At 40.3% G+C, this 71,879-nt stretch overlaps 4 protein-coding genes across 8 annotated transcripts; 3 read left to right on the top strand and 1 right to left on the bottom strand.

Moving 5' to 3' along the window:
• Positions 1 to 13,059: 13,059 nt before the first annotated feature.
• On the top strand, positions 13,060 to 32,296 carry LOC133296594 (suppressor of mec-8 and unc-52 protein homolog 1-like). 4 transcript variants are annotated; one of them, XM_061495614.1, is made up of 6 exons: positions 13,060 to 13,145; positions 13,462 to 13,671; positions 16,903 to 17,292; positions 17,677 to 17,725; positions 30,948 to 31,033; positions 31,149 to 32,296. In XM_061495614.1, the coding sequence occupies exons 3-6, from the start codon at positions 17,275 to 17,277 to the stop codon at positions 31,326 to 31,328; spliced, it is 333 nt and encodes a 110-aa protein (XP_061351598.1). In that variant the 5' UTR covers positions 13,060 to 13,145; positions 13,462 to 13,671; positions 16,903 to 17,274; the 3' UTR covers positions 31,329 to 32,296. The 4 variants fall into 4 exon arrangements, 3 of the variants coding, with proteins under 3 accessions (XP_061351598.1, XP_061351597.1, XP_061351599.1); XM_061495613.1 differs by lacking the exon at positions 16,903 to 17,292 and having other exon boundaries at positions 31,149 to 32,295; XR_009749527.1 differs by lacking the exons at positions 16,903 to 17,292; positions 30,948 to 31,033 and having other exon boundaries at positions 31,149 to 32,292.
• Positions 32,297 to 35,768: 3,472 nt separating this feature from the next.
• On the top strand, positions 35,769 to 38,412 carry LOC133296593 (cation/H(+) antiporter 15-like). The gene is made up of 3 exons (XM_061495612.1): positions 35,769 to 35,963; positions 36,052 to 37,056; positions 37,165 to 38,412. Exons 1-3 carry the CDS (start codon positions 35,769 to 35,771, stop codon positions 38,410 to 38,412), a joined length of 2,448 nt encoding a protein of 815 aa, XP_061351596.1.
• Positions 38,413 to 54,549: 16,137 nt separating this feature from the next.
• LOC133296595 (pterin-4-alpha-carbinolamine dehydratase 2, mitochondrial-like) lies at positions 54,550 to 56,741 on the bottom strand. The gene is made up of 6 exons (XM_061495616.1): positions 56,609 to 56,741; positions 56,445 to 56,524; positions 56,238 to 56,335; positions 56,029 to 56,152; positions 55,859 to 55,927; positions 54,550 to 54,910 (listed from the first exon to the last, which is right to left on the bottom strand). Exons 1-6 carry the CDS (start codon positions 56,713 to 56,715, stop codon positions 54,822 to 54,824), a joined length of 567 nt encoding a protein of 188 aa, XP_061351600.1. The 5' UTR covers positions 56,716 to 56,741; the 3' UTR covers positions 54,550 to 54,821.
• A 10,979-nt stretch (positions 56,742 to 67,720) lies between these two features.
• Positions 67,721 to 70,108, top strand: LOC133296596 (putative F-box protein At3g24700). Of its 2 annotated transcripts, none has more exons than XM_061495617.1 (2): positions 67,721 to 69,046; positions 69,772 to 70,108. In XM_061495617.1, the coding sequence occupies exon 1, from the start codon at positions 67,811 to 67,813 to the stop codon at positions 69,005 to 69,007; it is 1,197 nt and encodes a 398-aa protein (XP_061351601.1). In that variant the 5' UTR covers positions 67,721 to 67,810; the 3' UTR covers positions 69,008 to 69,046; positions 69,772 to 70,108. The 2 variants fall into 2 exon arrangements, with proteins under 2 accessions (XP_061351601.1, XP_061351602.1); XM_061495618.1 differs by lacking the exon at positions 69,772 to 70,108 and having other exon boundaries at positions 67,721 to 68,224; positions 68,564 to 69,200.
• Positions 70,109 to 71,879: the final 1,771 nt, after the last annotated feature.

The raw sequence follows: 71,879 nt of genomic DNA, 5'->3' as shown, positions 1-71,879 counted from the left end.
GGTCTCCAACGGCTCACCCTGGTCCACCTAGGCTAGCCCCTGCTGCATCGCGGCTCACCCTGGTGCACCACGGCTCACCCTGATCCACCTGGGCTAATTTCTAGAGCACCACGGCTCACCCTTGTGCTTCACGACTCACCCTTGTGCCTCACGGCTAACCCTTGTCCACCTCGGCTAGCCCCTGATGCACCATGGCTCACCTGGTGCACCACGGCTCACCCTGTTCCAACTGGGCTAGCCCCTGGCAAACCACGGCTCTTCCTGGTTCCCCACGGCTCACCCTGGTGCACCACGGCTCATCCTGGTCCACCTGGGCTAACCCTTGGTGCACCACGGCTAGCAACTGCTCCACCACGGCTCACCCTGGGGCACCACGGCTTACCCTGGTCCACCTGGGCTTGCTTCTGGAGCACCACGATTCACCCTGGTCCACCTGGGCTTGCTTCTGGAGCACCACGGTTCACCCTGGTGCCCCACGGCTATTCCTTATCCACCTAGCCTAGCCCTCCTAGGCTCACCCTAGTGCACCACGGCTCACCCTGGAGCTCCACGGCTCATCCTGGAGCCCCACGGCTTACCCTGGTCCACCTCGGCTAGCCCCTGGTGCCCCACGGCTAGCACCTGATGCACCACGACTCACCCTGGTGCACCACGGCTAGCCCCTACTGCACTGCGGCTCACCCTGAGGTACCACGGCTCACCCTGTTCCACCAGGGTTAGCCCTTAGCGCACCACGGCTCACCCTGGTGCCCCACGCTCACCCTGGTGCCCGACGGCTCACCCAAGTGCACCACGGCTTACCCTGGTCCACCTGAGCTAGCTTTTAGAGCACCACAGCTCCCCCTGGTGCCCCACGGCTAACCCTGGTGCACCTCGGCTAGCCCCTGTCGCACCACGACTCACCCTGGAGCCCCACGGCTTACCCTGGTCCACCTCGGCTAGCCCCTGGTGCACCACGGCTCACCCTGGTGCACCACGGCTCATCCTAGTCCACCTGAGCTAACCCCTGGTGCACCACGGCTAGCCACTGCTGCACTACGTCTCACCCTCGGGCACCACGGCTCCCCCTGTTCCACCTGGGCTAGCCCTTGGCGCACCATGGCTCACCCTAGTGCCCCACGGCTCACCCAGGTGCCCCACGGCTAACCCTGGTTCACCTCAACTAGCCCCCCGGTGTGCCACGGCTCACCCTGGTCTCCAACGGCTCACCCTGGTCCACCTAGGCTAGCCCCTGCTGCATCGCGGCTCACCCTGGTGCACCACGGCTCACCCTGGTCCACCTGGGCTAATTTCTAGAGCACCACGGCTCACCCTTGTGCCCCACGGCTGACCCTTGTCCACCTCGGCTAGCCCCTGATGCACCCTGGCTCACCTGGTGCACCACGGCTCACCTTGTTCCACCTGGGCTAGCCCCTGCCACACCACGGCTCTTCCTGGTTCCCCACGGCTAGCCCCTGGTACACCACGGCTCATCCTGGTCCACCACGGCTCACCCTGATCCACCACGGCTACACCTGGTCCACGAGGGCTAGCCCCTGGTGCACCACGGCTAGCCTCTACCGCACCACGGCTCACCCTGGGGCACCACAACTCACCCTGTTCCACCTGGGCTAGCCCTTGGCGCACCACGGCCCACCTTGGTGCCCCACGGCTAGCCCTTGATGCACCACGGCTCACCCTGGCGCACCACGGTTCACCTTGGGGCACCACGGCTAACCCTGGTCCACCTGGGCTAGCTTTTAGAGCACCACAGCTCACCCTGGTGCCCCACGGCTAACCCTGTTGCACCTCGGCTAGCCCGTCGTACTATTAGGCTCACCCTGGTGCACCACGGCTCACTCTGGTGCACCACGGCTCACTCTGGTACACCACGGTTCACCAAGGTGCCCCACGGCTTACCCTGGTCCACCTCGGCTAGCCCCTAGTGCACCACCGCTCACCTTGGTGCACCACGGCTCATCCTGGTCTACCTGGGTAACCCCTGGTGCACCACGGCTCACCCTGGTCCACCTGGGCTAGCCCCTAGTGCACCACGGCTCACCCTGGTGCCCGACGGCTCACCCTGGTGCACCATGGCTTACCCTGGTCCACCTGGGCTAGCTTTTAGAGCACCACAGCTCACCCTGGTGCCCCACGGCTAACCCTGTTGCACCTCGGCTAGCCTCTATCGCACCACGACTCACCCTGGAGCCCCACGGCTTACCCTGGTCCACCTCGGCTAGCCCCTGGTGCACCACGGCTCATCCTAGTCCACCTGGGCTACCCCTGGTGCACCACGGCTAGCCACTGCTGCACTACGGCTCACCCTGGGGCACCACGGCTCCCCCTGTTCCACCTGGGCTAGCCCTTAGCGCACCATGGATCACCCTAGCGCCCCACGGCTCACCCAGGTGCCCCACGGCTAACCCTGGTTCACCTCAACTAGCCCCCGGTGCGCCACGGCTCACCCTGGTCTCCAACGGCTCACCCTAGTCCACCTAGGCTAGCCCCTGCTGCAACGCGGCTCACCCTGGTGCACCACGGCTCACCCTGGTCCACCTGGGCTAATTTCTAGAGCACCACGGCTCACCCTTGTGCCCCACGACTAACCCTTGTCCACCTCGGCTAGCCCCTGATGCACCATGGCTCACCTGGTGCACCACGGCTCACCTTGTTCCACCTGGGCTAGCCCCTGGCACACCACGGCTCTTCCTGGTTCCCCACGGCTAGCCCCTGGTGCACCACGGCTCATCCTGGTCCACCACGACTCACCCTGATCCACCACGGCTACACCTGGTCCACGAGGGCTAGCCCCTGGTGCACCACGGCTAGCCCCTACCTCACCACGGCTCAACCTGGGGCACCACGACTCACCCTGTTCCACCTGGGCTAGCCCTTGGCGCACCACGGCTCACCCTGGTGCCCCACGGCTAGCCCTTGATGCACCACGGCTCATCCTTGCGCACCACGGTTCACCTTGGGGCACCACGGCTACCCTGGTCCACCTGGGCTAGCCCCTGGTCCACCTGGGATAGCTTTTGGAGCACCACGGTTCACCCTGGTGCCCCACGGCTACCCTTGATCCACCTAGGCTAGCCCGTCGTACTATTAGGCTCACCCTGGTGCACCACGGCTCACTCTGGTGCACCACGGCTTACTCTGGTCCACCACGGTTCACCCAGGTGCCCCACCGCTCACCTTGGTGCACCACGGCTCATCCTGGTCCACCTGGGTTAACCCCTGGTGCACCACGGCTCACCCTGGTCCACCTGGGCTAGCCCCTAGTGCACCACGGCTAGCCCCTACTGCACCACGGCTCACCCTGTTCAACCTGGGCTAGCCCTTGGTGCACCACGGCTCATCCTGGTGCACCACGGCTCATCCTGGGGCACCACGGTTGCCCCTGGTACACGAGGGCTAGTCCCTAGCGCACCACGGTTCACCCTGGGGCACCCCGGCTCACCCTGTGGTGCCACGGTTCACCCTGTTCTACCAGGGTTAGCCCTTGGCGCACCACGGCTCACCCTGGTGCCCCACGCTCACCCTGGCGTACCACGGCTCACCCTGGTCTACCACGGCTCATCCTGGTCCTGCATGGCTCATCTTGGTGCACCACGGCTCACCCTGGTCCACCTGGACTAGCTCCAGGTGCACCACCGCTAGCCCCTGCTCCACCACGGCTCACCCTGGTGCCCCACGGCTCTCCCTGGTGCACCACGGCTCAACTTGGTCCACCTAGGCTGGCCCTTGGTGCACCACGGCTAGCCCATACTGCACCACGGCTCACCCTATCCCACCTGGGCTAGCCCCTGGTGTAAGAACCTGCACCGTTAATTAAGGAAGTTAATTAACTAATTATGTGAAATTAAGAAATAATTCCATAATTGACCCTAATAATTATTATGAGTATTAAATAATTATGGTAAGTGATTAAAAATGCTGAAAGTCGCTTTTCGGAAGAAAAGTGCAGATACCGGTTCTGCTACTCGGTATAAAAGCGTACCGATAAAGTATCCCGGAAAATTATAATAAGTGCATGAATACTCCTTGAATAATATGTATGACTTGTAAAATAAGTTTCAAGTTAAAATAATGAGAACTGGTGCCAGAAACTGATACTGGCTATGAAAAGCGCGTACCAGAAAGGTGCTCCAAAAAATAAAATAAAAATATGATAATTCTTGTAAAATTGAGTAGGTTAAGAATCTAAAGTTTGGAATTAAAATTCTAAGCATAGAAATTAAAGTTAATACTGTGTGTTTAATGGTTAAATGACTATAAATACAATAGTTGGACATTAAACCCTATGCCATACACTATCCTGCGTGACTCTTGAAGGGCTGGTCAGCTGGTGCTTGGTGCTTGTGCCTTCCTTCACCTCTTTGGAGCCAAAGTAATCACCTTTTATGCTAGTTCCTTCATCTAAACACTTGTGCATTGTTTGAGTGATCCTTGTGAAGGTGGAAGAGTGTTCCTTTTGCTGTCATTGGCCTATGTGTGTTTGGGTTAAGGGCTGAGTTTGAAGTTTGAGTGTTGTGAGGCATGGTCATGGCATTTTGAGGTCCAAGTGGTGACCTTGGTGAGAAAGAACCAACCTTGGAGGTGTCATTTTCGTGCACTGTGTATAGTCAGTTTTGGGGAGCTGTTGATGAACTCCAAGAGCACTCCTTCCTCTGTTTTCAAGCTTGGGTAAGTGTATCACCTTTGATCATGAGTCTATGTGGTTACAAATGGAACCTTGATGCATGTAATGAGCTAAGATGATAACCTAACGTTGGGTAATGCTTAACACATTTAGAAAGGCATGTTTGAGCTTCTGTAATCGGTAAAAGTTGGACCTTTGGTTTGGATTTTCGCGAAATGCAGAATCTGGGTTCTGTCGCGAAATATCCGGATATTTCGTTGTGAATATCCGGATATTGATATCCGGATATGGGGATCTGAATATCCGGATATTGGAAGAGAGATATCCGGATATTGATATCCGGATATGCCCCCGACGAATATCCGGATATTCTGAGATTTCGAAGAACAGTAGCTGCACTGTTCATACAGTAGGCTATTGGGGGTTTGTGGACCCTAGATTGATGAAGTTGAACTTCTGTTTTAATTGAACTAAGTCAGAATCAAGTGGTTAAGGGCTTATGGCTTTGTGTGAAGCCTTAAGACATAAATCGTAAGAGAAAAACGTAGTCTTTATGTTTATGCTTATGAGCTATGAATGTTGATATGCTTGCTGGTCCTAATCAGATTGTGATCTGCTGTGTGTTGGACTTGAGCTGTATGGACTCTTGGCTTTGGATAGTGAGCTTGCAAGGTAAGCTTTCGTGTCCTCGATTTAGCTATGTTGTGGTTCCACCATGTCCCATGGGGATATGGTTATATGCATGTTGTGTTACATGCTTTTGATGTTTTGGAAATGCTATTGAGCTATTATATGCTAGTGCCTTTATGATATGCATGTGGTGTTCCATCTATACGGTAAGCTTGAGTATGTAGTACATACAATATGGTGAGGCTGTGGGTGAGGTGCAAGCGGTGTTCCTTGTACTATCTGTAGGTAATAGACGTATTCCTGCATTTCTCTGCCCAGTAGAATAGTATTGACACACTTGTCATGAATATCTGTTGCACTGCATAGTTTAGGAAATTATATTGAATTACTGCTTTTAGAACTTATATTGCACATGTAAGTGAGCTTGGGGTGGAAGATCCTTGAGGACCCCTTGTATTACTAAGATATCTTGTTTAGAGATCTCACCCCATGTTTGGGGAATGCTTATTTCAGGTTCAGGTAATGTGGGGGCTGATGCCTCTAACGGCAGGAGGCCAGAGCTTAGCTGATGATATTGTTGTTATATATTTATGCTGACATGTCTGGGTTTGGATGCTGTTTATGTTTTCCGCCATATTATTATGCTGTTGATGTTGAGACTAATGTTGAGCTTGATGACTTATTTGGGTGAGCATGGGGTTTGTCCATGCCACTTTATGTTAGTTCTTTGAGTTGAGTTATATAACTTAGTAGGTTGTCCGGTCTACGTGTTGTAGTCCCATGACTAGAGACTCATATCTGTTATTTTAATTAATGAGGTACTCAGTTAGCTGTCTTTTGCAATTTACATACAGGTCTGGTTTTATTTAAATGATTAATTAAGCAAGTTGGTAATAATAATGACATCATAATTGAAAAGAAAAAGATGTTCCGCATTTTTAATTAAGCGCAGCTTAATACAATGATATGATAACATACCAGATATATACAATAGCCCTGGTGCCCCACGGCTAGCCCCTGATGCACCACGGCTCATCCTGGTGCACCACACTCACCCTGGTGCACCACGGCTCACCCTGGTCCACCACGACTAGCCCAAGGTGCACCCTGGCTCATCCTGGTGCACCACGGCTAACCCTGGTCCACCAGGGCTAGTCTATGGCGCACCACGGCTCACACTGGGGTACAACAGCTAACCCTGGTCCACCTGGACTAGCCCCTGGCGCACCACGGCTCACCTTGGTCCCCCTCGGCTAGCCCCTGCTGCACCACGGCTCACCCTGGTCCACCTGGGCTAGCCCCTGGTGCACCACGACTAGCCCCTACTGCACCACGGCTCACCCTGTTCCACCAGGGTTAGCCCTTGGCGACACACGACTCACCCTGGTGCACCACACTCACCCTGGTGCACCACGGCTCACACGAGGGTACAACGGCTAACCCTGGTCCACCTGGACTAGCCCCGGCGCACCACGGCTCACCCTGGTCCCCCTCGGCTAGCCCCTGATGCACCACGGCTCACCCTGGTCCACCTGGGCTAGCCCCTGGTGCACCACGGCTAGCCCCTACTGCACCACGGCTCACCCTGGGGTACCACGGCTCACCCTGTTCCACCAGGGTTAGCCCTTGGCGACACACGGCTCACCCTGGTGCCCCACGATCACCCTCGTGCACCACGGTTCACCCTGGTCCACCACAGCTCATCCTGGTGCACTACGGCTAACCCTGGTCAACCAGGGCTTGTCCCTAACGCACCACGGCTAACCCTAATCCACTGGGCTAGCCCCTGGTGCACCATGACTCGCCCTGGTGAACCACGGCTTCCCCTGGTCCACCTCGGCTAGCTTTTGGAGCACCACGGTTCACCCTGGTGCACCACGGCTAACCCTGGTCCACCTCGGCTAGCCCCTGTCGCACCACGCTCACTCTGGTGCACCACGGCTCACCCTAGTGCCCCACGGCTCATCCTAGTCCACCTAGGCTAACCTTTGGTGCACCACGGCTAGCCACTGCTGCACCACGACTCACCCTGGGGCACCACGGCTCCCCCTGTTCCACCTGGGCTAGCCCCTAGCACACCATGGCTCACCCTGGTGCCCCACGGCTAGCCCCTGGTGCACCACGACTCATCCTGGTCCACCACAGCTCACCCTGGTCCACCACGGCTAGCCCCTGGCGTCCCACGGCTCACCCTGGCTAGCCCCTGGCGCACCACGGCTACACCTGGTCCACCCTGGCTAGCCCCTGGCGCACCACGGCTACACCTGGTCCACCCTGGCTAGCCCCTGGCGCACCACACTCACCCTGGTGCACCACACTCACCCTGGTCCACCACGGCTAGCCCAAGGTGCACCATGGCTCATCCTGGTGCACCACGGCTAACCCTGGTCCACCAGGGCTAGTCTATGGCACACCACGGCTCACACGAGGGTACAACGGCTAACCCTGGTCCCCCTGGACTAGCCCTTGGCGCACCAAGGCTCACCCTGGTCCCCCTCGGCTAGCCCCTGATGCACCACGGCTCACCCTGGTCCACCTGGGCTAGCCCCTGGTGCACCACGGCTAGCCCCTACTGCACCACGGCTCACCCTGGGGGTACCACGGCTCACCCTGTTCCACCAGGGTTAGCCCTTGGCGACACACGGCTCACCCTGGTGCCCCACGATCACCCTCGTGCACCACGGTTCACCCTGGTCCACCACAGCTCATCCTGGTGCACTACGGCTAACCCTGGTCAACCAGGGCTTGTCCCTAACGCACCACGGCTAACCCTAATCCACTGGGCTAGCCCCTGGTGCACCATGACTCGCCCTGGTGAACCACGGCTTCCCCTGGTCCACCTCGGCTAGCTTTTGGAGCACCACGGTTCACCCTGGTGCACCTCGCCTAACCCTGGTCCACCTCGGCTAGCCCCTGTCGCACCACGCTCACTCTGGTGCACCACGGCTCACCCTCGTGCCCCACGGCTCATCCTAGTCCACCTAGGCTAACCTTTGGTGCACCACGGCTAGCCACTGCTGCACCACGACTCACCCTGGGGCACCACGGCTCCCCCTGTTCCACCTGGGCTAGCCCCTAGCACACCATGGCTCACCCTGGTGCCCCACGGCTAGCCCCTGGTGCACCACGACTCATCCTGGTCCACCACAGCTCACCCTGGTCCACCACGGCTAGCCCCTGGCGCCCCACGGCTCACCCTGGCTAGCCCCTGGCGCACCACGGCTACACCTGGTCCACCCTGGCTAGCCCCTGGCGCACCACGGCTACACCTGGTCCACCCTGGCTAGCCCCTGGCGCACCACGGCTACACCTGGTCCACCATGGCTAGCCTCTGGCGCACCACACTCACCCTGGTCCACCACGGCTAGCCCAAGGTGCACCATGGCTCATCCTGGTGCACCACGGCTAACCCTCGTCCACCAGGGCTAGTCTATGGCGCACCACGGCTCACACGAGGGTACAACGGCTAACCCTGGTCCACCTGGACTAGCCCTTGGCGCACCAAGGCTCACCCTGGTCCCCCTCGGCTAGCCCCTGATGCACCACGGCTCACCCTGGTCCACCTGGGCTAGCCCCTGGTGCACCACGGCTAGCCCCTACTGCACCACGGCTCACCCTGGGGTACCACGGCTCACCCTGTTCCACCAGGGTTAGCCCTTGGCGACACACGGCTCACCCTGGTGCCCCACGATCACCCTCGTGCACCACGGTTCACCCTGGTCCACCACAGCTCATCCTGGTGCACTACGGCTAACCCTGGTCCACCAGGGCTAGTCCCTAACGCACCACGGCTAACCCTAATCCACTGGGCTAGCCCCTGGTGCACCACGACTCACCCTGGTGAACCACAGCTTCCCCTGGTCCACCTCGGCTAGCTTTTGGAGCACCACGGTTCACCCTGGTGCACCACGGCTAACCCTGGTCCACCTCGGCTAGCCCGTGTCGCACCACGGCTCACCCTCGTGCACCACGGCTCATCCTAGTCCACCTAGGCTAACCCTTGGTGCACCACGGCTAGCCACTGCTGCACCACGACTCACCCTGGGGCACCACGGCTCCCCTTGTTCCACCTAGGCTAGCCCCTAGCACACCATGGCTCACCCTGGTGCCCCACGGCTAGCCCCTGGTGCACCACGACTCATCCTGGTCCACCACGGCTCACCCTGGTCCACCACAGCTCACCCTGGTCCACCACGGCTAGCCCCTGGCGCCCCACGGCTCACCCTGGGGCGCCCTGGCTAGCCCCTGGCGCACCACGGCTACACCTGGTCCTCCCTGGCTAGCCCCTGGCGCACCACGGCTACACCTGGTCCACCCTGGCTAGCCCCTGGCGCACCACGGCTATCCCTGGTGCCCTACGGCTCACCCTGGTCCGCCAAGGGTAGCCCGTGCTGTACCACGGCTCACCTAGGTGCACCACAGCTCACCCTGGTCCACCTGGGCTAGTTTCTGGTGCCCCCCGGCTCATCCCTGGTGTCCCACGGCTCATCCTGGTCCACCACAGCTCACCCTGGTCCATCTGGGCTAGCTTCTGGAGCACCACGGCTCACCCTGGTGCCCCACGGCTCACCCTTATCCACCTCGGCTAGCCCCTGATGCATCACGGGTCACCCTGGTGCACCACAGCTAGCCCCTACTGCTCCACGGCTCACCCTGGGGTACCACGGCTCACCCTGTTCCACCAGGGTTAGCCCTTGGCGCACCACGGCTCACCCTGGTGCCCCACGCTCACCCTGGTGCCCCACGACTCACCCTGGTCCACCACAGCTCATCTTGGTGCACCACGGCTAACCCTGGTCCTCCAGGGCTAGTCACTGACGCACCACGGCTCACCCTGGGGCACCACGGCTAACCCTGGTGCACTGGCTAGCCCCTGGTGCACCACGGCTCACCCTGATGCACCACGGCTCACCCTGGTCCACCTGGGCTAGCCCCTAGTGCACACCTCTACTGCACCACGGTTCACCCTAGGGCACCACGACTCACCCTGTTCAACCTGGGCTATCCCCTGGCGCACCACAGCTCATCCTGGTGCACCACGGCTACCCCTGGTACGCCACGGCTAGTCCCTAGCGCACCACGGCTCACCCTGGTGCACCACAGCTACATCTGGTCCATGAGGGCTAGCCCCTGGGGCACCACGACTCACCCTGGTCCACCGGGGCTAGCCCCTGTGCACCACGGCTCTCCCTGGTCCACCTGGGCTAGCCCCTGCTGCACCACGGCTCACCCTGGGGTAGCCTCTGTTGCACCTGGGCTAGCCCCTGTAGCACCACGGCTCACCCTGGTGCCCCACGGCTAGCCCCTGGTGCACCACGGGTCATCCTGGTCCACGACGGCTCACCCTGGTCCACCACGGCTAACCCTGCTCCACGAGGGCTAGCCCCTTGTGCACCACGGCTAGCCCCTGGTGCACCACGGCTAACCCTGATCCACGAGGGCTAGCCCCTTGTGCACCACGACTCACCCTGGTTCACCATGGCTAGCCCCTGGTGCACCATGACTCAGCCACGTGCACCACGTCTAGCCCCTGGTGCACCACGGCTCACCCTGATCCACCTGTGCTAGCCCCTGGTGCACCACGGTTCACCCAGGTGCACCACGACTAACCCTACTCCACCAGGGCTAGCCGTTGGTGCACCACGACTCATCTTGCTACACCACGACCGATCGTGGTCCACCACGGCTCACGATGTTGCACCAGGATGAGACGTGGTGCACCAGGGTGAGCCGTGGTGGATAAGGATGAGCCGTGGTGCACCAAGGGCTAGCCGTGGTGCACCCGGATGAGCCGTGGTGCACCAAGGGCTAGCCCAGGTGGACTAGTGTTAGCCGTGGTGCACCAGAGGCTAGACGTGGTGCACCAGGTGAGCCATGGTGGACCAGAATGAGTCGTGGTGCACCAGGGGCTAGGCCTGGTCCAACAGGATGAGCCGTGGTGCACCAGGGGCTAGCCTTTGGAGCACCACGACTCACCATGGTGCCCTACGGCTAGCCCCTCCTGCACCACGGCTCACCCTGGTGCTCACCGCTAGCTTTTGGTGCACCCCGGCGAGCCCTGGTGCACCCCGGCTAGCGCCGGTGCACCACGACAGGCCCTAAGTTCACCACGGCTAGTCGGGTGCACCACGTCTCACCCATAGGGCACCACAGCTAGCCAAATGCACCACGGCTCACCCCTACAGTACCACGTCGAGCCATTGTGAACCACGACTCCCCCTGGTGCACCATCGCTAGGCCTTGGTGCACCGCGACTCTCCCTGGTGCACCACGACTCCCCCTGATGCTCCCCGGATAGCTCTTTGTGCACCATGGCTCACTTCGATACACCCCGGCTAGCCCGTGGTGCACCTAGGTTGGCTCGTGTTTCACTATGGCTAGCCCGTGGTGCACCACGGCTCACCCTGGTGTACCTCAACTAACCCTCGTTGCATCACGACTCACTCCTTGGGCACCACAGCTAGCCTCTAGTGCATCACGGCGAACTCTGGTGCAACTCGACAGGTCCCGGGTGAACCACCGCTAGCCCTAGTGTAGCTCGACAAGCCCCATGGTGCACTACGGCTAACCCCGATGGGCACAATAGCTAGTCCCTGGTGCACCTCGACACTGGCCCCGATGCATCACGGCTAGCCCGGGTGAAACCCGGCTCACCCTGGCACACCACGACTAGCCCTGGGTGCACTTGGCGCACCACGGCTAGCCTCGTTGCCCCACGGCTCACCCGGACGCACCATGGTTAGCCCCGTTGCACTACGGCTCACCCTGGTGCACCCCGGCTAGCCTTTGGAGCACCACGACTCACCTTGGTGCACCATGGCTCACCCTGATGCTACCCGGCTAGCTTTTGGTGCAGCTTGGCTCACCCTAGTGCACCACCGCTAGCCTTTGGTGCACCACTGCTCACCCTGGTGCACCCCGGCTAGCCCTTGGTGCACCACGGTTAGCCTCCGGTTCACCACGGCAAGCCCCCGGTGCACCACGACTCATCCTGGTGCACCCGAGCTGGCCCTTGGTGCACCACGGCCAGCCCTGGTGCACCCCGGTAGCCTTTGGTGCACCACGACTCACTCCGATGCACCTCAACAGGCCCCAGGTGCATCACTGCTAGCCCTGGTGCACCTCGACTGGCCTCGTGATAAACCACGGCTAGCCCCGATGCACCACGACTAGCCCCTGTCGACAGGCCCCGGGTGCACCACGACTAGCCGCGATGCACTCCAAGAGCCCGGGTGCACCACAGCTAGCCCCGATGCACCTTGAGGGCCTGGATGCACCTCGATAGAAATAATTATTTAAGAAATTAGTTCACGTGTAAAAATAATTTAAAAAACTAATTAAAAAGAGTTTAAAGTTTGTAAAAGATCTAAAGTCTAAGAGGGTTTATTGTATTTTTCCTAGAGAATAATGCAGATTGAGAGTTCATTTGTTGGTATTTTTTTAAATTAATAAATATGTCTAAAATTTTAAAACTAAGTTTTTAGTAAAAAGAAATAACCACCAAAAAAAAGGAACAGCGTATAAAAATGAAAAATATTTTTTAAAAAATATTCAAATGCATCGTGATTATATCTCAAAATAAGAATACAAATTTGGGAAATCCATTGTGCTGGAAATAATAATTCAGAAGAAAAGAAAAGAAAATTAACAAACGAGACAATTTTTTTAAGGGCTGAACTAATAATGAGTTCCCTAATTCATTAGTTAAACGGCCAGCATAGCCCAAACCACTCGAGGCTGGCCCGTATACCATTACCCAATAGCCAATACCTAGTCCACTTTTCCGTGACCTTGTCGTTGAATAAACGTGGAACACCAAAACCCTACATACCCATAGTCTCTCTGAGTGAGATATAGGAGCAATGTCTACGCTTGAGATCGAAGCTCGAGAGTAAGTTTCGTTTTCTAAACCTGTGATCCACCATATTTGTATTTAGGAGTAAGTTTAATGTTTCATTTTCGATTTGTTGCATAACAGAGTACAATTGTTTGCTGCTTGTTGGAAACAAAAGTTTGCAGTGTCATCAAAATATACTTTCTTCGTTTATTAATTTTCCTCAATCTTTCATAACGTAAAATCTCATGTTTCAATTTAGTTAGGTGTTTGGCATGTGTAGTTGTAACTCAATTTATGCTTCTGTCGAACGATAGATTCCTTTTTGTGTATTATCTTTTATTGTTAATTTTTTTTGTTTTTCCCTTTGCAGTGTCATCAAAATTGTGCTTCAGTTTTGCAAAGAAAATTCCTTGCATCAGACTTTTCAGACGCTACAGAATGAGTGCCAGGTTTCCCTGAATACTATGGATAGCGTTGAAACCTTTGTTGCTGATATTATTAGTGGAAGATGGGATGCAATATTGCCTCAATTTTCTCAACTCAAGCTTCCCCGGATAAATTGGAAGATTTATATGAGCAGGTATTCGTATATTCCCTCTATCACAAAGTTCAATGCTGTTTATGGACTTTTTAACTTGTGAACATCTTTTAAATCCTGTCATTTATATGAAATGTTTTAGTTGAGAAATATGGTTGGAGAAATTGTAGAGAAGGAAAAGGGTGCGGAATAAGGAAAAAGGAAGCTGAAGCGTTGAAATAGAGGTTATGGAGGGTTAAAGTAGTGATGCAATTCACCGAGGAATTGGAAAAAGAAGTGATTCACAATCACCGGTGCTGAATGTTTTGCTTAATCAATCTGCCTAACCTAACTATGTTGTTGGTCAGCATTAGCAAGTAGTAGCCCGTCAGATATTGGGTTTTTTACCATCATTTCTTGACATGTTTTATGTGTTCCAGTAGCTAGTTCACTAGCTTTTAGCCTCATAATCATTTGTTTTTCAATGTTAGTGAAGAGGTTTGGTCGTGTCCCTCAAAACTTTAGAATATCTTTATTTTGATTGGCTTTTTGAAAAAGGAACGGAATTTTTTGTGGAGATTTGTAATTTATTTATTTTTTTGTGATGTAAGTGAGTGGTTTAATAACTTTTACCTCATTTACTCGGGTAGAATTGTGTGACTTCCCCTGGTTGGCTAAATACAAATTCTTGTTAACCCATTTCCAGAAAAGCAGCTAGTTTCAGTCATTAATGCCATTGTCCTCATGAGGGGATAAAGTGTATTGAGTGGAGCAAATGCTGAAGATTTTTATTGGACATGGCCGGAGGGGGGGCTTTGGGATATTTATGAATTGTCTTTCAGCAGCAGCTGTTGCTATTTGTTTACTGCTGCACTCTATATCGCTTGATCTTCTTAACACCCTAATAATATTATTTGTTTCAGTAAATTTAGTGATATTTCAAATGGATTTAAATTTCATTGACATGGTTGCATATTTTATTAGAAATGATTGAATTTCGAGAACTGTATACTGCACGCACAATTTTAAGGAAAACACAGGTGATGGGTGTCATGAAACAAGAGCAACCTGAAAGATATTTGCGTCTTGAGCATGTCCTAGTTTGAACTTATTTTGACCCAAATGAGGTTAGAAGTACTTTGATAAGAACATGGTAATCAAATGTGACACTTCCTTAAATGTACTTTCTATTTAAGTTTTGTGAGGTATTTCCTATGCTTCTGTGATTGGTTGTCAGGTTTTGAAATTAAATGGTTACTTTGCTTTTTAGAGACTAATTCTGATGGGTATCCAGCCCCTCAACAATTATCACATAAGCTACAACCTTTCAAGTAGTTTTACAGCCACAGGAACAAGTCAAGTCAAACAGAGGTTGAGGGAATGGTTGAGGAAAATGTTAGTGGGGGGTAGTTATTGGCTGGGGTAGTGGGCAGTTGTGGAAAGAGATGGTAGTGTAGGAAGCTTTTATAGGAGTAGAATGTAAGTTAGGAATTTATGCATGTCTTTTTAATATTTTTCTCTAGGCTGCTTATGCAGAGGACTTGAAGAAATATCTTCAGGTTGGGAGCATCTTGCTCATTGTGTACTCTTGCTGTGTATTCTACTGTTTTTGGGAATCTAATCCTTCTTTTGACTGGGAGAAGTTCAAACATGCCTTGTTTGACAGGTATGGGGAGAATCATTTTGGGAATCCGTTCTCATAGCTTAAGGTCCTAACCCAAACTAGTTCAGTGGATGATTACATTGATGATTTTGAGATGTTGGCTGCCCAGGTACCTCCAATGCCTGAAGAGCAATACATTGGGCTATTTCTTGTAGGGTTGAGAGAAGATATTAGGCTGAAGGTACTCCAATGTGACCCTCCCCCCCCCCCCCAAAAAAAAAAAAAAGAACGGATATAGGATGATTGCAATCTCAAGGGTTGCAGAAAGGAAGTTGGGAGTCATTAACAGCTCCAAGTCACATGTTGGAGGAAGAGATCAAAGCTCTTTCGCAAGGTGACTACAATAACTCTAGCCAATGCAGGACGATCGAAGACTATGGAGTTAGGTACGGGTAAAGGCTTCACTAACAAGCCAACGATATCGCAACAGGTCACTAGTTGCTCTTCCAAAACTGAAAGCCAGCAAGTGGGCAATACCAGTAAGGGGGTCCGTAATTTAACTTACCAGGAGTTGATGGAAAGGAGAGCAAATGGGTTATTTTTTAAGTGTGGCCAGAAGTTTCCCCCGACTCATCAATGCCTGGATAAACAATTAAGACTATTGATAATGGGAGGATGGAGACTTATTAGGCTAGGCTGACTCATTGCTTGCTAAGGAAGAGGATGAAAAATTAGTGGGAGAGGAGTTGGTTTGCAATTGTCTTGACTATCATGGTCTAACTTCTACTAAGGTACTGCAATCCAAAACAATGAAGATCGAAGGGAAGTTGGAAGAGCATCCCATCCTTGTTCTCATTGACACAGGAGCAAGCCACAACTATGTCACCACTGAATTGGTGACAAACTTGAATTTACCATTGCTGGAAACCAGTAAATCCAGTGTCAACCTTGGAGATGGGAGTAACCAACCAACGGTTGGTCGCTATCACGTTATAAATCCGCAACTTGGAAATTATAGGCAGGAGATAGGAGCCTATGCAATGTATATAGGAGGAGTGGATCTCATTCTTGGCATGGGAATGGCTTGAAAGTTTAGGTGGAGTGTACTTAAATTGGAGGGACAAAGTGATGAGTTTCAGGATGGACAAACAGGTGGTGGTCTTGAAGGGTTATCAACATCAAGATCAGTCTCAAGAATTTCTCTTACAGCAAGTGCTACATCACACAGAGTCTTTAGAGGAACAGCAAAAGGGAGAAAAGCTACCACATGAAGCGCAACAAGGGATTGACACATTGGACCAGGAACAACAAGTAGAGTTGGAGGCACTCCTTGCACAGTTCGAACCATACTTGTGAATATTCCCGCTTTAGCGTGCTATAGCGGAGTTGCGTTGCGGTGCAAATTGGTGGGATTCTTGGGATTTAACAAAGCACACATGTGGGTGAAATTCAAAATAAACTGAATTATCACGTGCAAATTGACTAACAAAATAAACTGAATTATCACGTGCAAATTGACTAACACTCATTAGATTCTTCATAATAAATGGAACTAACAAAAGGTTTTAAGGTGCAAACGTTTACTTGAGTCATAAGGTGATGAAAAATTAGATGAACCAACAGCTTTAATCGCCAGACCTTGTCCATTACCAATCAGAAATTGTCTGAACCACTTAATTGCTTTGCATCAGATTTGCTGGACTAGCTGTGACATGATGAGAGGCAACTGAATTTGGAAACCATTCAATTGCTGGAGCAGCTGTGGGTGTAGGCAGCAACGCTGGTTGAGTTGCAATCATAGCTTGTGGTGCTGCTGTAGCAGGTTTGACATACTGATAAGACCTTGGCTGATTCTGTGATTGCTGTGTCTACACAAAATACTGATTATTAGCTGAGACTTCAGGTGGAGGAAGGTTTCGGTCAAAGTCCTCATCAAAACGGTGCCAACATGTCATAATGTCATGACCATACTTGAATGTTGTGTGTGGAAAATTAAGGAGAGGAAATTTGAATGTTGTGAGTAGCCTTTGCAGTCTTTTGGTGCATATTATGGTTGGAGCAGAATGCTTGTATGTTTAAAGGTGCTTCCTTGGCCCCAAAGTTGATTCAAGATAGTTACTTTTTTGGCTTCTCCTTGTTGTCATGTTGATAGATGCATCAATGGAGCTGCTATCTTTGATATGCAGATTGGGCAGCCTTTTTGCCTCCTTAGTTTTCCATTATTTTAGGGTGTGTTTGGATTGATGGCTTTGGAAGGAAAGGAATGGGGTAATTTGCATTTTAAATTTAGAGATTTATTAACTGAGGTAAAAAATGATTAAGGGGTGATTATTCTTGGAAAAATTAGTACTATAGAATGAGCTACGATGCTTTATTTCTAGCCATGGATTAGGGATTGATTTTTATTGAACCTCTTGTTTTTGTTTCTTTATCCTAGTGTTTATAACTTGCATCCAATGTGACAGGCTTATCATGACTCAACAAAAGAGAAGCGTCGTGTGCTAATAGCCCAAGGTTTTTGTCTTTCACTTTTATAGCAATTACTATGTCTAATTGTGAATTGTGATATTAATTTTGTGATTGTTATTAATATCTGTTTCTTGATTTGAAGTGATAAATTTTTGTCTTTCATTGGGTAGCTATAAGTTTGTTATTGGAGTTCTCATTTTCGGGTTTTTATTTTAATATTCTTGATTGAAAATGTTTGAGTTAAGAACTTGCTTTTTACTAGTGAAGTTACAGCTTGATAATGATTTTTTCCGTCTTCCTTTTAACTGTCTCAATATAACTAGTTGTTGAAATTACAAAAATAAACACGATAGTGGTATAGTGGATTTTGGAGTGGCCACAATACCAGAAATACTATGGGTACTAAACCATGATAAGTTAATGAATTGAAATCAATTGTAACAATATCGACAAGTGGGAGATGATTCTTGCATAGCCCGTTTGACATACTGCACACCTGACTTTGAAATGTCTTAGAAAAGGTTCCTGAAGAACTTATGACTTTTGAGGACAGTGTCTTTGTTACAAGTCTTTGAAATTGCTTTTGACAGCATGTTGTCTGGCATTAATGTGGATTATTAGGTTGCTTATAGCTCAACTGTTATGATTGTCCCTTGTCTCATTTTTGGTGTTTTATTTCTAGGCTATCCTTGTTTGTTCTCTTTTGATTTGAAACTAGATTAGGTGACTTTGTCTTTTTAGGAGGATGTGTCTTTTCTTTCAGCTTGTTTTTGTACACATTTGTTGGGATGGTGAAAGAAAAATATAATTGAGAAAATAATGGAACCCAAAAAATTATAGCACTGTATTTACTAAATCAAGAGATTACAAATACTAATCCAAGATAAAATGCAGAAAATAAACCTAAAAGACCTCACTCTCCAAAACCAACACATCTAGGCTCCAAAGAGATCCCAAGGGATCTTTCCCCAAATCCCACTCAATACATGCTTCCCACTGTCAACACCTCCCTTCCTTTTATCCTACTCACAGAATATTCTAGAATAACTAACTAACTAACTAACCCACTCACTTTTAGGCCCATAAATACTCCCCCTTCAAAACTCACCATGTCCTCAAGGTGAAAGAAGAGACTAGAGTCCACCTGGATCCCATTGCTTAAAGCATATAGACCAAGTTACACACATGTGTATTATGTTTAGTTGATCCACTGATTCTGGTCCATGTGGCTTGTTTTTTCCTAGGCTCATGACTATTTTCAACACATTCAGATTTAATCACTTTAAATTTTGGGACTTGGTCCAACAAGCTTGCTGAAGTTATTTTTATAGGATGGACAAAGCCCCTTTTTTTCCTTCTAATTCATTCGTTTGGGCTTGGCCCATTAGGTCAAAAAATTGACCCAATTTCTGAAATACCATCTCTGCCCTTCTTATCTCTTCTTCTGTTTGACATCTTTTTCACACTGCAGGTATGCCTTTCTTTCTTTTCCTTGTATTTTTTCGGCTTCTTCCTCTTCGTCTTCTTCCTATCCTCCTACTTCTTCTTCTGTTTCTTTGGGTTGTCCCTGGTCAAGCATGCCTGGTCTGCAACACGTCTTTGTCAGTGATCTTCTCCAGTGAACAGCAAAGCCGATGGCCTGAGCTCCTTGTGCCGCCTCCCCTGCCACCGTTTGTGGTCGTTGCCACTGTTCGCGCGTAGTCTCCCTGTCAGTTCTAGATCTGTTGTCGTCTCCCTATTCCAGATCTGACTTCTTCATCTTCTATTTCTTCTGTTTTTTCCTTCTATTGCTTCAGCCTTTTCTTCATCTTCAACTGTTTTTGCTTCTGCTGCGTCTTCCTTTTCTGCATCTTCCTTCTCTGGTTCTTCAGTTTTGTTTTCTTTTTCTTTTGCTTTCTTTGGTTGTTCTTCATCTTCTTTTTCTTTTTCCTTTGATTTTTCCTTGTCCTTTTTTTTCTTTTTTGATTTCTTCTATGCTTCTTTTTTCTTCTTCTCTGTTTTTTTTTTTTTTTAATTTTCGATTTTTGCCTTTTCTCCTTTTTCTCTTGTTGTTCTACATTTTTATTATTAATTTTTTCCCTCCTTTTTACAACATCATTTCCATCACCATCAATTGTTGTATCTGATTTTGGAGGTGTTATTCCTTCCTTATCTCCTTGAGTGGAATTCTGTTTTTCTTTCTCTACTAGTTTTGGATGCTCCGATTCTTCCTCTTTGTCTACCAAACAAATCTCAGGTAGATATTTACTTATAAATGCTTTAGTAAAATCCCACAAATTTACATTAGGATTCTGACGATTCCAATCAAGAGTGCACATCCTCGAAGCCCACTCAAATTTGCATTAGGATTCTGACGATTCCAATCAATTATTGATGAGTCATCACCTGTCTACTTCATTCACACAGATTTGGCTTCATCACAGACGCCTGGGGCACCCATCATTTGGCTTATTGAAGTCAATGTTTCCTTCTTTGTTTAAGGATCAGTCAATTGACTGCTTCCATTGTGATGTTTGTGAGCTTGCGAAACACCACCGTATGCCCTTTCCTTCAAGTTCAATAAAGAGTATTGAGCCTTTTACTCTTTTCCATTCTGATGTTTAGGGCCCTTCTAAAGTACATAATATTCCAGGTGCTAGGTGGTTTGTTTCTTTTATTGATGATTGCACTCGGGTGACATGGATATTCTTGATGAAAGACAAGTCAAAAGTACCAGAATTATTTATTCGATTTTATCAAATGATCGAGACACAGTTTGGTAAAAGTATTAAGTGATTAAGATCTGACAATGGTACGGAGTACGTCAACCAGCGGCTATCACAATTCGTTTTAGATAAGGGTATGATTCATGAGCTCACATGCGTGGATACTGACGTTATTCGGCAAGTGTACCGATCGCGCAAGTAATATAGTAATACGAAAAGGTCGAAACCACAAGGAGTGTATCTAATATCAGAAAAAAAATCTATCCTTTTAAAATGAAAAGATTCAAGACGTTTTGACACGAATGTCAGGATTTGTGTAGAAATTGAATTGCAATTTAAAAAGTATTTTTGATTTTCTATTAATTGGAATTAACACAGGAAAAAGGTTTAGAGAGTATGAGATAAAACGCTGTAGTCAGAGAACACTCACCGATGATTCCCGCCTTTTACTTCGGATTGATTTCAAATACCAATATATATAAATATAATCAGACAATTTATCAGATAAAATATCAATAGTTAACCCTCAATTCCTTGATGAATTAACCCTTTAATCCCATATGGAGCCCTAATTCCTTGAGGTGCTCTATATAAAATTAAGCATAGAGATCGATAAATTAAACGTCTGCAATACAAAATGCGTCTATCCCTAGAACGCATTCATACCATCGTTCTACCCCCTTTCTAGATTAAAAGCCGCTACCCCCTTTCTAGATTAAAAGCCGCAGATTCCTCTTGTTGGCCCTAATCCCCAAATTACCATTAACTACTAGATTGATCAATTCTAATAAAAATGATATCAATTCGATCAGAGTAGAAACGAAATATAAAAGATATATATAAAAGTATAAAAACTCAATCCATCGTATCAGGGGTTCACAAGGGCTTGTGACCCTAACCACAACAAAAGAGTTTAGCTAGCCATAGACATGGTAGCTATACAAGAATCCAACATAAAACAGAAATTAGATCCAAAAAAAGATGAAGAAGAATGAATTCTCTCTGAAATACTCTCCAAAACCTAGCCTCCACCCATGTGTGTCTGCCAAACACCAAAGGAGCATAACATTTATCTCATTTCTTCCACTTTTCCAAAAATACCCTCATAAATTCGCAACTTTCGTACTTCCCGCGCTCCATCGCGCGGGATCCTGCGCTGTATCGCGTGGGCACTCTAGTCAATGTATGATAGCCTGATCTGGAAATTCTGGGTTGGCCACGCGATATAGCGTGGCTTCTCTGGAAAATGGCCCATGACACGATCAATTTTCCTCTTTTTTGGATTTTTTGTATTTTCTTGCTAAAACCTATATAAAAATAAATAAAAAGTGAGAAATAAAACTGAGATAATAAAAATCAAAATATAAAATAACTATGTGTAAAAACATAATCATCAATTAATTTGCCCACACAAGATGGGATAAACCCACACCAAGTAATGACCTTAATGGCCCAAACACATGGCTCTTGAAGTTATATAATATTAGACTAAGCCCAACCTAGGGTGAGCCCAACCAAAGAGACTCCTTTGGGCCGAAACCAATAGGTAAAAATAAATAAATAAAAAAAAATAAGTCTTGGCCCATTTACTAACTTGAATGGAAATCTAACCCTAAAAGGCCAAGTGGGCCGAACCCACTTCCTAGTGTGGCCTTGGCCCAGATGCAAGAAATCTAACCTCTTTAAGAAGCCTAAAAACCGCGGACCCCTTTATGTGAGCAACAAGGCCCAAGTTCATGAACTTATGATGGGTGATGATGTGGCATGAGATGAAAGGATGCCACTATATGCAACCAATGAGGAAAAAGAAATAAATGAACAATTGGCCTTCCCAAGTACAAGCTACGGCCATAATGGAGGCAAGAAAAACATGTAGTGTCTTTTCTTCTTCCTAGGTGAACACATTAAGGATCATAAACTTCTCCATCTCCCTAGGCGCAATAATTAGCATGAAATGGGAAGACTTGTTCTTACACACCTTATGATGAGTGTGATACACTCAAGGTGACCCCAACCCCATGCATTGGGAAGCCACAAAGACACATTCTTCTAGGACTTCAACAATGAAAAGTTAAAAGGCAAAAGCTTTACACATTAACCAACCTTTCCCAAGTAATGATTAAAGTGTCTAACCTTGGTACACGCAAAGAACTCTCTTCCCCATGCGCCTCACTCCCCAAAATAATGATGACTCTACCTAACCAAGGCATGACATGCAAGAACTCTCTTCCCCATGCGCCTCACTCCCCAAAATAATGATGAATCTCCCTGACCAAGGCATGACATGCAAGAACTCTCCTCCCTATACGCATCACTTCCAAGTGATTAATGATGAGTTGGTTTCTAGGTAAGAAATGCAAGAGTCCCTCCCATGCGTATGACACTTGAACAAGGTGGGAGATTTGCTAACCCACACACACAACCTAGACCTAACCCTTCCCCTTCCTAGGTGTGATGATTAGAGGACTTAGATAAAATAAAAGACCCAAGCCAACTGTACGCACTCCCTCACACTCTCACGATTAGCAAGGAACAAAAGGAAAACAAAGACACTCTCTCTTTCCCTCTCAAAAGCTTCGGCCTTCTTCCCAAGGAACAAGCACCCACAAGAAAAACCAACCTCTCTTCCTCCCATCTAAGGCTTCGGCCATTCACATGTTAAGGGTAAGGGAACATCAAAAATAGCTTCTAGCCTCCTTCATCGTCTAACTCGTGGAAGTGGACACTTAGAAGAACTCGTGAAACTTAGAAGCAGGAGTGACATATCGGTGGAAGAATCACCATCAAACATCATCCTTGAGGTAAGGTCCCTTAGACTCCATGTTTAAGTTATGATCTCCCTCTTAAATATTTTCGTGTTATAAAGGCTAAAGGAATACAAACCTTCTTCCCTCATTCAATTCTTAAGGACTAAAAGAAAGGAAAACCTTGTGGGATTTACATGTTAACCGAAATGTTAGAATGCTATGCATAAACTATGTTGTTAAAATCATTTTCTAAGACCTACATCCTAAAGGGGCCGAACCTATATGTGAGTTATAAACCAAATGAGTTTTTAGAATCATCTCTTAAGTCCCATTATGTTATTAGGCCGAACCAAAGGTGCAAGGGAAGACTAGAGCCGAGCTCGAACTCTTGGAGAACAAAAAGACAAGACCACTGCGTAAGTGATTTATGGTTGTTGAAGCGGCTACCCTATGGTTGCCACCCCTTTATGTTAAAGTGAGGTTTGACTGCAATATGTTATATGATGCATTACATGATATGTTTGGTTGTTTGGAACTAATGTTTATTCATGCAAGTTTTGTAAGATGGCCTGTGCACTAATACCACAGAGGCAACCTGACGAGGACCTTGGGTATTCGTCCATAAGACCATGGAGAGTAATTGCCATGGCAGGATTGGTATGATGATATGAAAACATGATTATTTTCCAAACTATGCTTCAAATGTTTTGCCATTCTATTATTGTATATGTTATTATATGACAATTGCAGGAGTAAGCATCATGGTTTGGAGGTTGCTCCAACTGTGAGTCCTTACTGAGACCCCCAATCTCACCCCTCTTTGGGGAAACCCACTTTCAGGAAAAAAATGACTAAATGGGTAAGGCAGGGAAAGAGGTTGGTGCGGATTGAAGAGGAACCTGCGCAGCCACGTGCAGTTAATGATGACTCCAAACTATTGGAGAAATTTATGAACTTACTATCTGAAGGAAAGCTTTTGGAGGCAGACTATATTATATCTGCTCTAGCTGGGCCCTTGTGGATTGAAGATGCACCTTTCTAAGGGTGTACTTAAATTCTAATTTGGATGACTGTAATAGACTATGCCACTTAGACTATCCACATAAGACACTTAAGTAACTACCTACTTAGTAGTAGTCAAAACTAAAATTATGATCATGTAAGTGAGCCCCTAAATATTTAGGGGCTCACTTACATGATCATAATTTTAGTTTTGACTACTACTAAGTAACCTTCAATCCACAAGGGCCCAGCTAGAGCAGATATAATATAGTCTGCCTCCAAAAACTTTCCTTCAGATAGTAAGTTCATAAATTTCTCCAATAGTTTGGAGTCATCATTAACTGCACGTGGCTGCGCAGGTTCGTCTTCAATCCGCACCAACCTCTGTCCCTGCCTTACCCAATTAGTCATTTTTTTCCTGAAAGTGGGTTTCCCCAAAGAGGGGTGAGATTGGGGGTCTCAGTAAGGACTCACAATTGGAGCAACCTCCAAACCATGATGCTTACTCCTGCAATTGTCATATAATAACATATACAATAATAGAATGGCAAAACATTTGAAGCATAGTTTGGAAAATAATCATGTTTTCATATCATCATACCAATCCTGCCATGGCAATTACTCTCCATGGTCTTATGGACGAATACCCAGGGTCCTCGTCAGGTTGTCTCTGTGGTATTAGTGCACAGGCCATCTTACAAAACTTGCATGAATAAACATTAGTTTCAAACAACCAAACATATCATGTAATGCATCATATAACATATTGCAGTCAAACCTCACTTTAACATAAAGGGGTGGCAACCATAGGGTAGCCGCTTCAACAACCATAAATCACTTACGCAGTGGTCTTGTCTTTTTGTTCTCCAAGAGTTCGAGCTCGGCTCTAGTCTTCCCTTGCACCTTTGGTTCGGCCTAATAACATAATGAGACTTAAGAGATGATTCTAAAAACTCACTTGGTTTATAACTCAGATATAGGTTCGGCCCCTTTAGGATGTAGGTCTTAGAAAATGATTTTAACAACATAGTTTATGCATAGCATTCTAACATTTCGGTTAACATGTAAATCCCACAAGGTTTTCCTTTCTTTTAGTCCTTAAGAATTGAACGAGGGAAGAAGGTTTGTATTCCTTTAGCCTTTATAACACGAAAATATTTAAGAGGGAGATCTTAACTTAAACATGGAGTCTAAGGGACCTTACCTCAAGGATGATGTTTGATGGTGATTCTTCCACCGATATGTCACTCCTGCTTCTAAGTTTCACGAGTTCTTCTAAGTGTCCACTTCCACGAGTTAGACGATGAAGGAGGCTAGAAGCTATTTTTGATGTTCCCTTACCCTTAACATGTGAATGGCCGAAGCCTTAGATGGGAGGAAGAGAGGTTGGCGCTGTTGTGGCTCCACTCTGCGCCAAATCTCTACCAATTTTGTGAAACACACTGCACCTTCCGCAAACCAGCGCGGGTTGGCGCTGTTGTGGCGCCAACCTTCTGGCTTTTGTACCACGGCCCTGTGACATTCGCACCCGGCGCGGGTTTGCGCCGTTGTGGCGCCAGTCCGCGCCAACTTGCTGGAGATTGTATTGAGGATCACCCGTGTGGAGTTGCATCAACTAGCTTTTTTTACAATTTTGTAGTTTTCACTTCTTCTACCTATATAAACACAACCAATAGGTGAGAAATATCATTGATATGAAAAGAATCAATATAGTAAGCAAATATGTATATAAATTGCTCTTTTATGACTCAATTCTTATCAATTTCAGCTTGAAAAACTGCACTTTCCAGAGGCACATCAGCTCTCTACCAATCTTATCTCCACTTATAAGCTTACAACTGACATGAATTGTGCTGTCACTTTTTTTCCTACCCATTGTGTTATTTAGGATATCGCCACGGGGAGAACGGTTGGAGTTGCTAAGGAGCAAGGCGGGTTGTACTATCTCATTCCAGAGCATGCTATAAGGGATACCAGGAATCAATTATTGATGAGTCATTACCCGTCTACTTCATTCTCACAGATTTGGCTTCATCACAAACGCCTGGGGCACCCGTCATTTGGCTTATTGAAGTCAATGTTTCCTTCTTTGTTTAAGGATCAGGCAATTGACTCCTTCCATTGTGATGTTTGTGAGCTTGCGAAACACCACCGCGTGCTCTTTCCTTCAAGTTCAATAAAGAGCATTGAGCCTTTTACTCTTATCCATTCAGATGTTTGGGGCCCTTTTAAAGTACATAATATTTCACGTGCTAGGTGGTTTGTTTCTTTTATTAATAATTGCACTCGGGTGACATGGATATTCTTGATGAAAGACAAGTCAGAAGTACCAGAATTGTTTATTCGATTTTATCAAATGATTGAGACACAGTTTGGTAAAAGTATTAAGAGATTAAGATCTGACAATGGTACGAAGTATGTCAACCAGCGTCTGTGACAATCCCTTTCAGATAAGGGTATGATTCATGAGCTCATATGCGTGGATACCCCCCTCAACATAATGGGGTTGCTGAAAAAGGGTATGATTCATGAGCTCATATGCGTGGATACCCCCCTCAACAGAATGGGGTTGCTGAAAGAAAAAATCGACATTTGCTTGAAGTCACCAGAGCATTATTGTTTCAGACATCTGTACCTAACTCTTACTGGGGAGAAGCCTTATTAATTGCAGCCTATTTGATCAACTGCTTGCTGTAAGAAAAGGGAAAAGGTCTTGTACCCAACACCCTATTTCTCATTTTGTCTCCTCTAAGAATCTTTCTATGCAGCATAGAAGTTTTATTACAACACTTGACTCCATTTCAATCCCGAAATCAGTACATGAAGCATTAAAGGGTGATAATTGGGTTCAAGCCATGCATGAGGAGATGAATGCATTGGAGAAGAATAATACATGGGAAGTTGTTGACAGGCCAAATGAGAAAAAGACAGTAGGGTGCAGATGGGTGTATACTCCGAAGTATAATTCTGATGGGACTCTTGAGAGGTATAAAGCTCGATTGGTAGCCAAGGGATACACACAGACCTATGACATTGGTTACGAAGAAACATTTGCTCCAATGGCCAAAATGAACACGGTAAGAGTTCTATTGTCCCTCGCTGCTCATTTTAGCTGGGATTTGAACCAATTTGATGTGAAAAATGCCTTTCTCAATGGTGAATTAGAAGAGTAAGTTTACATGGAGATTCCATCAAGATTTAACTCTACAAATGGAGATAATAAAGTTTGCAGGTTAAAGAAGGCGTTGTATGGTTTGAAGCAATCCCCGCGTGCTTGGTTTGGAAGATTTACCAAAGTCATGCTTTCATTGGGATACAAGTAAAGCCAAGGGGATCATACACTTTTCTTTAAACATTCTCAAGAAGGTAAGACCACTATCCTTCTAGTTTATGTTGATGACATTATTATAACAAGGGATGATATAGGTGAGAAATGTGCTCTGAAAAAAAGACTGACTGCTGAATTTGAAGTTAAAGATCTTGGAAAACAAAGATATTTTCTTGGGATAGAAGTTGCTCATTCGAAGTAAGGGATATTCATTTGTCAAAGGAAGTATGTTCTTGACCTCCTTAAAGAAGCAGGAAAACTTGGGTGTAAACCTTCCAGTACTCCGATTAAGCAGAATCACAGACTAGGAAGTGAAAATGAGAGCTCTCCAGTTGACAAAGGACAATATCAACGAATAGTGGGCAGATTGATATATCTAGCTCATACTAGACCTGATCTAGCTTATGCAGTTAGTGTTGTTAGTCAATTTATGCATGATCCAAGGGAGAAACACTTGCAAGTTGTGGACAGGATTCTCCAATATTTGAAAGGCACACCAGGTAGAGGACTATTGTTCCAGAGAGGAGGAAACTTATCCTTAGAAGTTTATACAGACGCGGATTATGCTGGATCTGTGACTGACCGACGGTCTACTTCGGGCTATTTTATGTTTCTTTGCTAGATCAAGTGTAGAAGCAGAATTTCGAGCTATGGCTCAAGGTATTTGTGAGTTGTTATGGCTGATGATCTGAAGGTGAGATATGAAGGATCTATGAAGTTACTTTGTGATAACAAGTCAGCTATTTGTATAGCCCACAATCCAGTTCAACACGATCAAACCAAACATACTGAGATTGATCGCCACTTCATTAAAGAGAAATTAGACAGTGGACTGATCACTACTCCATATATTCCTTCTGGTCGTCAATTGGTTGATTTCTTAACCAAGGGTCTTCCTAATGATAGATTTCAGGAACTTACTACCAAGCTGTGAGTGATAAATATCCATTCCTCAGCTTGAGGGGGAGTATTGTAAATAATAGAATTATTTTATTATTATTTTGTAATAGAATACTCTATCATTGTATTTGGGCTTAGCCCATTAGGTTTTTTAGTCTCTTTAAATAGAGAACTCTTGTACAAATATGATACAATTCAATCATATACAAAATCTTCTTTTCTAGTCTACACCTTCAGCTTCAGGGGGAGAACAATATAGAAGCTTCATCCATTTTCTCCGAGTCTAAGTCTCGCTTTCTGTCACCTACATCTTCTACTTTAGGAGTTACCTTACATGACAATGAGAAGGAAGACTTGATTGCTGAGGCTGAAAATTCATCTGATTCTTCATGTGACATGCCTCTTATTGATAGATAGAAAGTACGCAAAATTGGGACACCAGAACTGTTGTACCAAAGGAAGAAACAACCCACACTGCTCCACCAGCAACTGCAATCGCCTAAACCGCTGGTAAGTACTGAACACACTACTTCTTTTATTCCTGAGCCTGATATTAATTCTGATGACTTACCCATTGCTGTAAGGAAAGGGAAAAGGTTTTGTACCCAATACCTTATTTCTCATTTTGTCTTCTCTAAGAATCTCTCTAAGCAACATAGAAGCTTTATTACAGCACTAGACTCCATTTCAATCCCGAAATCAGTACATGAAACATTAAAGAATGATAATTGGGTTCTAGCCATGCGTGAGGAGATGAATGCATTGTAGAAGAATAATACATGGGAAGTTGTTGGCAGGCCAAATGGAAAAAGGACGGTAGGGTGCAGATGGGTGTATACTCTGAAGTATAATTCTGATTGGACTATTGAGAGGTATAAAGCTCGATTGGTAGCCAAGAGATACACATAGACCTATGGCATTGATTACGAAGAAACACTTGCTCCAATGGCCAAAATGAACACTGTAAGAGTTCTATTGTCCTTTGCTGCTCATTTTAGCTGGGATTTGAATCAATTTGATGTGAAAAATGCTTTCCTCAATGGTGAATTAGAAGAGAAGATTTACACGGAGATTCCACCAAGATTTAACTCTACAAATGGAGATAATAAAGTTTGCATGTTAAAGAAGGCGTTGTATGGCTTGAAGCAATCCCCGCGTGCTTGGTTTGGAAGATTTACCAAAATTATGCTTTCATTGGGATACAAGCAAAGTTAAAGGGATCATACACTTTTCTTTAAACATTCTCAGTGTAAGACCATTATCCTTCTAGTTTATGTTGATGACATTATTATAACAGGGGATGATATAGGCGAGAAATGTGCTCTGAAAAAAAAATTGACGGCTAAATTTGAAGTTAAAGATCTTGGAAAACTGAGATATTTTCTTGGGATAGAAGTTGCTCATTCAAAGCAAGGGATATTTATTTGTCAAAGGAAATATGTTCTTGACCTCCTTAAAGAAGCAGGGGTGTAAACCTTCCAGTACTCCGATTGAGCCGAATCACAGACTAGAAAGTGAAAATGAGAGCTCTCCAGTTGATAAAAGACAATATCAACGAATAGTTGAAAGATTGATATATTGATATATCTAGCTCATATTAGACCTGATCTAGCTTATGCAGTTAGTGTTGTTAGTCAATTTATGCATGATCTGAGGGAGGAACACTTCGAGCTGTGGACAAAATTCTCCAATATCTGAAAGGCACATCAGGTAGAAAAATATTGTTCCAGAGAGGAGGAAACCTATCCTTAGAAGTTTATATAGACGCCGATTACGCTGGATCCATGACCGACCGACGGTCTACTTCGGGCTATTGTATGTTTCTCTGTGGAAATCTTATAACATGGAGAAGTAAAAAGCAAAATGTGGTTGCTAGGTCAAATGCAGAAGCAGAATTTCGAACTATGGCTCAAGGTATCTATGAGTTATTAGGCTGAAAATCATTCTTGATTATCTCAAGGTGTGATATGAAGGATCTATGAAATTATTTTGTGATAACAACTATCTGTATAGCTCACAATCCAGTTCAACACGATCGAACCAAACATATTGAGATTGATTTCCACTTTTCATTAAAGAGAAATTAGACAGTTTACTAATCACTACATATATTCCTTCTTGTCGTTAATTGGCTGATGTCTTAACTAAGGGTCTCCCTAATGATAGATTTCAAGAACTTATTACTAAGGTAGGAATGATAAATATCTATTCTTCAGCTTAAGGAGAAGTATTGTAAATATTAGAATTATTTGATTATTATTTTGTAATAGTTAGAATACTCTAGAAGTGTATTTGGGCTTAGCCCATTAGGTCTTTTAGTCTTTTTAAATAGAGAACTCTTGTACAGATATTACACAGTTCAATTATATAAAAATATTTCTTTCAATTAAAACTAAAAAAAGATCTCCAGTACCAGACAGATGTGAGTTAGTTTTTATATGAACTGTTTTACCTGCGTAGAATAAATGTCTTGTATGTGATGGTGAATGAATTTGGAAGTAGCTATTTGACTGATATGATATCATTCCGAGGTAAGATTTTGTTAGTCTCCATGTCTCTATAACCAGGCACTTTTACATTTATAGATGCATTTAGTGCTGTGGAAAAGATACTACATACTCTCAGATCACTGCTGCCAATTTTGGATCCATTTCAACTTTCACCTCAAAATGTAATCTTTTGCTGTGACATTAGTTATCTTTGTTCTTTATGAAAGAAAATTTCTTAGTGTACCATAAGTATAGTCATTTTTGCCTTTGACATTTTCTGATTTTATTAACTTGCAGGAAGTATTCGATGCTGTGCTTTGTGTAGACTTTAGCAGGGATTCGGAGATGCTTGCATCTGGGTCACAAGATGGAAAGATTAAAGTGAGTATTACATATCTGCATTTAAGGCTGCATGGCCAACCTTCATGCACATATAATACTGATCAACATCGCTCTGATGATATCACGGGGAAATAGAACTGCGCTGTGCTTCAGAAAAACATTCATTTGGTGAATTTATGATTGTAGTCTCTGTGAAGCGTGACAGAGTAGTTAATAGCAGTAAATCAAGCTGCTACAGCAGATATGCAGGGCAGAGCGGCCTCTGGCCTCTTTAAGTTCTATAACAGCCAGTCAACCTCAATTCTGAATAAGAATGAAATACCTGTTTTGTCCATTCTTTTTCTATTACCCACTCATTTGTTTAGGGAGATTTTTGTGATTTTAATTTACACCCCTTTTTTGGATCAAAAGGATTTTCGGGTTAGAATTCTTTTATACATAAAAAAACCCAGCAGCCCCACCCTCTGTACCTCAGGTGTTCGTATTCCGACTACCACCCAGCAGCCAAGCATTTTTCGGTCAAATCTGTCCGATTTTTGGCAGCCTCGGCCTCTCTTCTCAGGTCTTTGCTCTGTCCCTCTGTTTTGCTCAGCTTATCCATTCCCAGCTTCTTCCTCTTTTGCATAGCTCTGCCTTTTTTTTTTTGAATAAGTGATAACGTGCAATGTCTTTTTTTCCTCATTATGCCTCTTGACTTTTGTTATTGACTTTTTAATTATTCTTTAGATTGATGGTGATGTGTATCCAGACTATGACTTTGGATTATTAATGATGTATGTCTTTAATTTGGGTTATGTTTTATTTTTGAGTATTTACATGTATGTAGTATGAATTGTTTATCTTGTATCCATTATCTTTGGTGTGTTGGCTATTTCACTATAATGCTTTTTGGGTCTGCCGCCTGCACTGTATCTGGCATTGTCAACTATGACACATCAATGTATCATACATTCTTAGAGTGAACACTCCTGTGTGTTAGCTTTCTGTAATGTGCTGTAATATATAAGATGTTTGTTGAATTGATGCATTACTATAGTACTGCACCTCCTAGATTTATTTTCCTGCACCCTAGCAGTCAGCTTTGCTATTAGCCCACGTGACCTTTTTGTTACAACCACTGAACTGCTTTCTTACATATTTAATAGTGATCATAGCCAAGTAAAACTTGGCCATTGAAGATCTTTGTATTAAGCCAACCAATGTGTGCAAGCATTCTCATATCCAGAATCTCGTTTTTGCTTTCTTCCAAATGACTTAAGTTGTACACAAGTAATTTGTCTCATAAGACCAGGAATAATAGGACAAATTGTACTCACTAAATTGAGGCAATGAACTAGTTGGTTATTGGTTGAAAAAATGTGATCCAATAATTGTTGGCATCTGATTCAAATATTAGACTAGCAATGGCAACATCAAAACACTAATCGCAAAAATCTCTTGTCGCGGTTCTTGGTGGAGTTGGATGCTGGATTTCCTCCACGTTACACTCCCAGGGCCACCAGTTCCCGAAACATTGCGGTGATCCAGGCTTGGTTTTGACGAATAAGAAACTCAAATGACACAAAACTCCCATTCACAATTTGGTGACGCTCAAGATTGGCTGGGTAATGGTTTATTGATTTTTAAAGAAGGGCAAATTGGACAAATGAATCAAAATTTGTAATAGCATTAAGAATGGGTTTCAATGGACAAAACCATTTGGAGAAAGAAAAAAAAATCTATAAAGGAATAATGGAATTAATGTTTATCATGTTACACGAGATAAAATTATTTTTTACATATATATAAAAGTGTATAAGGCTTATATTTTTTCTTTTCTTTTCTCTCCATATGATCTTACATAGGTCCCATACATTGTTATGTGTGTAGGAGATAAAATTATCTCATAGGAAAAGAATAATATCAAGATTTTTTTTTTTTTTGTAAGTAAGGAGGGGGCAATATTGATTCTGAATGAAATTGTAACAGGTTTATCAAATTTTCGCAAGTTCTATACTGTTAAATTTTCCATTATTCTAGGATACTAACATTCACCTTGAGTGTTTATTCTATACATCAGATGTATTCACTATATATCTTTTTTTCAAAAGAATAATTTATTTTCATTTTAATTCATATAGAGAAGTAAGATTTAACTTGATGTTAAATCTTATAGAGAAAAGTAGTAACCATTGCTAAGTGGATTGTCCACAACCAAGTTGACATTCTACAGGTCGTAATGTCCCTGAACTCTAAACCCTTGACCCTAGACCCTAAAATCCTATACCCTAAACCCCTAACACTTATCCCATAACCCTTAAATCCTGTGATTGTATATGGTTTAAGAACAATTGTTTGAAAAAAAAACTATTTGTGTGATTAAGTTATTTTAATTTATATCTCACAATTTGTAAACTTCACCTAAACCTTAACCCCTAAATCTTAAATATGCATGAAGGATCCATGATCATGCGTGATAACAAATGATCATGCATCATTCATGCATAATCATACATCCTTCAACTGAATCATCCATGGCCTCGTTGCATGAAGAAGAAGAAGAAGTAGCAGCTTTATCTAAAGAGGAAGACGAAGAAGCTTCAATTGAAGTGGACGACGACGAAGAAGAAAATCATTAATCTACATCATCTTTGCAACCCGCTTCTAAAATTAAGGCAGTGTTAAACCTTATAGTCTTGTTTAGTTAGTGACATTATGCAAATTTTCTTCTTTTATTGAGTGGAGAGCCTTTTAGATTTCGGTGGTATTAAGTGCTAACGTAATATGGTTTAAGAACAATTGTCTCGAAAAAAACCATTTGTGTGATTAAGTTCTTTTAATCTATATCTCATAAATTTTATGTTTCACCTAAACCCCAAACCCCGAGACCTAAACCCTAAAACCCCAAACCCTAAAACCCTCAACCCTAACCCCTGAACCCTAACCCCTAAACCGTAAATCCCAAATCCTAAACCCCTAAACCCAGAACCCCAAACCCGAACCCTAAACCCCATACCCTGAACCCAAAACCCTAACCCTTAAACCCGAAACCCCTAACCCCTGAACCTTAACCCTGAACTCTAACCCCTAAACCCTAAATCCACTATTAAAAAACATGTATTAGGGATGAAAAAACACAGAAGATACACACTAAGAAAAATCTAGTAGATATCATAACAAAACCAATTAATGCTGACAAGTTCATATGGTGTCGATTATCCTATGGTTTTTCACAAACATAAACAACATGAAACTACCAAAAATAACATGGAAGATGTACGAAAGTGAAAAGTTGTAAAGCCACTTTTTCAGTGGCTTACTATTGAAATGTCAGCTACAAAATGTTTCACATTGTATTACTACAAGATTAGGGAAAGGTGCTATGAATTTGTGGAGAATTGAACTTCAAGGTGGAGCACCATATGCCTATAAATAGCATGTTTGCTAATTGTTTTCATCCATCCCAAAAGTTGAAGAGTGTTTTCATATTATCCAAATTAAAAAAAAAAAAAAACATCAAGTGTCTCTGACTGTTATTTTAAGTGATATATTCTCATAATATAAGAGAAAGTGATATTATTCTTTCCTTATATAGAGAGAAGTTATAATTTCTTTCACTTAGTGAAAATCATTTTTGATCTTGTCCGTAGTTTTTCCTAATTGGGTTTTTCATATAAATCTTGTGTATCACTTCAATGGGCATATTTGTCGATATTTTGACCGGTGAAATTAAGATAAAATTAATTACACCCTTGGTGTTTAGGAAAGTGAGTGATTATTTAATTAGTGCTGTTGCATAAAACGAAAATACTATCGTTGGATTTACATTTACCTAACTAATGAATGTGGTTAAAAGTGTCTTGAAATTCCGATTTGCCTTGCTCAATTACCAAACACAACACTGCTTAATGTCAAATGTTTAACAAAAAAGATAATGACACTTAAACTGACATAAGATAATGACACTTAATGTCAAATATTTAACAACCTAACCTTTGGAATCAGAGTGCGCGCTCGGTCATGGGTCACAAGTAGAGGATGACGAACAAGGAGAACCCGATTCATTTCATTCATGCAGCGCCCGTTTTCCTACTCTATTATTCTTATTCTTATTCCAAGTCAATTGCGCTAAATATCTATCTTGTATATATAAATAAATGGGTTATAGATTTTTTACGTAATTAATAATAATAATAATAATAATAATCCCTGGTAGAGTTCCAGTATTTAAAAATTTCTCCTACCATTTTTCATTTTCTAAAGTTATACTGTAGATAAAACTTTTATCTACCAAAAAAAAAAGTTATACTGTAGTAATTCGTAACTGTCATTGTTCCCCTAGAATAGGGAGATGTGGAGTAACATAAGCCTGTAATAGGAAATTACAACTAATAATAAGGTAAATGCCTCCTCAAATAGATGCATGTGGTTGGAACTTGTTGTTTACTCCTATATTTGGATTGTTTCAGTCGTCATACATACAGGCAAACAATACAGCATATAAGCTTATGTCTTTCTTGCTAGTCACAAAAGAAAACGGTTTAATTAACAGGAGAAATGACTACAGAGTAAAAATTGAATCAGAGGGAGGAAACTATGAGTGCTTCCGGGTATTTTGCATGTTATAATGTATCCGTGCTTAATCCTAGTCGAATCTGGCAAACTGATAACGTCCTAAAATCGGAGCTCCCCATTCTCGCCTTTCAAATCGCCTTCACCGCATTGTTGTCTCGAGTTTTGTTCTTTATTTTAAAACCCCTTCATCAACCTCGTCTTATTTCACAGATCTTTGTAAGTATATGAATGTATAAGTTCTTTTGTTTATAATAAATAATTACAAAAGTTTCTTATTTGTCATTCTTATAATTTGTGGATGAAGGTTGGTTTGCTGCTGACTCCACCATTAATAGGGAGATTCACATCTGTTTTTGAGTTCATATTTCCTGTAAATGGGGTCCTTAATGTCGAAGTACTCTCACACATTGGTCTCATCTTCTATGCATTCCTCAGTGGTTTGGAGATGAACTTAAATACCATTCTAAATGTAAAAAAGAAGGCTGCAAGCATCGCCCTTGCCGGAATCATCTTTCCCTTGGTTATGGCACCGGTCTTCTATGCTCTACATCGAAATTTTTTTGACAGTGGAGCTGAAAGCCTTGAACAAAGTACAAGTAATGCTTATTTAATTTGGACTTTAGTTCTCACTATTACAGGTTTTCCGGTCCTAGCTCACACCCTTTCTGAGCTCAAGCTCCTTTATACTGGTCTAGGCAAAGCGGCTTTCACAACTGCCATGATTAGCGACACCTATGGTTGGATTCTTTTCACATTATTGGTTCCATTTTCAATTAATGGTGAAAGAGCAATTTACTCAGTGCTAAGCACCATAATATTCATTGTTGTCTGCATCTTTGTGTTACGCCCTATCATTCTAAGGTATATTGATAGTAAGACAGAGAAGGATGAGTGGGATGATGACCAATTACTCTTTGTGGTGATGGGGCTTTTTGCTTGTTCATATGTTACAGATATTCTTGGCACACATGGCATTGTTGGAGCTTTTGTGTACGGATTAATTTTACCTCATGGGAAATTTGCCGACTTGGTGATGTCCATTTCAGATGATTTTATTGGCGGGTTTCTGGCACCGCTCTTCTTTATTGGCACTGGAATGAGACTTATGTTGCTCTCCATTTTCCACCAGGCACATTGGCCCTTGACAGTGTTGGTTGGACTCTTGTTATGTGTCCCAAAGATTTTAAGCACTTTATTTGCCACTTTCTTTTTTGGTATGCGCACTCGAGATGGTTTAGCCCTAGGATTGCTTTTGAATACCAAGGGCGCTATGGCACTGATAATGCTAAATATTGCTTGGGATAGATCGGTAATGATTTATTTGGAACGTAGTATTTACTCAAATTCTTTTTTTTTTTTTTTTTTTAATGATAAAAATTCTTTAATCATTAAAAGCTCTTGTGATGTGTTATCGCAGATTTTCTCTAAGCAAACGTATGCTGTTATTACCTCTGCTGTTCTGTTTATGACTGTGGTAGCGTCTCCCGTCATCAATGCCGTCTACAAGCCAAGAAAAAGATTTGAGCAGAACAAGTTAAAGGCTATACAGAAGCTAAGAGTAGATGCTGAGCTCCGAATTCTGGCATGCGTCCACAATACTCGCCAAGCCACTGGCATGATCAGTATCATTGAATCTTTTAATGCCACTAGACTCTCCCCAATACATGTTTTTGCCCTGTACCTTGTTGAACTTACAGGACGAGCTGCTGCACTTGTTGCTGCCCACATGGAGAAGCCTAGTAGCCAACCTGGAGATCAAAATCTCACAAGATCTCAGGCAGAGTTAGAAAGCATCAACAATGTCTTTGAAGCATTTGGAGAGATATATGATGCTGTCAGAGTTGAGACCTTAAATGTTGTGTCAGCCTTCGCAACCATTCATGAGGATATATACAACTCAGCTAATGAGAAACGCACAAGTTTAATTCTTCTTCCATTCCACAAACAATTAAGTTCAGAAGGTGCGCTTGAAACAACCAGTGTTGTATACAAAGATGTAAACCTAAATGTAATGCAAGATGCACCTTGTTCTGTCGGAATCTTTGTTGATCGTGATCTTGGATCATTATCCAAAATGAACTTCCGTATTCTTATGCTCTTTGTTGGGGGCCCTGACGATCGTGAAGCCTTAGCTGTTGCATGGAGAATGGCAGGGCATCCAGGAATCCGGCTATCAGTGGTTCGGATTCTTTTGTTTGATGAAGCGGCAGACGTAGACACTTCAATTCACGCTGAAGCACAAGGGATATTATCAGCTGTAATGGATAGTGAGAAGCAGAAAGAATTAGACGATGAGTATATAAATTCATTTAGACTTATGGCAGTGAATAATAATGATTCTATATCCTACTCAGAGATTGATGTCCATACCGGTGAAGATATTCCCGCGGTACTCAATGAGCTAGAAAAAATTGGCTGCGATTTATACATAGTTGGACAGGGAAATTGTAGGAACTCTCGGGTCTTCTCAAATTTATTGGAATGGTGTGATTGCTTGGAACTTGGAGTTATAGGAGATATTTTGGCCTCAAACAATTTTGGTTCGCGCTCATCCTTGCTAGTTGTGCAACAATATGGGTATGGAGGAATGGTTTTTGGAAAACAGCCCAACCACACGAGAACTAATAATGATGGCTTTGAATCACTTGTCGTTAAGATACGATAAGGGTTGGTAAGAAACTAACCTGGATACGAGAAAAAATGCTACTTGTTATTATAGTTGCATTCAATGCTACTCATGCCTCCACTTGGATCTGATAAAAACATTATACAAGAAACTGTCCTAGTTGTTCAGGCATGAAAGTCACGTACAATTACTTGCACTTTTTCTCTAGAGCATTTTTATTTTGTTTTTAGACGGATTATCTCCAATAAATTGTTATTTTTTTTCAAAATAAATTAATTCTCACTCTATCTTTATATTTGGGTATAACTTTCTAAAAAGACAAAAGTTAAAAAAAAAAAAAAAAACAGAAATGTTGCCTTTTTAAAAAAAAAACTCAAAAACTAATACAATCCCTCCAAAATCCAATTTACACATAAAAAGTGCTTTTTCATTTTCGCATTAAACTAATTTTTTTACTTAAAAAATATTTTTTTTGGGTAAACATTAAAAAACATTTTAAATATTACATTCAAACAAAAGATAATTTTGACTTATTAAAAATCATTCTACAAGGTAAAAAATAAAGAATCATATATATATATATATATATATATATATATATATATATATTAGTGTTTATTCTTTTTAAAGTACATAAAATTATATCATTTTAATTAAAATTACTAAGTTTTATAGTAAGAGAAAGAAAGATTAGGATAAGAGAAAGTGAGAAGTTTTTTAAAATTAAATATTAGATAATAAATAATAATTTTAAATAAAATAAAAGGTCCTTTAAAAGGATAATATTTTTATAATAACCCTTACATGTAATTGTGAATTTAATTATGAATTAATAATTTTAATCATAATATTGAAGAATAATTATAAGGAAAGTAGAAGAAAAAGAAATAAAGTCAACTTTGGTGAAAAATAAGTTAAAATGACAATTAAGGGACAAATTATGGATAGGCAAAATTACCCAAAAAGTGAAAGTAAAATTATAAATATTATCACAAAGATATTCTGGACTAATGTGTAAAGTTGAAATAAGAGATAAACGAGCGGGGTAGATAAATTTATACCCACTAAATTAGTTTGAACTCACATAAATAAACATAACACTCTCTTTCTCCCTCATTTCTTCTCCCCCGTCGACAGAATCTCTTCTCCATGACACAAGATCTTGAGATTTTTCAAAAACCATAACTCTCTCATTTTTCAACAAAATGCATCCGTTTCAAATTCAAAACCGCTTCAAATCTTCTCCTCTTTCTAATCCATAACTCATTTTCAGTTAGGGTTTATTGTGGAGAGAGATATCTTCATCCAAAGATTTCGTGGTTTGTGTGTTTAGGTTGTTTGAGAGGTTCCCACTCCATGGAAGCTTGAAAGGAGTTGCTCTCATCGTTTTAGGGTGTTGCACGGTAAGTTTCCAACTCTTAAACTCCACTTTCTTGAAAGTTTTGGATTTAGGTGATGATGAATAGTGACCATCCAAAAATTGGAATTTTAGGAGATTACTAGTGATTGGTTGTTATTATTTCATGTTGTAGAGTTGATCCCAACATTGTTTTGAGCGAATTCCATGGATTGGAATCACATTCGCTTGAGTTGGAGATTTGTGGATTTTTCATATTGAGGTAAGTCATGGTATAGATAGTTATAGAGTAATTTGGACATAGCTTCCTTTGTTAAATATGCTTAGGATTGTTTCTTGGTGAAAGACAAAAAAAGAAATCAACGTTTAGCTCACTATAGAAAATCATGATTTTTGGCTACATGTCAATTTCAAAAATTAAATGGTATAAGTAGTTGGAGAGTGATTTGTAGGTGAGTCCCTTTGTTAAACATGCTTGGGATTGGTTCTCGTAAAAGGAAAAATTATGAAATCGTCGTTTAGAACACTTTGATAAATTGGACTCAAAATCAAGTGTAGGTGTCTTGTATGTGTAGTCTTGAAAATTGAATGTGGTAGATTAGTATATATGTACTGATTGTCTTCACATATTTGGAATATGCTGTGATATTGTGAGAGACTGTGATTGTGACCCCTTGGATACAAGGAGTGCATTGGAGGACAGTGCTTGATAGGTAAGCTTTCGGTCCTTGGGGTTAATCCCCCATGTGTTCCACCAGACTCCGAAGGAAATGGTACTTTTATATGGTATGTGTATATGACTTGTTATATGTTGAATGTATATGTATGTATGTTTATGTGCCACACAAGACGGTGTTTCCTTGTGTGAGGCATAAGACGGTGTTTCCTTATGCATAGTATGAGACGATGTTTTCTCATACGGTATGTTGCAACACGGTGTTTCCTTGCGTAATGCATACTTGTTATATTCTATGGCCAGTAGGATTTATTATTTGCACACTGCATTGTCATACATATTCTGATGCATGCATGAATATTTTATGTAGTGTGATTATACCAGAAGTGAGCTTAGGGGTGGAGGAGCCCTCCAAGGGTCCCTAACTTACTGAGGTAATTATATTATCTCACCTCGCGTTATGGAGATTATCATTTCAAGTACAGGAGCTGATGGAGCTGAGGAATTGCGTGGCAAGAAGCCAGACGAGAGATATTCCTGACCTGATAGTCAGGATTAGCTTGTTATGCTGATATGTATTTGGCATGGTTTTATTTTGGATATGTATATATATACCATGTTATTCTTTTGGAGAGCATAGGGAGTGTCTATGTCATGTCAATAGTTTGTATCTATGAAGCACCGACACTTCAATAACTCTGACGTGTCGTGTCCGACACTTCCCGACACTCTTCGACAATCCAACATTCCCCGACACTCCAACACGCGTTATGAAAATTCAAAAAAATGTTCAAAGGTTGCATTGCATGGAGATTTTAGTTTCAGCTATTAGATTCGTTGGATTACGATTACCATTTTATTAAATTTAATATAAATATTTGGGATATCTTATATTTTTTTGCAAAATTGATGAATATTATAAGTTTAGTTTCATTTTTTGTTAAATTATTGAATATTAAATATAATATACACTACATAAATTAAAAATATTATTCAATATAAAAACGTGTCCTAACGTGTCGAAATCTAACATTTTTTGTAGTTAACGTGTTGGAGTGTCGTATCGTGTCACGTGTCACGTGTCAGTATCAGTGCTACATAGGTTTGTATATGTTGTTAGTGATGCGTGCTCAGGTCTATGTTATTTATTTAATTGCATCTCTTTTGTTTATTTGATGTAATTATATAAGTAACATGATGGACATTATTTTGAGACAGTATGATTATGAGATAACCTAGGCCATAGATGGATGGGCAATATGTTTTATGTATGTTGTAGTATGTCTGGATTATATTAAATTATCAATCAGGTTGAAATTATCATGGTGGGAATTATCCCTAGTGGTCCAAAATACAGACGAATTGTTGTCTGTTTTATTTTGGCCATGGAAGTGAAAAAGTTTGCAATACATAAGGAAAAAGAGAAAATTTATTTAGTTAGCTTCCGTATTAATTAAGTTGAGCATGTTGCACTTGCTATCATATGAATGTTAATTAACCGGTTTCAAACGGGACAGTACAATTTTTCCTATGTATATGATTCTAACTTTTTTTCTTTGATACCAAGTAACAATTTATTCAAATTAAAATTATGTACACAGAGATGAGATGTTAAAATTTAAAGGCTTAACCCCCAAGGGTAGCTCAGTTGGCAGCTGAGCTCCCAAGAGATTGCTTAGTGCAGGGATCAAACCTTGCCTCAAGCAGTTTCTTGGAAAATCTTTGGGGGCCAGAGGATAAACCAAAAATCTTCGGTTGGGGGATTAGTCTCGTCCTTTCTCCGGTTGCGAAGCTTAGTGCACCCATTGTTACAATGAGGGGCTAGCCCAAACGGGCCGTACCCCGAGGGCATGGTGCCCGGAGAAGGTTGAATGGGGATACCTCCTGACAATGTACCAAAAAAAAATAAAATAATTTAAAGGCTTAGAACAACGGAGGAGCCCAAAGTCATTTGGAAAGAATTTTTCTAAGTCAAGTGATAAATCATAATAAATAAACTAATACTATATTTTTTTTAAGGGGTTTTAATTTCTCCTTTGACATGATACAAAAAAAATTTCTACACACAAAATATTTTGTGGGGCCCGCACTTTTTAAAGCAAAAAAAAAATTAAGGCACGCACACAATCACTTTTCCTACAACATAACTCTTATAAAATCCATTTTTTAAACCCAAAATCTTAAGATTACGGGTATATTACATTTATTTGGTCTGTACTAGTTCTATGTCTACTCAATATAAGATTTCATACCACTTCTTACATTTAGGGAGCCTTTGTTAGAGAAATTTTTTTTTTTTTGCGCCAAAGAATCATGATTCCTATAGCTGAGAATATGCTGGGGATATGAATTTACCGAGGATGCGACGAACAAATTATTTGATAGGCAACCTGTCTCAATGCTACTTAATATGTAAAAAAAAAAATCTGTTATTGGCATTATTTGTGTGCGAATCTGATAGGTTGAACTAGGGATTATCAGAAAAGGGGAAGAAAGAAAGGGGAATTTCAGAGAAAAGATGAGAAGAAAGAATGGGACCTTTTTATTTCAATATTCAGAATGAATGAACTTTTACATTTCCCTCTCTTTTGTTCAACTACAATAACTACCAGACACGTGATACCCACATGTAAGTTTATTACATTGAGTCTCTATATCTAATAGGTCTTCTTCTATTGCGTGGCGTTCTGTTAATAGCCATATTCGGTTCTTCTTCACGTTGTGGACACGTGTTAGTGACCATATCTTCTCTTATGACTTGTGGATGCTCTTCTTGATCTTGTATTGTATCAACACGTCCTCCATAGAAAACAACCTTGTCCTCAAGGTTAAAATGAGGAAATTGGGATCGAAATTCCTCCAATCTTTCCCAAGTTGTATTTTCTGGTAATAACCCATCACATAGTACTTGAATCTCTGTAACGCCATCCTCAGTAAGTTTGGAAGCTAAGATCTATTGAGGCTTGAGTACGGGTAGTCCTCCCATGAATACATCAGGTAGAGGAAAAGAAGGCACAACATGGTCCCCTTGAAATGGTTTCAAAAGAGAAACATGAAAAGTATGGTGAATACGAGCAGTTGGAGGTAGGTTGAGCTTATAAGCAACCTTGCCGATCTATTTAGCAATCAAAAATGGACCAAAATAGCGATATGAGAGTTTATTAAAAACTCTAGGACCTGCTGATTGTTGTCGAAAGGGATGAAGTCGAACCCAAACCAGATCACCTGGTTGAAACTGAATATCTCTGCGTTTTGCATTTGCATTAAGCTTCATATGGAGTTGTGCTTTCTCCAAATTCTCTTTGAGTTGCAGCAAGAGTTGGTGTCTGTCTAAGAGCATGGCATCCATATCCGAAACAATGGCTGAGTGTGGGATATAATCCAACAAGGAAGGGGGGTCACGGCCGTAAACAACCTTAAAAGGTGTTATGCCTGTTGCTGAATGAGTAGCAGTATTGTAGCATAGTTCAGCTTATGGAAGGTACTTAGACCACTGCTTAGGAGAATCAGCTGTGATGCATCGCAAGTACTGTTCCAACACCCTATTGACCACTTCAGATTGGCCATCTGATTGGGGGTGATAGGTTGCGGACCTCTTTAACTTGGTACCACTTAGCTCCCATAATTGCATCCAAAAGTGACTAAGGAAGATCGGATCCCTGTCTGAAATGATGGATCGAGGTATGCCATGTAGCCTACATATCATATGAATAAAAAAGTGAGCAACCTTAGGAGCATTGTACTTACAGGGCAATAACCCGAAATAAGCCATCTTGGATAATCTATCCACCACCACTAGGATTGTGGTATACCCAAAGGAGTTTGGAAGACCTACAATAAAATCCATGGAGAGGTCTTCCCAAATCTTCTCAGGAATCAATATTGGTTGTAGTAAACCAGCTGGCCTTTTTATGGGCACCTTAACTTGTTGGCAAATTAAGCAAGAATAGACAAATTTCTTGATTGTTTTGTGCATTCCAGGCCAATAAAAGTCTGCAGCAATTCGGGCAGTTGTCTTTTGGATACCCAGATGACCTCCTACAAAAGAGGAGTGGCATTCCTGCAAGATTTGAGTGATCAATGGGGAATCCGGATTCAGGAACAATTTGTCCTTCATCAATAATAGACCATCGCGAATTGATAACTCTGGGTGTGAAGCAGCAACAGTTGCAACTGCCTTATGCTTTTCGATGAAGAAATCTGAGATTCTGTTCTCCTGCCTGAGATCATCCAATATGTGAAATTGGTTGATGGAAAGGACCATGAAACTCATGATTTCCGGTTTTCTAGAGAGTGCATCAGCTGCACGGTTGTCCTTGCCAGGTTTGTAGACAATGGTATATTGAAACCCCAATAACTTTGTAAGATAGTACTGTTTCTCTGGTGTCTGTATGATTTGATCTAATAGAGCTTTCAAACTCTTGTGGTCTGTCCGAATTACAAATCTCCTACCCAACAAATACTGACGCCATTTTTTAACTGATTCAGTTATAGCATAAAGTTCTCTGACATAAGCTGCATCATGTTGCATTTTGAGATTCAATTTCTTGCTGAAATATGCAAGAGGATGGTCACCTTGCAACAACACAACACTAATTCCAACATTTGAGGCATCTGTTTCAATGATGAAATCCTGATCAAAATGAGGCAAAGCTAAGAGAGGAGCAGTAGTCATGGCTCGTTTAAGTGTTAGGAAGGCTGTTTGAGCATCACTAGACCAGCTAAAAGTATCCTTTTTAAGCAATTCAGTCAATGGAGCTGCAAGAAGCATAGCTTTGTACAAATTTCCTATAATAGCCTGTGAGGCTTAGGAAACCACGCAACTGCCTCACATTTTTGGGAATTGGCCAGTCAAGCATTGCTGTCATTTTGTTAGGATCCATGCTGACACCAAGATTGGACACTAAGTGACCCAAATATTTGACCTCATGTTGTGAAAAGGAACATTTACTCTTTTTGATAAAGAATTGATGCTCCTGGAGGACTAGCAGTACCTGTTTTAAATGTTGCACATGTAATTCCAAGGAAGCACTATATACAAGTATGTCATCAAAAAATACAGCAACAAATTTCCTTAAAAATGGTTGGAGGAGAATATTCATTGTAGATTGGAAAGTAGAGGGAACATTAGTCAAGCCAAAGGGCATGACTAAGAACTCATAATGGCCTTGATGTGTTCTAAAAGCTGTTTTGTGAACATCATCAGGTTTGAGCCTAATTTGGTGGTAGCCAGCTCTTAGGTCCAATTTAGAAAAAAATTGAGAATTTCCTAACTCATCCATTAATTCATCTGCAGTAGGAATAGGGAATCTATCCCTAATAGTGATAGTATTCAAGGCTCTATAATCAATACAAAACCTCCATGTCCCATTTTTTTTTTTAACTAACAATACTGGTGAAGAAAATGGACTGGTGCTATGTTGAATGAGACCAGATTCAAGCATTTGGGTTATCTGTTTCTCAATTTCTTCTTTCTGAAAATGAGGGTACCTATATGGTCTTACATTGACAGGTAGTGAATTGGGTTCTAAATGAATGGCATGGTCTATTTGTCTGTGGGGAGGTAAAGAAGTTGGTTCATGGAATAAAGTGTCAAATTCGGTTAAGAGCTGCTGTACTTGAGGGCAATGAACAGTGGATTCATCCTTGAAGCTAGAATCAAGCAGTTGTAAATGAAATAATGAGGCAACCTGTCCAGTATGACTGATTCTTCGAAATTGATTGAGGGAAATAGGTCCTGTGTGGCTGTCCCCTTTGAGCTTGATAGCTGTTCCATTCCACATGAATTCCATGGTGAGTTTTTTGTAATCCACCATGATGGGACCAAGTGCTTGTAACCATTGGACACCAAGCACCATGTCAGCTCCTTGAATGGGAAGAATATAAAAGTCAACCATAAAAACATGCTGGTGAATTTGGACTGGTACAACAGGGCACATGCCTTCACATTGCAACTTTTGGCAATTGCCCACCATCACCTCAAATGTCCTATCCACTGCAATTGGAAGTGCCAGAGTAGATACCACCTTGGGTTGAAGGAAGTTATGTGTGCTTCCTCCATCAACCAACAAAGAAAATTCTGATTTACCAATATGACTAGTAAATCGAAGTGTTTGAGGAACTAACACACCATACAATGCATGGAAACTGATTTGAGGTGTATCACTATCACCGTGGCCTGCTATGATGTCTGGGGGACCCGAATCATCTATTTGCTCCTTTATGTTCTCCTCAATTAGCTCATCATCAGGAACAATTAAGACATGGACAGATGCCTTACATTTGTGACCAAAGAAATACTGATCACCACATGTAAAACACAATTTTTGTGTTTGCGTTCTTGGATCTGACTTTGGGATAAACGTTGGGTTATGGGTTTATTGTAACTGGAACTGGTATTTGGGAATGTGTTTTTGACAATAACTGGACTTGATTTGGGTGTGGGTAATAATGGGGGATACGGGGAGTGGATTTTGGGAGGAATATTTTTAAGGTGCAATTTGGATTCCTGAAGCTTGGCTAACGATATTACACGGGTTAAAGAAGTAGGGTAAAAGGCATAAACATCATGTTTAATCTCTGGTTTCAGCCCAGACACAAAATAACTAATGAGGAAGGATTCTGATAGACCATCGACCTTATTCGAAAGGAGTTCAAAGGCTTCTTGAAATTCTAACACAGACCCAGTTTGACAGAGTTTTGTCAACTGGCCTTGAAAGTCCTCCATGTCAGAGGGTCCAAACCGAACTTGAATAGCATGTATAAACCCATTCCAGGAATCGATAGTTGTATTCTTCTTAAACCATTGAAACCATGCCAGAGCTTTACCTTCAAGATAAAAGGGAGCAATCTTGAGTCGCTGGTTGTCTTCCATGTCATAGAAATCGAAAAATTGATTGATCTGAAATATCCATCCTTGTGGGTCAGAAGAACCATTGAATCGAGAAGCTTTCAGTCATAAATTTCTTGCGGCAGCATGATCTTTGGAACTCGTATGGGGAACATTGGTGGCTGCGCTCGTTGCAGAATGTGATTCCTGGTAGCTGTCGAGGATGACATCCAATTTGCATGTCAATTCCTGAAACCGCTTGTGCATTTGTTCGCGTAATCCTTCCACCTCCGTTTGTGTAGTCTCCAATCGATCTTCGAAGGTACGAGCACGTGTCTCAGGTGGCATGGTTCAAAGATGAAAGCACCAAATTGATAGGTTGAACTAGGGATTACCAGAAAAGGGGAAGAAAGACATGGGAAATTTCAGAGAAAAGATGAGAAGAAAGAATGGGACCTTTTTATTTCAATATTCAGAATGAATGAACTTTTACATTTCCCTCTCTTTTGTTCAACTACAGTAACTACCAGACACGTGATACCCACGTGTAAGTTTATTACATTGAGTCTCTATATCTAAGAGGTCTTCTTCTATTGCGTGGCGTTCTGTTAATAGCCATATTCGGTTCTTCTTCACGTTGTGGACACATGTTAGTGACCATCTCTTCTCTTATGACTTATGGATGCTCTTCTTGATCTTGTATTGTATCTATAATATCCCACATAATTAAGAAAAATACATAAAATACGATAAGGCATAAGAATGCATGTGTGGAAATTCGAATTATACATATATATTATTTGTTGGCCTTTGATTTATATGGCTACTTGTAGGGAATTAATTTTGAGTTAGGAAATTATGTGAATTATTAGAATTAGTGAGAAATTATTTTGGGCATGTGAGACCTTCGTTGGAAGAGGTAGAAACAAATTAATAATAATATATTTAAAGATTTAAAAATATTTGAAAGGCTTGGGAAACCATTATGGGTGAGTGCTTAAGTTAGCAACATTTGTGCTTGTATATTTTTTATTCCCCAAGTCTAGTTGGTCGAACATTTAGGGCCTTAGGAAGCATCTATGAGTCAGCCCAAGCTCCTTTACACTTTGCCCTAGTCTTATCTTCTCCTAGTGATCCAACAAGGCAGTTCTCAATTGGGTAGAGGTTACACATGGCAAACAACCCAGCCCTTAGCTCCCTTGTACAATGCGCTGCCTTGGGCAGAAAAGAGGGCTGATAACTTGTTACTTTTAATAACCCCATTCAGCTTTAATTCAAATTTACTCAGCTTTAAGACATGCATTCTATAAGAGTAGAGGGATGCAGTTTGCATGATATGTTATTGGCTGGAAAATATCTCACTCATTCTCACCCTCTCATGCGCTGGAAAGAGAAGAAAGACTTAGACATTTTCTGATTTGCTTAGCCTTTAAATCAGCTCCTTAACCCCTCACCCTTTCATTCTATATGCGCTGATGTTGTAGAGGAGATAAGTTGAAACTTGGAATATTGAAACAGAAACAGAACCCTTACGGCCACTTGTATTCCTACTCATCTTCTTTTCTTGTGCGCACTCTTGAAGAAGAAGAACAGCAACCTTGAACCCTGGTTCCATTTTTTGAAATAAGACTCAACCCCATGTTTTCCCCCTCATCTCCTTAAAATCGTAACCCTCACCATACAGCAACCCCAACAGAGTTGTGTTGCCATTTCCCATTCCTTTCCCTCATCTTGTTAGAACCGTGAACTACTTGAGCAGGGTACGAAATTATTCAAACATCTTCTCTTTGTTCTCTGGTTCAGCCGAAGGTTCACCATAAGAAGGTGAGCTATTTTTCTTGTATCGTATCCCTCTCTTCACTCGAATCAGTCCTCATGGATGGTTATGTTGATTGACTAAGGTTCTGTTCGGTTGAGTCAGCCCTCCGTTGAATAAGCGTGGGTTAGGATCTTTGGAACGTTGGAGAGGAAGGATAGACCCCCCCTTTGGCCGATTTAGAGCTTTGGTGTTTAGAACCAAGAACAGTAAGTAATTTTCCCTTCCTTGGTGTTTTTGTTGTACGGTCCTAGAGGATTTTTAGGAGAGCTTGATTATCCTCTTGCTTTGTTAGAAGCCTTGACCTTCTACTGTATGCACCCTCTTAGCAAGTTTTGTTTGGAAAATATATCTCTTGTAAATTCTGCCTTAATAAATCGCTAGACTCTAGATTGGAAGCTTGAGAAATAAACTTACGAATGTTCTCTTAATAAATTTTGGGACTGTTGGTTGTGATATAAATCAAAATAATAAAACAACAGGTTTGGATCCCTCCTTGTAGCGCACCATGCATGGACTAGGAGAGTTCTTGGAATAAATTATCCTTGGTGTTTGGTGTAGATAAAGTCGATTCTGCCTTGGTAAATCTTGTTATAAACTAAGCCTTATTTAAATTAAGTGCATAGTATCAGCTTAGGTTTCCTTCACGTACACTTGGTCTTGTCGAACAAAATTTCGAATAAATGTCTTAAGCCTTTATATACTTAAAAACCAATTCTGTTTTGATGAGTCTTGACATGAACTAAACTCCATTTAATTTATATAGACAGCATGGTAATAGGCTCTTTTGCGCACATTTGAGTAGAAAAGTAGAAATTTCATAATTTATTCTTGAGGACCCCCTTTATGTGCAAAAAACTGATTCTGTTTGGGTTGATTAAGTCATTGTTAAACGTTAGAAAATTGTTATTGAAGTCAGAATGTTGTTGGTAAAAGAGCCTTGGAGAACCGATTGGGTTTTGGGGTAGAAAGGAGTAAAAACGTTACTGCGTATAAGTATTTATGTAGCAAACGATTCTGATTAATAATGCCTCTGTTTAGGTGCGCATATTTTGTGAGACTTTGGACCATCTTAGCTGCTGCCTGGTAACTTATTTTGTGACAAGCGAGGTAAGTGTTAGGTGATATTACCTAATGTGACTATTGACTAGTGTATAAAATTGTGACATGTTGCCACATGTGCCTAATAATTCTTCAGCCATTTATGATGAAAGTATTCTGCCTATGTCTTGATGGTAATTTTGTTATGAGGTAAAACTGTTATATGGCAGCTTGAAGAATATGTTATGATACTGATAATTTAGTCATGCACAATTACATCATACCGCATCCATTTTTCTGTTGGCGTGTGAAAGCATAGCATGGCATACGTGCATAAATTTCATGTTGCATTGACTAATAATAATATCTATATAAATATGCATTCGTTTGAGCACGCATCATATAGGCATCCCTTCGGTACCAGGGTATGAGACACTTGACTTCCGTCCGCATAGGCCACAGTTGGAATTCACCTTTGAGGGAGCCATTATGGAATATCCACTGTGTATGTTGTACGTGCACGACGGTGCTATGACGTACTTTATGATGGCGTTATATACGCACTATGAAATGTTAAGATTTATCAGGAAAATGAAATGTTGAGATTTATAATTTTGTGCTTAGTTTAATACTGTTGCATTATTGGTTTTACTATAACACTACTGGAATTTTTCTCACCATTTTGGGGCTGCAATTTTATAAAATTGCAGGAGGACTCAAAAGCATTTGAGGACAAGATTTTATGGATATTTGTTGTTATGTGCTATTGTTTGGACTTTTGCTGTTTATTTGATGGATGACGGTATTAATTTGAGAAGTTTGGACTACTGTTGAACTATGATTTTATTACTGTTTTCAGACTTTTATGATCAGCAAGTACCTTGGAAACAAATTCTAGAAACGTTTTGCGAAAATAATTTCTGACGTTTTATTAAGTGCTGATTTTCAAACAGTTTTGCGAGCACTTTGCGAGTTACGTTACAAGGGGCAAACGAACTCCGATTTACTATTATTTTATATGCACGCGAAGCCCTCTTTCTAGATTATATGGAATATTTTTTTGAGTCATCGAAACTGATTTTATACGAATTTTTAAAGACAGCAAGGTCTGCCAGAAAAAAAAAAAATTTCAGCAACTTAAAAAATATACTCTGATTTTTGTAAGGAACTTGGTTTCAATTAATAGCTTTAATTAGCAACATTAAAATAATGTCAAAAATTCTAATTCCGCTTAGCAAACAACTCTCTTGAAAGCATAGGTGTTACGCTATGAGAATCTACCTACCTTAGTTGTGTGTAACCATTGATGAGTCAACAACACCGAAAGATTTACATCAACGTTTGCGTGTGACAGGCATACGATAACTAAAATAAACTCGTCCACGCTTAATCATTTAGTTAGTTACTTATTTCAGACTCTCGTTATACACTCGACCTGCATATTCTGAAACAGCACCAATACAATCCCCATTCTGAAAACAAAGATAAAAATTCCAGTTTACCGAAAAAAAAGAAGATAAAAATTCCAGAGAGAGCCGGATACTCAATTTTTTATGGGATTACTACATAAAAAGTGTATGGTTATGAGAAAAAAAAAAATACTCTTATTCTGAGTTAAACCCTGTCTTGAAGCCTTCATTTGGAAAAATTCCCATTTTCCTCACCATTGTTCCTTCGAGATTACCCAATCTTGATCCTTGAATAGTGTATTTCATTTTTTGGTTGGGTCACATTCTTGTCTGAGGAAAGCTTCCAATCGTGATTGCCATTGTGTGTGGGTGAAAACTATAGGATTATTGAGTCAAAAGTGCTGTACACAAGACCTGTTTGTTGAAAGGATTCTTAGAATAAATTCTTGGGTCACTTGCCATAATTGGAGCATAAAAATCGCTGCATCATTTCTTTATTTTGTGGGGCTTGGTATCGCATTCTTTTTTGGCAGAATTGGAGTGCTAGGACATGTTTACAAGTGCACGATCTTTCGGGTGCTTTCTTTCCATATTTCCTTTTTCCTTCTTTTTTAGCTTTGCTGATGTTGGGTATAACTCATATTTCGCATTGAGAACCCTGCTGAAAGCCAACTGGGGTGCAGGGGCACTGCCCACCAAGGAATTAAGATTCTATTAAGGGAGTAAAAGGGGTTAGAATGCTAAGGAATTGAGTTTTAACTAATTTAGGGAAATTGATTGGCGATATAAAAAGGTGATTAATTAAGGTTTTAATTCAGGATATAAAGGAAAAATTGGGAGAAGTCGAATCCCTAACTGCATTTTTTAATTGACTAGTAATCCAAATTTTACACTTTTAATTTTTGTAATGTTCTTAATTGACTCTTGAATAGTGTTCTGATTTGAATTGATACCAACAATCTGCCTAAAATTGTGCCTCTATCATATTGGTGTTTAATTGACTGTCTTTGATCAATTTTGACTTGGACTGTACACAATATCATTGGGTGCATAACTGATTTGGCGTAGTGCTTGTAACTAACACTGCTTCTATCTTGATCTTGTATCTGATATAATTTGCAGCAAAATTGTTCTGAAATATAACCAAATTTGTATCGTGTGTTAAATCTTTGGGTGGGCCAGAAACCTTGACACAGTAACTATCCCTGAAAGTGGTTCTGTTCTTGGTGCCGTAGAACTGCATTAAAAGCATGATCTTGGATCATCTTTGCACATCTAAATCAATGTTGTACAATACATGATCTGAATTAGTCTTGGAAGTTGCTTAGATACATTAGGCGGCATTGTTAAAACCCAACTTGTTTTGGAATTAAAATTGTGTCAAGAATCCTTCTTATTAGTGCTTTTGATATATTAGCTTATACTTGATATATTATGTGTTAAAGAGGTTGGAGTGAAACATTCTCAGATCTGTTATTGATAATTGAATTCAGTTTAGTGACTTAAACTGCATCAAGTGTGTTAGTGTGTAATCCTCTGACATATTGACTTATGATCTGCACTATTTGATTATTTTCTTGTTAATACTTGGAGAATTGATATCTTTTTGTCTCTGTTCAGATCATGAACTCTGTTTATTTGTCTCTTGGTGATTCTGATGAGTTGATACATATAACTTTGATTATATTGTGTAAAAAGGGCTGTTAATCCCAAGTGTTAAATAGGTTGATTCATCTTATCCTGGCTGTTGCTTTGGTATCTGAATTACTGTTATTAAGAAGGATCTAATTCTCATACTTTTGGCATTTTAAGCACATTCACTGAAATAAGAAGAATCTTAACACTGCACTAAATCGGTGTCGTACACCTTTCGGTTACCTAATGTTAATAAATTCTGTTTGACATATTAGATTGATAGAACTAAATTTGTTCATTCGCTATTGCTGTCAAATATAAAATCTGCACTTAGCAGACCATTTGGGTGCCATAGTTTTAACTCTCTCTTTTTGTAAATCTTGTCTTTTCCAGTTGTCAGCGTAATTATTTTATTGAAAGTGAGCATCAGCATTGATATTTCTGCATAATTGAACTGTGTTATTTAAAATTTGTTAAAACCAGTTATCTTATAAACTGATATAGGCTGAAAAGATACCTGCTCCGTTTGGCATAAATTCTGCATTTTTTTAACAATATCAATATTGTGTTTTGGCCATTTTGGCTTTCTATACTATACTCACTTGCAATCTCGGTACAACTAAGTATTCATATGTGAATAGAATAATTAACACAGAATTACTTGGAGTAATGTTTTGCATCATTACTGCAATTTAATTGAAAGTTGAGTTAAATCCCAATACGGTGCCTCGAATTTTATGATTGCGGATAAACCATTTGTAAGTGCTGTGCAATATCATTTTGGTTAGCTTAATAAAGCCTATAAAATTACCCAAGCAATTCTGCAATCATACCGAAAACAAGTTGGCGTGCAACTTTTATTTTGATCTTTCATAGCTAAAACAGTTAACTGAATTAATTTGAAACAAAACATTGCTTCGGTCAGTCATCCATCTTAAAATGTACAGTTTGTGCTTGACTTATGAGTATAGTTGCACAGTTCAAACCACTAGAAGTCTATGTTAAAAAGTCAAAACCAAGATCAAGACCCAGGCATCAAACAAAATCAATATATTCTCTTCAAAATCAATAAATCAGTTTCTCCCTTTTTTGGATAAGAGAATTTTCCTACCATAATATCTGTGCCGTAATACTGTTTGTTAAGTGTTGTATTATATCAAATTAAGCTGCGCAGTATCTCAGAAAAAATGTATTATACTAAAGGTAGACGAATCGTATATAGCTTTTGGTAAGACGGGCAAATTGACATTGAATCAAGTAAGAATCAAGTAAGAATTAAATAAGATTTTAGTACTGCTTGACAATGAATAAAATTCAACAATAATGAGATCATATTTGCCTATCTTAGTTGGATTTGCGTGCTACTGCAATTTAAAAGCAACCCTTCCCTAGAAATATTAAAGTCCACCCATAGAAATCTTTAAGTTGGTGAACACACTTATCCCCACTAATCCACATCATCGCTTGATCAACAGTTTTGCTTTCCTCACGTAGGTATCCATATCCTACCGTACCTCAGGTTAAGAAAACACAAATAGAGCCTATGCGATAAATTCCATGATATCCATGTGATATACTCCATTACAAAAAACAATAGCTCTGGAACCAAACATAATAATTCTATTATAAAAAACAAAAATCTTACTACCCTATGATGTCTACAACTTCCTCTCTACACCGATAATTCAGTCAGAAGCTTTCCGTCTTAATAAGTCATGCAAATTAAGCTCACTGATCTTAGCAGCAAGTATGAAGTCATTCTCCGTCAGCCCACCTACATGAACATGGATCACTTCGAATATTGCCCATATGTAGATATAAAAATAAAAATAAAAACATTCAGTAGAAAATTCAAGAAAAATAAGATTAAATAACAAGGGGAAATTTGGGAAGAAGTTAAATACATAGTTGGAAAGAAGTAATAATGCTGTCCAAACTTGACTGAGCTAGCAAATCACCGTAAAATTTTAATCATGAAATATTTCATGGTTATACTATATTGATAAAATGTATTATACCACTAGTTACTAAAAAAAATGTATTATACCACTACTACTACAGATGCAAATAAGTTGAATACGTAGCTAAACTAATTTCTTTTCCTAACAAGCACATACATATAACAAGATGAAAATACAATAGCTATGGTACGGACAAACATGTATATATATAGAGAGATCATTCTTTCTTTGTAGTTCCCCTGCAGTCAGCTGCATTTTCATGGATAAAAATATAAAGCCCAAGACAACCATGCCTGTTCTGCATTCCTTTTCCTTGCAGTACCAAAATACCACAAAGTGATGTTAATATGGGGGATGGGGGTTTTGGAGGGACCCATGTGATATGCAGCTGGAATAGTATGTGCACCAAGTTTCTTCTTTTTTTTAGTATATTCATCCATTATCCGTTTCGACCCAAAATCAATAGTCTAATGCACCAAGCTTACTAAATCAAAAAGCCAGAGAGCATGCGATTTTTCTTTTCTCTCCAAACAGGGAGAAAAAAATTATTCTGCTCTCAAAAAGATCACATGAATGATGCCCAGGAATGAACAAATGGTTTCACCCACGATGTTATCGTTATGCTGGGCTCCAATTGTTTTGAAGAAATCATCTTTTTATTTCATTACACGTCAATTCTGCCTAAAAAATCATCTTTTGACATTTTTATTTCTCATAGACCAACATTTGACTAAATGATTTGAACAATAAATGATTCATACCAACTGAATGAGTCCAAATCTCGATAGTGACATTATTCCAGCCAACAAGGTGAAGATCAGGATGATGACCTGCATTATAAACATCTTGGTTACATTTTATATGTTCCCTATAACATCAATACATAGTTAAAAATTAGAAAATATATATACACAGAAACAGAGCATGATACCTTCAGCTTCAGCAAGATCAGCTATTATCCTGAAAAATTCTAAACCTTTGGTAAAAGTCTTAACTTTCCATGATCTCTTCAGTTTCAACGTACCGCCTTCGTTTACCAAACTCCACTGGGCAACCTGACCACTTAATGTCAAATATTTAATAACAAAGATAATGACACTTAAACTGACATAAGTTGATTATTTTATAGATGAAATAAACCTGTGGAATCAGCGTGCGCGATGCATCCTCGGTCATGGGTCGCAAGTCCTTTGTATTGCATGGTACACACTTCTTAGTTGACAGATCTAAAACAGAAACTAAAATTTGTTTATAGCAACAACAAGTATCATCAAACTAAGCTATCTTCCAAAATAAATAGGCAAGGAGCAAACACAGCAATACATGGAAAGATGTAGGTAGACGCACCTTTGTTTGTAGTGCAAAATGTTGTAAATGTCGGAAGTGATGAAACTCCAGGTTGATCCTTATGTATCTCAAAAATCATTCTAAAAGTAAACGGTGAATAAAGGCAACTATGACCAAAAAAAAAAAAAAAAAACGAATATATAAATAGATTTAGACGAAATTACCGTCTTAGTCTGTATGAATAGCCTTGGAAAAAGGATGATAATGGTAGCTTAGGGTTCGAAAAAGCGAGAGAGAGTAGAGGACGACGAACAAGGAGAACCCGATTCATTTCATTCACGCTGCAAGCCCCTTTTCCTACTCTATGGTTCTTATTTATTTATTTTTGAGTAAATAGCTTTTTAGTTCTGACAAAAAATACGGTGTTCATTGTAGTCCCTTACAAAAATAAATTAGTCACTTAGTCTCTAACAAATTCAAAGTGGACCCATTTAGTTGAAATCGTGGTCCCTCACAAATTCAAAAAAGATCTATATTAGTCCCTCAAAAGGACTAAAATGAGTCCACTTTAAATTTGTTAGGGACTAACTCACTAATTTATTTATTTTTGTCAGGGACTAAAGTGGGGATCGTGTTTTTTATTAGGGACCAAAAAGGATATTTACTCTTCTTCTTTTTTCAGGCTATTGCGCTAAATATCTATCATCTTTTTACGTCTCACAACTTATATCATTTTATTCTTTCAGAAAGGGGTGACATTCATTTTTTTTTTGTCCACTCTATTTCCTTCTTTATCTATCTCTTTCTCTCACTTAAAATAACACAATTTTACATCCTTTAATATGACACATATTTTTTCCATAAATAAATTTGTTATCGATTTTTTATGTAATTAATAAGAGATTAATTTTTCTAAGATATAGGAGATAAATTTATCTCATACACATATATAAAAGTATATAAAACTTATGTGGGCCTGTGAGAGAAGAAAAGAGATAAAGAGAAAATATGAATTCCACATATTTTTATGTGAATGTAGGAGATAAATTTATCTCTTATAGTATAAGAAACAATAATCTCAATTAATAATAAGAAAAATGGTTTAAAGTTTCTAAAGTTACTTTAGATAATTTTATCTAATATTCATCAAAATACACACATAAAAGTGTGTAAGGTCCATGTAGACTCATGTGAAGAGAAGAGAGAGAAAAAATGTGCCTCACAAACTTTTATATATGTATTTTGGTGAACATTATATAAAGTTATATAAAGTAACTTTAGAAACTTTAAAACTCTAGGGAAAAATATTTATCCTTTTAAAGGATTGTCATTTTAGTTAAAACGAATGTTTTTTTATGTCATATTTAAATTAAAAAAAACACATATTTTCTCCCCCTATGATTTCCATTGTGTTTCTCTTTCTCTCACTTAAGAAGACACATTTCTACATCCTTTAAAAAGACAAATATCAAACATTTAATAATAATAATAAAATAAATAATCCCTTGCAGCAATGTTATGAAAATCGACCTGGCCCAGGCGATTCGGCCGATTAACCCGTAAATTGGATCCTCAATCGGTCTGGTTTAGGTATTGAACCAGTTATGCATTTGACCCTATATAAATCGGTTAATCGGGTTCAACCATTATTATGTCGCATCGATTTTTTTTTAATTGATTTTGTGAAATTTTTTATAAAATGCTTGAAAAATACCATTAATGAAATTCGAATTTAAACTATATAGATTATAACTTATATAGCACTTACTACTAATCTAACTTTATTTATTAGCTAAAATGCTTCTAATTTTATATTTGTCGTATTATATTATATATATTTAATTCATGCGATTAAACCAGTGACCCGTTAGTTGAACCGATAATCCAATAACTCAATACCCCTTGTCCACCATTGGTTCGAGTTTAATAACGCTGCAGCTCTGGAATGAAATACAAGGCCCATATTAAAAGTCTTCACTATTAAGAAAAGGTTGCAATCAACAAAGGCTGCTCTGCAAACTTCATTGCCAAGAAACTTATGCAAAAATCTTATCTCAACCACCCACAAAACTAGGGGTGGCAAAGCGGGCTGCCCGCCCCGCCCCAGCCCAGCCCGCCAAAAAACGGGTTGGCCCGCCCCGCCTTCGAAGATGGGCTAGATATCTCAGCTCGTCCCGCCCCGTTTGGCGGGCCGGCGGGCTCGGCCCATTTTTCCAGCTCTACACAAAACCAATGAAGAAAGTTTGTCGCCTCAAACACTTGCAAACAACAAAGCTAATCATCTTTCCACAAAACTCCACTCTCCATTATAAATATGAAAGTATTAACCAAATATACACATCTTCTTCTATATGAATGAACCTGCTTGAATCTTGAACCGACTTGAGCGTCAGAGTATCTTGCAGGTACACCTCCCACCTTATTCCAGTGAAGACCCATGGGTTAAAGTTGCACCAAATCATTTGTGTGGACGAAGATCACATGGTCAGCCCAACCAGATAAAAATGGTTCTTATCATTAGCGCTTCATATTAATTCTAGATCAGAAGCCCTTCAGCTCGTTGCTTATGCTGAGAGCATAAGTAGCGAGATACATAAATCTGCGGGGTGATTTGCCTGTTTGTCAACCCAAAAGATCCACTTCACTTTGTTTTTATTTCGCACTATGGTCTGTATTCTGCTGGTACTGGAGAGTTCTAAAATAACATTGGTGTCCTGCACCTTTATATATACATTTCATAATTCATATATTTGAGTACCTTTCTATTTTGCATGCTTTTTGTTTTGATTGCGCTTTGCGAGATGTCTGTAAGTCTTTTATGATGCTGCTAGTTTGAGTTTGACGTCATACATTTGATGTTGTGTTGCTAACCTAAGGTTCAAGCCTCAGGTACTGGAATAAGGGTTCAAAGCCTGCATACCAGCATTCATTTCACTTTAGGACCTAATGTTCAAGCCTTAGGTATTGGTATACGGGTTCAAAGCCTATATACCAACTTCATTTCAAGCCTAAAGTTCACTCTTTAGGTGCATAATCTAAGGTTCAGGCCTTAGATTAGAATTCACGTCTTCAAAGCTTTCGTTCATTATTGCATAAGGTTCAAGCCTTAGGGACTGATATCTGCAACGAGGTTCATTCGACAGGTTCCAACGAGGTTCATATTTCGTTGTTCTTTGATATCTGCAACATTTCATCGATCTCATAAAATTAAGTCATTTCATTTCAACACAAATAAAGATAAGTTCAAAAGTATTTCAAGATATAATAATTTTGCAGATATTAACTGTAAAATTTTCTAATTTTATAGCCAATGATTGTGATATTGGTGACTTTAGCCAAGTGAATAATGCTTTGAGTGAAAGCCTAGTGAATAATGCTTAAATGCTTGAGGAATGAATACTTATTAAGGAATTAAGTATTTAGGACCAGATATTTATTGAAGAAACCTTTAGATGACTGGATAATTATTTATCAAAAATGATGAAAATTATGTTGGTGAACAAAGGATGAAAAAGATGTGATGAAATGATTATTGCTCAATGTACCTTAGAATCCTAGATGGAAGAACCAAAGTACCTCGCAAGAACGAAATTTGATTAAAGTGACACATGATATTACCTGAAAAGGGTGTACAGAAAAGTTACAGAAATTAGCTATCCTATTATAAACCAACCTCAAAGCTGAATTAACTTAGTGAGTGACCATGAACCTTCTTAGACAAATTTATGAAGAAATCGACATTGATTTTAAGGTTTCTTTATGGTTGATATTCAGTTTCCTGAAAGACAAGAATATCAGTGAATATCGCATGAAAGGGAGGCTTACCATAAAAAAGCATCAGGCAAATGTGTATGGAATTAACATTTTTAAAATTGACAAAGTCTGAGAACATACTAGGCATATGAATCATCCTTGTGAATGAAACCTAGTTGAAGTGTTCAATTTCTTATCAAGAAAATACTGTGAGTGAACATCTTGAAAGTAGCAGTCTGACTCAAGCCCAACATTTCAGGATGAATATATTGATATCTTTGAAATTATTTTTTGATTTATGAATGTGCCTTATGTTGACGTGATCATCATAAGCTCTTATGCATCCTAATTCTACTACAATGTGTGAATTATGACAAACATAAAATAATGTTACTTTAATTAACAAGCCTGACAGGCTACCATTTATTGAAATCTCTTTGTAAATTTTACATTGTGAAAGCATCGAGATAGAATATTGAACAGAAATTATTATGACTCATACAAATACTTGAATCAAAACTTTGATCATATTTCTTGCAAGAATATATAACTTGCAGAATGCCCACGTGAAAAAATCATGATGCATATGACTTATTTTGACAATCTTATGTCTCTGTTGAGAAATCCATAAAAGTGGCAGGGATCCATGAATGATGAAAAGTGAACATATGACTATCGCTTGGAACGCAGATAAACGTAGAAAATTTTACAGTTGATAATCTACAAAGTTATTATGAAATATCTTGAAATACTTTTGAACTTATCATTTTAAACTTATCTTGAATTGTGTTGAAATGAAATAACTCAAATTTTATGAGAGCCATGAAAAGTTGCAGGAAACAATGAACATCAATTTTCGTTCATTGTTGGAACCTGTTAAATGAACCATGTCATCTCGACAAAAGTGAACACTGACTTAGGACCCAAAATCTTAACTCAGTCCTTAAGGCTTGAACTTTAGGCAACAATGAACGAAAACTTTGAAGATGTGAACGTTAATCTAAAGTCTGAACCTCATATTATACACCTAAGGCGTGAATCTTAGGCTTGAAATGAAGTTGGTATATAGGCTTTGAACCGTTATACCAATACCTAAGGCTTGAACCTTAGGTTCTGAAGTGAAACAAATGCTGGTATACAGGCTTTGAACCCTTGTACCAATACCTAATGCTTGAATCTTAGGTCAGCAATGCGACATCAAAATGAAATATATGACATCAAACTCACACAAGTGGTATCACATTTAGATTATCAAGACATCTCGCAAAGCGGCATCAAAACCAAAGGCATGCAATGTAGAAAGATACGCAAATATATGAAATATGAAATGTGTATGTAAGGTGTAGGGCACAAATATTGTTGTGAAATTCTCAAGCACCAGTAGAATACTGACTATAGTACAAAATAAAAGCAAAGTGAAATGAATCTTCCTAGTTGATAAATAGACAAATCATCCTGCAGACTTATGCAACTCGTTAGTCATGCTCTAAGCATAAGCAATTAGTTGGAGGGCTTTTAATATGGAATGAAATACAAGGCCCATATTGAAAGCCTTCACCGTTAAGGAAATGCTTCAGTCAACAAAGGCCACTGGTACAAACTTCAACAAAGGCTACTTGCCACCTCAAACAATTACAAACAACAAAGCTGGTCATCTCTCCACAAAGCTGGACATTTCTCCACTATAAATATGAATGTGTTAACCAATGGTATACATCTTCTTCTACATGAATGAACCTGCTTGAACGTTGAACTGACTTGAGCGTCAGAGTGTCTTGCAGGTACACCCCCCCACCTTGTTCCAGTGAAGACACATTTAACCGTATCAAACTATTTGTGTAGAGGAAAATCACATGGTCAATCCAACCATATAACAATGGTTTTGATCAGCCGCGTTACAGGGTTCCGAGTTAGAAACATTCATAACCCAAATGTCTCCTACTCCTATTCCTTGTAGCTTTTTCGTTTTCTAAAGTCATACTCATTGAAGCACAATCGTTGGCTATGATCATGTGATCACAAATTAGATTTCTATAATTACCCTTTTCGAAAATGCATGCTAACCCAAAGCAAAATGGTTCCTTAAACCGGCTCATAGTCGAAGCTTTACAACACCGGACTTACCTTAATGTCATGTTGAGTCTATGACTACGATTATCTTTTGAGATTAACCCATTATGTAACCAATTTTTTATTAAACATGCATAGTGAATTGGTTAGCACTTAACATCATCAAAACCTTTTTAAATTTTTTTTTAGCACTTGACATAATATTAGGGCAATATATTACTTTAGGTGATACATTTTTGTAATTATAACCGAACTAAGTAATAAGTTTAAAATTAAATAAAGCCAAATGATAGATTTGTAATTACAAAAGATGATAGTGAAGGTGGCTGGATTTGTAATTACAAAAGATGATAGTGAAGGTATGCTATGTTTTTTTGAAAAATAATTAACATAAAATAATATAGTAGTAATAAATTTATATTTACATACCATTCATTTTCATTTAAAGTTTTCAAATAATAATTTTTTTTGTTTTATTATTAAATATCTAAATAATTATATAAAAATCTTATTCCATCTCGTCTTGTTTGATCTTATTTCATCGATATTAAAGCTCGTTTGCATGGTGTTCTAAAAAAAGTCTTTTTATGGCTTTTTTTAAAGTGATTGTTTCAAAAGTTAAAATTATTTTATGTTTAGATAAAACACAAAAAAGTAGTTTTAAACAAAAAATTATTTGAATATTAAAATTAATAATTATTTTTATATATAAAATTACTAAAAATAATATGTAGTGACACTAGTGATAATAGTTGGGTGGAGTTGTTAGAGGAGACGTTGACCTTTTTGTCACAATTTTTCAAAGTGCCACATCACTAAAGTCATTGGTACTGTAACGCCTTTTGTTTGGCAACATAGCGTGTTTATTGGGGCCACAAAAGTCGCTGAATAGTATAGAGAATTTTATAATCAAAGTGGCAAGTTTTTTGTGCAGCTTTTCTGACACATGGCAAAGAGAAGACTAAAGTCGCTAGATAATGTAGAGACTATTGTACAATGAGTGAAAGTAAACTAATGGGAAAAGTAAAACGTGTAGAGACCAGTATACTTCTAATGTATATCTACGAAAGTAAACAAATGGGAAAAAATAATTTAATGAGACTTTGCTTATTATTCTATAAATTCTAACTTTTCTCCAACTGATCCTCAACTGTCATTTATGCTATTTTAATATGTCTGAATATTTAGAAAAATTGAAAACGTAATTAACAAATATTTCATAAATTGCATAAAAATTTCTAAATTTAAGTAGAACGTAAACAAAAATTAAAAAAATACTATAAAATCATAAAGAATATCCCTAGTAATATTAGAAAAGTATACATTAAATAAAAATATCTCCAAAATAAAAATGATATAAAAATAATTTATTTTATTTTATTTTAAAAGAAAGAGAATAGACAAATTCAAACACTTTAAAGAGAATTTATTAGATTCTTAGCTATAATATTAGAAATAGTATCTCAAGTCGAGACGTCAACTTAATACAGACCTTGTCTCCTGACCTGACGAATCGGTTCAACCCTAAACCGGTAAACAGGTCATAAGACCGGTTCGAGTAACGTATTGGATCGGGGCTGCATATGAACTAGCACAAACCGGATTAACTCGGTGCAACTTAGTCGGGTTTGGTAAAATTAGTGACTTGTCGGTGATGAAATGAAGAACTCTGACAAACATTCCTACACGCACTGTCTCCTTGCCATCTTTTGAGATCTTGTCCAAAGACCCCACCTTTCCTCTGAAACAACATGTTTCTCACAATGAAAAGTATATTAAAAAAAAAACACATTTCTCCTTTAACAGAGGCAAACGACATAAACAAGGCAGATTATTTGCTGAATAATGCCAAGAAAGGGATATAAACTAAATTTTTGGCTTTGGGTTCAACAATGACGATGAAGCTTTGGTAGAAAAAGAAAAGAACCAACATAAGAGAGAAGTAATCATAGAGGCCAACAATGAAGTATCTCAAGAAGTCAAGGAGAAAATTCAAAATGACTATTCTGAAGCCAAGATTGGCATTTCACTTCCTGTTGCTCCAAAAGTGAGTTCCAAGACCATTAACTGCTCAACAAACGTGTTCCAATGTTACCTTTCATAATAGTTAGGCAGACAGTCCACCAACTAATCAAAGCTCAAGGGAAAGATTTCCAACCAATCGACTTTCAACAACTAAAGCTCCTATTATCGACCCAATGGATAACTCTAAACCTGATAGGACAGTTTCAATTTAGCTTGTTGGTCATAAATCTAGGCCCATAGTAAACCTTAAAGATATGGTTAATTCTGAAGGGCCAGCAAATGTTGTGAGCCCAATTGAGAACAGACCCAAACGTGTTGCCAAGAACCCATCATATTTGAGAGACTATGTAAGGGACTAGGCTGAGAATGTTGTGTGATTTATTATTTTTTATATTAAAATATTCGAAACTGATATCATTTTTTTACAGATATTTGAGTGTGTTTATAATTTGTTTAATATAAATTATAAATTTGAATATACTTATTGGACATGCGGTTGAACCAGTAACCCACTAATTGAAACAGTGACCTAATACTTCGAGTTTAATAACATTGCTTGTATCCATTAAGGAAAAACCATTGTAATTTTTCCAGTAATTTTTGAAAGTCCTATTATTTTTTTTTCCTATTAGTTACTTTCTCATGTATACATTAGAAATATATTGTTCGCTACATGTTATGCTTTTCCCATTAATTTACTTTCCCACGTTGAATTATAGTCTCTACACTATCCAGCGGCTTTAGTCCTCTTTTTGTCACGTGTCAGAAAAGTTACACAAAAAGCCTGTCACTTTAACCACAAAAGTCTCTACACTATTCAACGACTTTTGTGACCAAATAAACTCGCCATGTGGCCAAACAAAATATGTTATAGTACCTAACGACTTTGGTGTTGGAAAAAAGATGTGGGTCCGTACATTGAGGTATTTTTATTGGAAAGTGTGGCAAAAAAATCAATGTCAAATAGCTAAAGTGAAGTTGGAATAAAATTAAATTTTGAGTAAATACCATTTTTGGTACTCAGCAAATTTCACGATACCCGCTTTAGTCCCTAACAAAAAAGAGGTCATTCGTGGTCCCTAGTTTTTTCAAATTAGACCCACGTTAGTTCTTCTGTTAATGGGGCTCTAACGTCGTTATTAACGTTTCGGACTGTACCGTTAAGTTGCTTGAGTCACAATCCACCCTGGACAAAAAATGCCGTCGTTTAATACCTTCTTACTTTTTTTTCCATCTTCTTCTCTCCAATGCAAGTTCTTGCACTTGCAGCACCAAAAGCTCAAACCTCAAAACTTGAACCCAACATTGCATTGTACTCTCCAATGAGAAATGGAATCGGAAAGGCCCGTCTCTGCAACGCCGGGATCGGAGATATCTCTGACAGTTTCTCAGTGGAATAAAATATATTTACAATAATTCATAAACAAAGAAAAAAGACCGAATCTGAAGTCCAACAATTATGATAAAGAAAAAGCAAAAGCTTCAGGGATTTTGCTTCAACACTAATCCAAAACCAGCAACAAGGAGTAGCGTTTTCAGTGAGGAATAGAAAGGTTTAATCTTGAATTTGAAAATCACGCACCTGAATGTAGCTTCCTTGGAACAGAGGCATGATGAACGCCATTGCAATCATTCAAAAACGGCTAAATCATTTAAAAAGAGAATCAAACACACAAAAATAAAACAAATAAATCATAAGCATAACATGGTCCACGAATAAAAAAATTAAAATGAGTAGCATAATAATAACATAATGGGGTTTGACTTTAATTGCAGACCACATATCACACTGAAGGACAGGGCATCTAGCATGGAGACTACTCTTATCAGGAGATGTATTTATGTGAATAGAGAAAAACAGAATTGCATTCCCTTTAGCAATCATGAAGACTACTCTTCTGCAAAGGCCTGCTATTCTCTAGTGGAAATGATTTTCAACAAACAATCATATATTAGACTGTGTATCACAGAGCATAGTCAGTCGCTATGGACTAATGTTTTTGGAGCCTAATGACTAATATGACCAAAATTTGTAGTTCTTAGGGACTAGGGTGGAATTTCCACATTCTTAGACTAATGTGTCCTCCGCCAAGTTTCTGGGGGACAAATATGGGGGATTACTCAAAAATAGATTTTATTGTGCTACCCATTTTTTATGTATTCAGTTCTGTTGTTTTCTTAATCTAATTTTTTTTCAAAGAAATTTTTTTCTCAAGTTAACAACATAGATATTATACTTTGACTTGCTTTTCTTATCAAAATTAACACTGCTATCATTGTGTAAATATAAGAGGTTCATGCACCATTTCTTGGACTATGGGGAGTTAAAATCTTGGTCATCGCCATATTTGTTGCATTTACCTTGGCAAACATCGTAAGTTGCTTGGAAAATGAGAGAACATCATCGTTCAGTTTTAAGATCTTTTTGGACACTGTAATTTTCTTTGTGCTTGTTTATTTTTTATAAGCATTATGCATAAGGATTGAACCTGGTCTGGAGCAACAGATTGCTCTTCCACGGGATTCCTACCTTCAGGTTTAAGTTTCTAGTTTTTTCCCCCTTTTTTTTTTTGCAATTTCTTGCAGTTCCATTATTTACTCTTCAGCCTCTTACATTCGTTAATATCATTTTGTTTCCAGGGATATTTCAGTGACATTTCAGAGTATCTCAGAGTCGGACCACCATTATATTTTGTTGTAAAGAATTACAATTACAGGTTGATTAATCTTATTGTTCTTGGTGTACTTGTCTCCTTGTTCATTGATGTCATTGTCTTTTATTCATTGATCTCATTCTTTCAATATTTTGATGCATGGATGGTGCAGTTAGAAACTTTGACCAGGCCCGAAAAGCAACGGAGGATATGAAGGAACTGCCAGAGATATCTCCATCGTCGGCGTTGCAGAGACGGGCCTTTCCGATTTCGTTTTCCATTGGAGAGTACAATACAATGCTGGGTTCAAGTTTTGAGCTTTGAGTTTTTGGTGCTGCAAGTGGAAGAACTTGCATTGGAGAGAAGAAGATGAAAAAAAAAAAAGTATGAAGGTATTAAACGACGTCATTTTTTGTCCAAGGTGAATTGTGACTCAGCAACTTAACGGTACTGTCCAAAAAGTTAATAACGATGTTAAAGCCTCATTAACAGAAGGACTAACGTGAGCCTAATTTGAAAAAATTAAGACCACAAATGATCTTCTTCTTTTTTCTAGAGACTACAACGGGTACCGTGAAATTTGCTGAGGATCATAAAAAATATTTACTCTTAAATTTTTAAAAAATTATTCAACTTTTTATTTTTTCTTTTTTTCAAAAAGAAGAAATTTGACTTTTCAAAAAATTTATTTTACTTTTTTTTAAAGTTATTGTTCAAACGCGGCTCAAAAAGTAAGAATTTTTTTTTTAAAATATTTTCGAGAAAAAAAAGTCATCCAAACCGCCGTTAAATATACTTCACTGATACAGAAATCCCACTACTAGCTGTAGAAGCCCGTCTTCCAAAATCGCGAAAAATAGAATTGCTTCTTGTTCTTGGTTTTAATATATCGGATCTGTTCGATCATAGAATTGCTTCTTTGAAATGGTTGGGTATGGCAATGGAAATAGCAGGGAAGAGTTTTGGCCATTGGATGTAATGATCAACATTCTGAAAAGGGTTCCTGTGAAATCCTTGATCAGATTCAAATGTGTGGCCAAAGATTGGGGGGAACTCTTCAAAACACCTTATTTTATTGCACAACATCTCCACCACTCTGCCAGTAACAACTCCTATCTTCTCCTCCAACGAATTCCCGAACCCTATCATCAATCTCATCCTTTCACCTTCTCAACGTGTTTGATTGGACCCGACCTCAAAATTCACAACCCTCAATTCATCGATTTTACCTCACCTACTGCTAAGATTGTTGGTTCCTGCAATGGCTTGTGGTGTGTTAGACACACCGACCACGCGAAGCTTTCCCTCTGGAACCCAGCAACCAGGCAAGTGAGACAGGTACCTGGAACCCTAATTGATATAAAGAATTCTTACCATATTGGATTTGGTTTCAGTCCAGTAATCAATGATTATAAGATAGTGAGAATTTCTGTGTCTGAATTTGACGATGAGGATCAGATCGTGGTTCTTGATAACGACGTTCGGTCCCACCGAGCGGAAGTATATTCATTAACCACTGGTTCTTGGAAAGAAATTGATGCCATCAATTTGCAAAATTTGTATTTTATATCTAACTCTGTAACTGCCAATGGAGCTGTGTTTTGGGAGGCCACCATGACCTCTGACTCTGAATCTGACCCTGATCCTGAATTTGTGGTTTCATTTGATATAGCACAGGAAGTGTTTACGCTGATTAAAGGTCCTCCACCTCCACCTTCACCCACTCATTCCTATAGCGATACAATTGCAGTATATAACAATAAACTTACTATGTTTCGCCACTTTGTTATGGGAAACTTCGAGTCTTCTTCCATTGATTTGTGGGTACTTGAAAATACTCATACGTGTGCAACTGGGGAGAGTTGGATTAAGAATTACAGTGTAGGACCTTTTTCGAGGATTTTATATCCATTAAGCATCTGGAGAGATGAAATTCTCTGCCGGGTAGAACTGCCTAGGCACGTGGATGAATACAATGGAGTGGGAACTGTTCTATCCCTCTTCAATCCTTCTAGCAATGAATTGAAGAAGCTGCCAACCCATAAACATGAGTTTTATTATCTTTCCTTCAATTATGCAGAGAGCCTTGTTCCGGTTGACAACATTCACTATGAACAGTAGTTTTCGGTTTCACTTTGTTCATGCAGTTTGGGTGGAAAGGTTCGCTTTTAGTGATACATACTATAGACATAAGTTACGTCGGTTAATCCATATATGGTTTAATGTATTTGGTTCTATTCATTCATGATCTATAATACATGATACCTGATTTTTAATCCAGTTTTGAGCATTCTTTTCGTTTATATATGGGAAAAAAGAGTGTCAGTTTTAAATGATACACTTTACATTTTTTCACTCTCACAGAGAGGTAGGATCCATATTTTTTTTTTAAAATTCTTTTACTTTCTCTCTCATGATTTATCTCTTTTTTTCATTTAGAATGACACAATTTTATATCTTTTAAAATGATATATATTTTTTCCTATATATATTTATATGACCCGAGGTTTTGAGTATTTTTCTAGCAGGTAACAGATATATATTCATCACTATATTTCTAATATAAACTCAGTCTCTCTTTATTATCATTAGCTCGATCTTTTTTCCATAGGTGGTCATATATTTGAGATGGTGGTGTGTAAATTATTTGGGTTTGTATGTCCAATTAATAGACTAATGATTTTTATGTCACTTATTGTGATCCGAAGATTACAGGTTCAAAATTGGAAATAGTTTTTTTTTTTTTTTAATGCAAGACTTTGTACAATCTACTTTTATCCTTTCCCTCCCAAAGTCGAGTACCGGAGTTTGTTGTTTTGCCCTTTATGAATGTGCAGATAAGTAAAACGAAACAAGTGATTTTTTTGCTTTTTCATTCTTAATAGAAATAATATGCATAGAGACATGACTACGGAAATTTCGACCATACAAGAGGCTGGCTTAAATTGGTTATTGGTAGATTTTTCATGATTTTGAGTTAAGTGTATATTGCACAACATTAAAGGGCGCCAATACATGATTTCAATTCATCCAGGGGATGAAAGGTTAACCGATTGTAAGGTTTATCATTTTGCTGACTTACCTGAAGGACATAATAAGTCTTGAAGGATTTTAATGATTGGCAAAGGATCATAAAATTTAGATCTCAAATTTACGTGTGAGCACTGAGATTCATTCTTCGTTGCGAGAGAGAAAAACCCTTTTCAAGAGCAAGAATCTATCGCGTCCGATTAAGAAATTTTTTGGAGAAAAATCTGTACCGTGATTATGGTGAGTTTGTCCGATTCAAATCTCCGAAAGAAGTTCCATCGCTTCAGCCGCTGTACTTGAAAATCCTTGTATTTAGAGCTGATCTTTTAGAAACGTGGTGTGGAGATTTCCTTTCCAGAGTTGAGTTACCTTCATAAAAGAATTTGACGAATTTTCTTGTTTTGAAGAAACCGAGAGAATCAACCCAGCCTTGTACCTCATGTGTGACTCCTCCAGGTTCTGGTTTTTTTTAATAAAATCTTTGAAGCTTTATTGATATATCTTGGCATTTCTACATATTTGCAATGTTGATTCATAATGGATCTTGGTTTATACGCTTTTGATATATTACGTGTGATAAGTTCAGTGTAATGTTGTCTGTTATCCTTCTTTGAAAATCTGAATATTGTATTGGTTGTTTTTGTTGTTGAAGTGCCTGTTCATAACTAGTTCTAGTGTGGGTGAGTGGGTCCAACTCCAACCAAAAGGGTTGGAGACCCAAACTCAACTTGAGAGTCTGTCTCAGGATCTTAGGGGGTGTTTGGTTCAGGAGAAATAATATTTTACTAGGGAAATGAAATTACTAGGAATCTGCAAGGAAAGTGAGTTAGATAGGAAAGTTTAAAAAAAGTTGTTTAGTTGAGTAAAATTTTACTAGGAAAATTAAATAAAATAACAGAATGAAGTGTTTGGTTGAATATTTTATATTGATGGGAAAGTAATTGAAATTACAAAACTATCCTTTTTTAAATTGCCCGTTATACAAACAATTGTGCAAACGCACGGGTCGTATTTGAACACCAATCCCACCAATCCCATGTTAGGATCGAACGATTCCACCAATCTGGAAAAGTTCATTTTTGAACACCCATGCCCACCCGACTGAAGAGCCTGACCATTACCCAGTTTTTAACCCCCATTTCGTATTTGTTCCTATGTCTGCTATGGTGTTACCCATCTAGCTTCTGTTCACGGGCATTGTTGCCTACTGGTTAGCCCACCGATCTGAGTTGCTATCCTACTGCGTTGGTGGTGCTGCAACTCTGAGTGGTGTGCTATGTGAGGGGTAATATAGTCACCAGTTTATATCACTTTTGCCACTTTTTCAACTTCTCTAGTTTTTACATAAAATACCACCTTCTAGGAAGCAATCTGAAACAGTGATTTTCAGACAAATCACACTCAATGCAAGATAGATGGGCAACAAGGAAAGATGGGTAAAAAAATGGAAATCTGTGAACCAAACATGGAGTTACTAGAATGCAAGCATCACTTCCCCAGGAAACTTTGATAAAAACCTGAAACAAACACCCCCTTAAAGAACCTACTATGGGGAGAGTTGTTCTGTGTAAGGAATTTAGAATTCCTTGGTTCGATCTTAGAATTCTTGTTGAAGCTTGGAGCGTGTCAGAAAGAATAGTTCTTTAGCTATTTTGATTAATCGTATTGTGTGTGAGACATGTTTGTAAAACATTGGTCTTTGATTAATAAAATTAGGGGTGTTCAAAATGTCCAAAAGAACCAAACTGTTACACATTTTAAAAAGAAGGCTTTAAAATGACAAAGACGAAGTTAAAAAATCATAACAAAAAGGGCAATGAAATTAATCAATTGGCTTAACGTCTCTTAGAGCGCCGTTAAAAGGACAACTCACAATGAATTTACTTATTTGTTCTTTAATTATATACCAGTTTAGTTATGGATAACCAATTATTTTTATGGTTTGGTAAATAACCAATTTATA

Source organism: Gastrolobium bilobum, unplaced genomic scaffold, assembly GCF_033153095.1.
Source record: "Gastrolobium bilobum isolate Gb01-03AN ecotype WA unplaced genomic scaffold, APGP_CSIRO_Gbil_v1 utg8160, whole genome shotgun sequence".
In the NCBI taxonomy this organism is placed as follows: domain Eukaryota; kingdom Viridiplantae; phylum Streptophyta; class Magnoliopsida; order Fabales; family Fabaceae; genus Gastrolobium; species Gastrolobium bilobum.
This window is presented reverse-complemented; position numbering and strand designations above follow the sequence as displayed.

Excerpts from the sequence above, each read along its gene's own strand:
- LOC133296594 (XM_061495613.1), top strand. The coding sequence starts at position 13,600 with ATGGGATGCAATATTGCCTCAATTTTCTCAACTCAAGCTTCCCCGGAT. Across the intron at positions 17,726-30,947 it reads TCGTGTGCTAATAGCCCAAG|ATGCATTTAGTGCTGTGGAA; the intron begins GTTTTTGTCTTT and ends TTACATTTATAG. Across the intron at positions 31,034-31,148 it reads TTCAACTTTCACCTCAAAAT|GAAGTATTCGATGCTGTGCT; the intron begins GTAATCTTTTGC and ends ATTAACTTGCAG.
- LOC133296593 (XM_061495612.1), top strand. The coding sequence starts at position 35,769 with ATGAGTGCTTCCGGGTATTTTGCATGTTATAATGTATCCGTGCTTAAT. Across the intron at positions 35,964-36,051 it reads GTCTTATTTCACAGATCTTT|GTTGGTTTGCTGCTGACTCC; the intron begins GTAAGTATATGA and ends TTGTGGATGAAG. Across the intron at positions 37,057-37,164 it reads ATATTGCTTGGGATAGATCG|ATTTTCTCTAAGCAAACGTA; the intron begins GTAATGATTTAT and ends GTGTTATCGCAG.
- LOC133296595 (XM_061495616.1), bottom strand. The coding sequence starts at position 56,715 with ATGAATCGGGTTCTCCTTGTTCGTCGTCCTCTACTCTCTCTCGCTTTT. Across the intron at positions 56,153-56,237 it reads CGCGCACGCTGATTCCACAG|GTTGCCCAGTGGAGTTTGGT; the intron begins GTTTATTTCATC and ends TTAAGTGGTCAG. Across the intron at positions 54,911-55,858 it reads GATTTGGACTCATTCAGTTG|GTGGGCTGACGGAGAATGAC; the intron begins GTATGAATCATT and ends ATGTTCATGTAG.
- LOC133296596 (XM_061495617.1), top strand. The coding sequence starts at position 67,811 with ATGGTTGGGTATGGCAATGGAAATAGCAGGGAAGAGTTTTGGCCATTG.